Source organism: Nicotiana sylvestris, chromosome 10, assembly GCF_000393655.2.
Source record: "Nicotiana sylvestris chromosome 10, ASM39365v2, whole genome shotgun sequence".
In the NCBI taxonomy this organism is placed as follows: Eukaryota; Viridiplantae; Streptophyta; class Magnoliopsida; order Solanales; family Solanaceae; genus Nicotiana; species Nicotiana sylvestris.
Window position 1 is genome coordinate 14,104,676 of NC_091066.1, and position 72,089 is coordinate 14,176,764.

Genomic DNA, 72,089 nt, shown 5'->3' on the forward strand with positions numbered 1-72,089 from the left:
ATAAACTTTAAATCATTAATATGCTTTTGTTGTTATTTCATAGCTGCTCCATAGGACTTATGAAACGTGAATCGTGATATGTTTGATTGCCGTTTTGCACTTAGACACCTAATTAAGGATCGATCTGTTGAACAAAAATTTAACAATTCTAAACAGGCTAATGCACACGAATCTGATTTGCTGTTGACATTAAAAATACTATTAACGAGAAAAAGACAATCAAATAAATAAAGTCAAAATCTTCGAAAGAAAAAAAAAATAGTGGAGGGGTCAAGAAAATTAATCTCAACAGGTTAACTGTAACAAATTAAAGTGTCTATACGAATAAAAGACATATGTTCTATCTTCATTGATTTGGCATAAAAATCAAGCAAGAAAATACTCACACAAGAGTAAAGTAAGAGCAAAATGAGCACCAACAAAAAATAATAATAACAAACACCACAACAAAAAAAAAAAAAAAAATTGTTCAGTTGTCATTTCAAACATATTACTAGTAAAATTCTAAAAAAAAGCATAGAGACCTTTTATGTGTTGCTCCTCGTTCCAGTAATATCCTATGGGTGAGATCAAGCTTTCCACGTAAGTAATGACTGATATATCATTTTGGTATCTGAGCTCAAGAATGTCTTGCATACAATCATTCTTAGGATCATACGCAACAACACCATCATAGACTCTATAAGGTTTTTTATAGTGTAGTATCAATGCTAATCTTCCATTTTTCGACATGAAAAGAGACTGATCAAATCCATAAGGACGTGTTATTTCTGAATTTCTTATGACAAATAACGATGTCCATGAATTCTTCCTTCCTTACTCTTTCATGACCAATATCGAGACTCTTTATCAAATTCCACGCAAGTCATACATAGACAATCATTTAAAACTCCGAAACCAACTATAGCATTATTTCTTTTGTATAACGAGTGGAACTCCACTGAAATGGGGTCAAAATAAATTACCTCATTATGAGGACCAAAAAGTCGGAGATTTTTCCACTTTGTATCTGCATCTTCATCTACATCATCGTCATCCATGCTATGCCAATCAGGACTACGTCTATATCTTCCAACTAAATTCTCGTGCATGTCAAAATAGTCATCGTCATGATTTGCCCTAGAGTGAAGCCGTCCATGCATTGTGATCCCATCACGGGCCGAGAACATATCATAGACGCGCCTCCACTTTTTGTCTTTAAGACTTGCAACCAAAGCATAAGCACCATCGGTAGCATAGACGGACTTATTGTATACGTAGAGAAGTACCTTGTATGCATTTATAACATGTTCATCGCTTATCAATCGGTTGAGTTCAATCACTTTGTTGCAAAATTGAGTAGCAGGATTCCACAAGAATATATCATCATCTGCACTTATGAGTACGAGACCATTACAAGAACCCAGAGGCGTACGCAGGATTTTGTGTAAGCGGTGTCGACATTTAATGATGTGATCAAATGAACCAATTGTTATAATGACATCATATAAAAAAATTAAAAATACCATTTGTGATATATAAATAAAGCACAATTAAGTATATTATTACAATTCTACTAGATAAATTTCGTTTTTAATGTATTTCATTCTCGTTAGAATTAATACTAAATACTTTTTTTTTACATATTCACTTAAAATTTATTTATTATGGCCCTAATATTATAGGTAATTAGTGATCTAGTGGTAACTTTGCCCTTAACTAATGGTCAAGGGTTCAATATCTCGATTTTTATCCTTTTAGCATAGAATATATGGGGAATTTTTTTTCTAAAACTAACAATACTTGCACGTAGCTACAAGGAATCGAACTCCTGATCTCCATAAGAAAATTGCAATGCCCAACCAAGTGAGCTAGGAGCTTTTACGTTAAAGCAATGTCGCTTTTTTTATTTGTCTCATCTTGGCATATCAGTTAGATATTCATATAATATTTAGTAAACATTTCCGACCAAGCGGTGTCGGATGACAATGCTTGAGACAAGGTACGTCCGCCCCTGCAAGAACCTGTAGTGATTTAGCTAAGAAAGAGCAGAAAAGGAAAATTTGCAGAATTTAAGTAAAAAGATTAAATAAGATTTTTCATTCTTCAATGGATCTTTACAAGGATGCTGCTGGGCTAAATAAGGTAAGGGTCCTACAGCTGTGACCACCTGGACAACCAATGAGAAATGAACAGAGGTGGTACTATGCTAACGGATACAAAGGGATAAGAATGGACACGTGTCTTTTAAAGATGAAAGCTACACTACTAGGATAAAACTCTAAACAAATAAAACTCAAGGGACTTAAGTGCTAATATACTAAACTATTTTGCAATTAGCCTCTCTGATCAGTAACCAAGTTTCCCAATTTCATTTTCTGAACTATCCCGTTCCACAACATCCCACCTTCCTTCGAGAATCTTGATCTTCAAAGTTGAAATTCGGGGAATTGGGAACTAATAAATGAATAATCCTCCCAAGTTGCATCCTCTGGAGCTAGATTGGCCCATTGCACCAAGATTTGCGTAACAGCTTGATTGTTCCTCTTCACCATTCTTCGGTTAATATAGCCACTGGTTCTGCCACTAACTGACCTTCAGGTGTGCTCAAAGGTGGTTCCTTTATAGAAAAATCTTTTGGACCCAATTTCTTCTTCAGTTGAGAAACATGAAAAATTGGGTAGATTCGAGACTCGACAGGTAATTGGAGCTCATACGCCACAGAACTAATCTTTTTGATAATAGGATAGGGACCAAAAAACTTGGAGGACAACTTTAGGTTCTTTCTCACAATCACTGAAGATTGGCGATAAGGCTGTAATTTGATGAAGACTAAATCGCCTACTTCAAAGGTGCGCTCACTTATTTTGCTATATGCGTATTGCTTCATTCGTGCCTGAGCCTTAATCAGATTTTCCCTCAGCTGTTTGCTTATTATCTGTCTTTCTTTCAGCAATTGATCCACGAATTCAACCTTGGATTGTGCAATTAGCTCGAAGGTTGGCTGAGGTGGATCATACCCGTATAGAGCCTTGAAAGGAGTCATATTGATTGCGGACTAATTACTCATGTTGTACCAAAATTCTGCAAGAGATAACCATTTGCCCCATTCCTTAGGCCTTTGCCCAGTCATGCATCAGAGGTAAGACTCCAAACATCGATTCAACCTTTCTGTCTGACCATCGGTTTGGGGATGATATGCCGAGCTCAATTTCAACTGAACCTGTAGGTTTTTGAAAAGTTCTTGCCAAAATAGGCTCACAAAAATTGGGTCTCTGTCGGAAATAATTGAGGACGGAACTCCATGTAATTTGCATACATGATCAAGGAATAATTGAGCAACTTGAGTAGCATTATACAGATGAGCTAATGCAATGAAATGCGCATATTTTGTCAACCTATCAATCACCATTAGAATGACTTCATTTCCTTGTGATTTAGGTAATTCCTCAATGAAATCCATGGAAATGTGTTCCCAAGCTCTTTCCAGAATAGGTAAAGGGTGTAGCAATCCAAGGTAGGCTACACTCTCATCTTTGTTCCTTTGGCAGACTTCACATTCTTGTACCATTATTTTCACATCTTTAATCATCTTTGGCCAGTAAAAATGTGCCTTAAGTCTTTGATATGTGGCATGAATTCCAGAGTGCCCTCCCCATGAGGTTGAATGCATATCATGAATCAATTTTGCCTGAGGCCTAACTGTTTTCCTACCCATAATTTTCCTTGGAACCTTAGCAGTCCTGACTGTAGTGACACATCTTGTACTGCCTTGGAGTCTAAGCTGAGCTTTGTGATTAGTTCTTGAGCCTCTTGATCACCTTCATATCTTTCTATCACTTCTTGTACCCATTTGGGTTGAATCACACTTAGGCCCAAACACAAAGCTTTTGCTTCTTGGTTAACCCATTTGGTTTCCTCTTCCTTCGAGACAACGCATCTGCTACTAAATTCTCTTTCCCTTGCCTGTAGTGTATTTTATAGCTTAGGCCCATCAATTTTGTCACTCCTTTGTGTTGTAATGATGTAGTGATGCGTTGATCTTTGAGGAATTTTAAACTAAAATGGTCAGTCCGGATGATAAAGTGACTGGGTTGAAGGTAATGTCTCCATTTTTCAACTGCTAAAAGAAGGGCAATTAATTCCTTCTCATATGTTGAAAATCCCAGGTGTTTTTGACACAAAGCCTAACTCATGAAAGTAATTGACTTGTTGTTTTGAGATAGAACAACTCCTACTTCCAGACCACTAGCATCTACTTCAACCACAAATGGTAACTTAAAGTCGGGTAATGCTAATAATGGTGCTTGGGTCATAGCTAACTTCAAAGCCTCAAACGCATGTGTTGTTCCCTCATTCCACACAAAAACCCCTTTCTTTAGTAACATGGTTAATGGTTTACTGATTACTGCATAGTTCTGAATGAACTTGTGGTAATAACCCGTTAATCCCAAAAAACCTCGCAACCCTTTGATGCAATTGGGCTTAGGCCAATTCACCTTGGCCTCTATTTTTGCACTGTCAGTTCTGACCCTATCCTTTGTGATGACATGACCCAAGTCTTCCACTCGAGTTTGGGCAAAACTGCATTTAGACCGTTTTGGCAAACAACTAATGTTTAGCTAACAGTCCAAAAACCTCTCTTAGATGGTCCAAGTGCTCTTTGAACAACGCACTATAAACCAAAATATCATCAAAGAAAACCATGACGAACTTCCTTAAGTGAGGCACAAAAATTTGGTGCATGAGTGCTTGAAAGGTCGCCAACGCATTTATAAGCCCAAACGGTATCACGGTAAATTCCCACAGCCCATGATGAGTTTTGAATGCCGTCTTGTGTTCATGACCCGCGTTCATGCGTATCTGATGGTAACCTGAACGTAGATCCAACTTAGAAAAATAATGAGCGCCATTAATCTCATCAAGTAAATCATCTACTACAGGAATGAGATACCTTTTTTTAATGGTAATGTCATTAAGCCTCCGATAATCTACACATAATCTCCATGTTGAATCTTTCTTCTTGAGAAGAATCACAGGTGAACAAAAAGGAGAAGTACTGGTAGTTACTGTTTTTGCCTCCAACATTTCTTAGATGATTCTCTCAATGGCGTCTTTCTGCTCATGTGAATACCTGTAGGGCCTCTAATTAATAGGCCTTGCACCAGGAACTAACTCAATGGCATTGTCACACGATCGAGCCGGAGGTAATGCAGTAGGCTCATTAAAAACATCAGTAAACTTAGACAAAATGTCTTTCACAAGAGCTGGAACCAATTCTTCATTTGGTTCTACTGATTCCAAGTAACATGTTTGAGCCACCCAATTACAACCAGCTCTGTTAAGCATCCCATAAACTAACCTTGAATCCATTTTAGCCATGGATTGTGAATCTGGATATCCAACCAATGTCACCATTCGACTACCTTTCATGAAAGACACACTATGAGGCTTAGTATTTATAGCCATGGGTGCTATCATGTCAATCCAATCCATTCCTAACACCATATCACAACCTCCAACCTTCATTAATCACAAATCAAATTTGAAGACTTCACCTTGCATTTGCCAGATTACGTTAGGGCAAGAAATCTTACTCCACATAATCCCTCCATTGGCTACCCTAACCTTCATGGGCCTAACCATTAGATCCATGACTAGTTTCAATTTTTCTGCCAGTTGGGGGTCTAAGAAACTATGTGTTGCCTCCGAGTCCACCAACACAATTATGGGTTCATTTTGCAGTATTCCTGGAATCTTAATGGTGTTTGGGCCTCTATCTGGGCCATCCAACATGTTAATCCAAGCTTCTTCTTCGCATTCCTCCATTGCATTTACCACAGCCTCTTCATCATTTACTTCAAATTTTTGTTCCTCCATAACTCCAGAACTTTCCCCTTCCTCAAATATTGTTGTTTCTTCAGTACTCTCTATAGAATTAAGGGCTTTCACCTTGCATTGATGCCCAGGAAAATATTTGTCGTGACACTTGTAACACAACTTCTTTTCACGTAATGTTTCCAAGGAAGGGTTATTTTGTGAAGTTGCTGGATTACGGGTTACAATGAGTGGTAAGTTTTTTGGGCTTAGGCCAATGATTGCTTTGGGGATTGGGGGAAAAGTTATTTTGGGCTGAGTTATGGAAATCTTTGGTGGTTGAATATTTTTGTAGATGACTGTCAAGGTCTTTTCATGTAATTTGGCCACTTCTAAAGCATCTATCATTGTCTGAGGATTAGATACTCTTACCATAGACTCCAAATCAGGTTTTAATCCTCCAATAAAACAATACACAAAATAGGCTTCATTAAAAGTAGGATTAATTAATAACAAGTAAAAACGTAGGTCTTCAAACTTGTTAAAATAGCCTTCAACATCTGTCCGTTGTTGTAGCCTATTAAATTCAACCACAATGTCCAAAGGTCTAATGTTACCATACCTTCGGCAAACATTCAAACAAAAAGTTTCCCATGTTACAACCCCCCCCATGTTCCATCATATACACATCAAACCACATATCGATCTTTTCTTTGACATGGAAAGCCACATAACTCATTTTTTCAGTAGCCTCAATTTGATACAGTTCAAAGTGCTTCTCACATCGTCTTATCCAACCTCGCGGGTTGTCATAGTCAAAATTAGGAAAACTTAGCTTAACTTTTGGGCTTTTAAAAGGGCTGAAAATTTGGGTAGTGGGCTGTAAATTATGTTGACTATTGGGTTGCACCAATGAACTATTCATAATGGCCTGATAAGCTAGAGGTGGTAGGAGGGTAGTGGTGACAGGTATTTGGGTTGAGGAGGAGTTAACTTGAGTGATGTTCATTGGAATACTTGTGTTAAAAACAGGGTTAGCCAAAGAAATTGGTATAGATGAAAAACTGGTAGTTCTTGGTGGTTGAGTGAGTGAAAGTGGTGTTGGAGGGTACAAAGAAGGTCCTGAACTATAAAATGTTGAAGGCCCAAATTGTGTAATGGGTGTCGTAGCAGAAACCATAGGATTGAAGGGAGCGGCAGCTAGAGACAAATTCCTTCCCGTTTGTGAAAAATTTGGTCTCATTGGTGAAAGAGAGGGTCTGTGCATTCCAGTTACCGAAGCTTCTCCTCTTTCTATTGTTGAATCACCCATGGACAAAGCTGCAACGGATCTCCCTAAAGCCATTGATTCCGATCTTTGTTCTATCTCTAGACGGCCCAACAAAGTGTCAAGTCTACGATTGTTCTCTACTTGTCTTTTTGTGGCCTCTGCATGTAAACAAGCTTGATTCTGTTCAAGCATTTCCATCCGTTTTTGAGATTCATTAATATATACTTGGAGCTGATTTTCAATTTTTTTCCAACCATCATCGGGAGCTTTATCCTTGTGTGACTCCACCATGACTTACCAGAAAGTCACTGGGAAAGCCTGGCTCTAGATACCAATTGTAGTGATTTAGCTAAGAAAGAACATAAAAGGAAAATTTGCAGAATTTAAGTAAAAATATTAAATAAGATTTTTCATTCTTCAATGGATTTTTACAAGGATGCTGCTGGGCTAAATAAGGTAAAGGTCCTACAGTTGTGACCACCTGGACAACCAATGAGAAATGAAAAGAGGTGGTACTATGCTAACAGATACAAAGGGATAAGAATGGACACATGTCTTTTAAAGATGAAAGCTACACTACTAGGATAAAACTCTAAACAAATAAAACTCAAGGGACTTAAGTGCTAATATACTAAACTATTTTGCGATTAGCCTCTTTTCCGATCAGTAACCAAGTTTCCCAATTTCATTTTCTGAACTATCCCGTTCCACAACAGAACCCAACAATCTTAGACATGGCTCTAAATACTTATTCTTGTAAATACGGCTTTCCAATAAAGGATTCTCAAGAGTTTGGACGTCAACTATTACCTTCTTGGATTCATCTTTTTCTTCTTCAGAGGGTTGATTTATCAAGTGAAACGAGTGTCCGCTATCCAAAATTGCTCCTGCTCTTCCTTGTCGTTGTTTTGAGAGCTCGGATTCAGGATGTGAAATCCAAGAAATCCATTGTTGTGAAACAATTTTGAATCTTAAAAGAGATCTCACTGGTAATTTTGCGAGAATAGTGATAGTGATTTTGTTGGGTAGATCTGCCCTATGCTATTTTTGTGCTTGAAGCGAACGATTTCTTTTGTAAAATAACCCCAGGGTTTAGTGCAACTAATATACTACTCCCTCAGTTGATGAGGTAGTTTGACTCGGCACGGAGTTTAAGAAAAAAGAAGAAGACTTTTGAAATTTGTGATTTTAAAAGCTTAAGGGGTAAAATGTTTGTGGGGCCATGACATTTATGTGACTATAAAAGTTTCTCGTTAAGGGTAAATGGGTAAAATGAAGAGTCTAAAGTAAAATTATTTTCAAATTTAGAAATGTGTCATTTGTTTTGGAACAGACTAAAAAGGAAAGTACCTCATCTAATATGAATAAGATGGAGTAGTAATATAACTGAGTTATATGTAACAGACAGGAAGCGGCAGGGAAGGGTTTAGGGTTTTGAAAAAAAAAAAGAGATTGAGTTCTGCCTCCTAGTGTAACGGAGTATCTAAGAGATCTCTCTTATAATCTAAAAGTAGCATAGACTTTTTTGGATGATTTATATTTTTTTGGAAAATTCCCAGGAAACCCATCGTCACTACCTAGGTAACTTGCTTACTGTGCAATAACACGCATACTACACATGAGATGTAAATTGCATTGGACAAGCCCGGAGCGACGATCTACTAAAGGGGCACTACTAGATTAAATTCATGTTACTAACGGTCCCAGTATTAAATGTTAAATTAGTTACATTGTTTTTATATTTCTTGCAATACCTTAAGTCAGATTATGAAAGGTAGAGAACTAATCCGAACCATTAAAAAATAGAATTAATATATACTCTATCCAAATTTCTGTGGCACTTTTTGTTTATCAAGATTCAAACTTTTTAATTTTGACTGTGAATTTGAACATAGAATCTTTAATTTTTTGAGAAAAATTTATGTATGAAACTATGTAAAAAGTATTATAATTTAAAATAATTAATAATTCAAAATATTTAAAAGGCATATGAAAAATTGCACTCTCGAAGTCCGACACCTTCCCAAAAATTGAGATGAAGTGAGTAATAAAAAGGGAATCTTATGGAAATATCCCAACAAGTCTTAACTTACATGCCTCTAGCCATTAATCATAGACTTACCAAAAATAGCCAAGCAGATACAAAAATTAAATCCAAATAAATAAGGATTCTTTCTCTCCAAGAATCACACGCAAAGATCTCCTTCCACATTTTTTAAGCATGATTAGCAACACTAGATACAAGACGTAAAGGAAATTTCATGGATGAGGTAGCAAACAAAGTAATGAAATACCAATGCGTTGCACGAGTATCTAGTGTCAAATATTACAAATCGTATAAAAAATGAAGATGACCAAGATATCAACTGCATAGATATTCTAAACATAGTTGTTAAAATTCAATAATTTCATTCTCACAATTGATACACAATTTACACATACACCATATACACACACACACTTATAATTAGAAACAACAACAACTCAGTAAAATCCCATCAGTGGGGTCTGGGGAGGGTAAAGTGTATGCAGACCTTACCCCTACCCCAGAGAGGGGTAGAAAGACTGTTTTCGGGAGACTTTCGGCTCAGAGACACACTTATAATTAGAAATTAGAAAAAATTACACTTATAATTAAAAGTTAGAAAAATTGAAGATGACCATGATATTTCCATCATTGTATTTGGGTATCTGGAAGAGTTTTTAGGGGATAGTGTCTGAAGTGCAAATGAGGATTAATCGAAGACGAAGAAATTAAAATTGTTAGTAGAGAGACATATATTCAGAGAGAAATAATTTTGAGAAAAATAAGAGAATTTATGTCCAAAAGAATTGCATATATGAATATGATAGAACAAATCTTATGCGCTCATTAGCATTCCAAGGAGCATAGATCTCAACTACATAAAGACCTCCTTCCTAACCATTTGAATCAAAGACGGTCACATTTACAAGAAATTCATTATCATGTACTCTTTCGTTACCCTTTTATTACTACTATCAAATTTGTATAAAATAGAACTTCTAAGTTAAAAGTACTTATCTTTTTATTTTTAAACCAAACAACACTAAGGAAAAAGATCTGATAAATCAATATTATATTATACTTACGTCAGATACTCAAGTTAAAAGAAAAAGAAAACAACGTTAATACACTTCTGCCATAGATAATATATGTGGAATAAGACAAAATAATTTTTCTTTTATCATTAATATAATCTTCAATGCTCGACCACCATAGCAAAAAAAGTTAAACAAGGTTACTAATTTGGATGAATAGAAAAACAATAGAACAAACATAATGTGGGAATATAACTCAAGAGTCATCATAGAAAAGTAATGGAGATATCAAATATTGAGTTGCTTGCATTATTATTGAGAAGACTTTGTTTTCTCAACCAAAAGTCCTGCCTCTGCACCCACGCATAGTAGTGGAAATTATCCTTTGGATACTTTTGGATCTCTTATTATTATCTAATATGAAATAATTATGTTCAAGTAATTCCTGTCTTAGCTATAATTCTTTATTATGTATTCTAGTTCTAGTCAAAGTTAACTTAGTGTTTAGAACGTCAAATTAAGTCCAAAAAAAAAAAATATCTGTTTCACCAAAATTTTAATCTAACTTAGTTCATGAATTAAAGTCCTAGATATTGAGTAATATTTTAAAAATTAAAATTATATCCAACATTAATTTGCTTCACTAAAGAAATACTATCTTTCGAAGAGCATAAACGTTCGTCAATGCTTCAGAAATATTTTTATCGTTCAATATTTCATGTTTTAATATCCATGCTTTTATAATACCAAGAAAAGTAAAATTGTGGATACCAACTCGTAAGAATATGAAATGAGAATTAATCATGGTTTGACACTTCATGTCTTATATTAATTAGTAAGATCGTACTAACCTAGACATCCATACAATACAATAACAACATTATATATTCAAAAAAATCAATACCAACACACACACGGACAAGAACGTAGGTATCGAATTCCTATTCAAATTGAAAACACTCAGCAAGAAGTTTACTTGGCGATCTCTAATTCTTTAACCACACTCCATTGCAAATTATACTTTTAAAGTATTAAATAAATATTAGGTATAGTTAAATTTAAGTTTTTACAGTTTTATCCAATATGAAATTATTTATATAAAAGAACATAATTTAGTTTTGAAGGGTATAAAAGTCAATCAATATTTTAGAGATATTTTTGTCATTCAACATTTAGCGTAGAACATTCGTGCTTTTATAATAATATAGATATAGATAGATAGATAGTATAGATATAGGCTCTCCTGTTTTTAAATAATTTGAGACAATATAATACGTTTTCAAATTAAATTAGTAATAGAAATTTTTTAAGAAGTATATCCAAAAAGTAATAGGATTACAAGGCTAATATCTATTTTCAAAAATAATTATACTAATGAGATTCCTAAAAGTAATCATGTAGCTAGGATTCCTAATGTGTAGTATTATGTCCTAAAACTAATAGGATTAAAAGATTAATGTCTAGAATTCGATTATGTCCTTTTATTATGAGCTATTATGCTTAATTTTAAAAAGTTATTTTTGCAATCCAATATTTTATTCATGCTTTTATAATATATATATATATATATATATATATATATATATATATATATATATATATATAGCAAAAATGGATCTTTTTCAATGGGTATTGCTGAAATTCATTGAAAACATATAGATGAGATAATATACAAATTTTGAGGAATATTGGAGGTGATTTGGACTGAAAATTTGTAGTTAAAATCAAGTTCAATTTTTTTTTTCTGCGACACATGTATCGAACATGTATCACGCATATCTCACACACAGGTATACATGGATATACATGTGATACACATTTGATACAAATATGATATATATATTATCTTTTTTTATGTTCATCTTATACTTTGAATTTTCAATTCAAACCACCTTAAAAACTCTACCAAATCATCCCAAAATTGAGATTTAAACTCTTTTAGATGTATCCAATCTACTTCAACAATACCCACTTAAAAGAAACAAAAATTTAATATTTTTCTGGTTACAAATAGGTAATTGACTAATATTGGTAATATTTTATGAATTGACTAATTTTTGTACTTACTTATGGACTGAGGTAATTTCCCCTAATAAGAAAGGGTCCAATTTTTAAGCCGATTTCACTTGTTGATCTATCAATGGTAGTAGTTTGTAATGATATGACGAGAAAATATAATAGGGAGTTGGGGGCTTAGGGCTAATGTGCATGAATCTCATTTTGGCGTAGAAAATACAATTAACAAGAAAAAGACAATCAAATAAAGAAAAGTGAAAAACTTTTTTTTAAAAAAAAGGGGAGATGAGGGGTGGTAAACACTTATCAATTGTTTGTTAACACCTACAAATTAAAGTCAAAATAAACTCCATTCGTTTTAATTTAGGTAACTTATTTGATTAGGCAAAGAGTTTAACAAAAAAAAAGACTTTTAAATTTGTGGTATAAAATGAGTCACAAATATTTTGTGTGACTATAAATTATTGTATAAAGGTTAATTATTTTTAAATATAAAATGGAGTCATTATTTTTGACAGAGATTAAAAAAGAAATAGGTTCACATAAATTAAAAGGGAGGGAGTATATCTATATGAAAATGAGAGACACATCCTTTTCTTTTGGTTGAGTTTTCTTACTTCTTCTTCTCTCTTCCTGTTCTACATTTGGCTTGAAACCTTTGAACATTCAAACTAATTAGCTCGTTAAAGCTCCTGTCTAAAATGTCCACTCTTCATTATCTTCGTATTTCCATGATGTATCCATGAAATCTACTATTTGTAATTACTCCTTAATTGATCTTTTCTGTGCTCTACGATTGTAGATTATTTTGCCCAAGGTTTATGAGTCCTAAAGTTTAAATAAGACCTAGTTCTCTTCGTTTTAACTGCAAAATTCTATTTTTTTGACAAAAGTATTTGCTGTAGCTTGCCAAAAACAGTGCTAATCTGCACTTGAAATCTTAAGCTCGACAAGTCCTCTAATAGAAGAAGCTTCTAGAGAGAAGAAGAAGAGAGCATTTTCTGATAGAATGAGTGCTTCATTTCATTAGCTGCAGTGTAGGTGATTATATACAAAGCTCCACTAACTAACTCACTAATTAACTTAATCAATAAGACACTGCCACATCACCCTAACTACTAACTGCTAACCAACTATTGACTAAGAAACTATTAGTACAAAAGCATATTAACTAACTAACAATACGTACAAATACAGATTAACTAACTAACAATACAAGTCATAATTCTCCCCCTCAAACTGAAGGGTGCAAAAATGTTCAGCACACCAAGCTTGCCTAGAAGATATAGGTGTTGAGCTTGACATAACCCTTTAGTGAGCAAGTCAGCTAATTGGTCGCAAGTGTTCACATAGACTGTCTTAACAACACTATCTTTGATCTTGTCTCGAATGAAATCACAATCAATTTCTATACATAGAAGATGGGATTAGTTGCTATTTGTATAGCAGACTTGTTGCCACTGAACACTGTAATAGTAGCCTTAATGGCCACTCCGAGCTCCTTGAACAAACCAAGCAACCAAGTCACTTCCGCTACAGCTGAAGCCATGCTTCAATACTTAGCTTCAGCAGAACTTCTGGACACTGTTTGTTGTTTTTTGGACTTCCAAGATATCAAAGATTCTCAAAATTTGATTGCATAACCTGTGACTGATCTGCGGGTATTTGAGCATGCTGCCCAGTCTGAATCACACCAACAACTTAACTCAGTTGCAGCCCCAGCTTTCAGCCACACACCTTGACTTGGAGCATTTTTTAAGTATCTGACCACTCGAAGTGCAACTTCCCAGTGTGATCTCTTAGGATGTTGCATGAATTGGTTCAAGGTTTGAATAACATAACTTATGTCTGGCCTTGTAATTGTAACATACATAAGCTTGCCAATCAGCTTTCGGTACAAAGTAGGGTCCTGCATTGCTACATCTCCCATAATGTCAGTGGCCTTGTCAAACTCCACTGTGGTTAACCTCAGATTGGTTTCCATAGGAGTGATTACAGGTTTGGCTCCACTGAGGCCGATATCAGAGATTAGCTCAAGTACATATTTTCTTCGATTTAATATGATGCTAGATTTTGATCTAAGGACCTCAATGCCCAAGAAGTATTTGAGTTCCCCTAAATCCTTTAGCTTGAATTTCTGATGGAGCGCATGCTTGGCTTCAATGATCAAGTTTGCATTACTACCTGTAATGAGCAGATCATCTACATACACCAAAATCACCACTATACCACCCTTTTTCTTCAAGGTAAATAAGGAATAGTTATGACTACTCTGAGCAAATCCTGCTTCAAGCTAAGCCTATGTCAATTTGATGTTCCATTGCTTATAGGCTTGCTTAAGCTTATATAGGGATTTGAGTAACTTGCAAACCTTCAGCTCCCCTGTCTTCTAAAACCTTCAGGTAGTTCCATGTATACTTCTTCATAGAGATCACCTTGCAAGAAAGCATTATATACATCCATTTGATACAGATACCAACCTCTGGATACTGCTAGTATATCACAAACCTTACTTTGACCATCTTGGCTACAGGGGAGAAAGTATCATGATAGTCAAGACCATTTTGCTGACTGTACCCCTTGGCAACCAACTTAGCTTTGAACTTTTCAACCTCTCCATTGGCATGATATTTGATCTTGTATACCCACTTAGAACCCACAGTATTTTTTCCTACAGGTAAATCAACAACTTCCTAAGTGTGATTGTCCTCTAGAGCTTGGATTTCTTGTTGCATAACTTGAATCTATCTAGTGTCTTTGTGTGTTTGCCTGAAAGTCTGTGGTTCCACCTGGATGGAAAATTTAGACAAGTAACTGCAGTAAGGTGGAGTAATATTATTAAAGGAGAGATAATTTGCCAAATGATATCTTTTGGAAGCTTTTCTTAGTGCTATGTAGTCTTTCAACCAAATAGGCTCTTTGGACTCCTTAGTAGACCTTCCGACAATTGCTGGTGGTGTTAGTGTTGTTCCTGCTACTTGTGGTGTCATCTCTCGTGTTGTCTCCTCTGGTGATGCTGTGACTTGTTCAAGTTTAGCACCTTCAGTGACTCTGATTCTTCAGGTTCAAGGTCATCAACTATATCAGGTGTGTGAGTGTTGTGGTAGGTATTTGCACTTCTTGCACTTCCTGACTTTGTACATTATCAGGCATATCAACGAACCAGGATTGATCTGTGTCTAAACTTGCAGCAAAAGGAAATTCTGATTCTTTGAAAACCACATCCCTACTTACAAAAAATTGTTTGCTATCCAATTTTAGTAGTAGATAACCCTTCTATCTCTCAGAATAACCCATAAGAACTGCAAGTCTAGCTATTGCAGCAAATTTATCACCTTTGGGTACAGTCGTTGCATAACATAAGCACCCTATTACCCTCAAGTGTTTCAAAGATGGATATTTAAAGTATAACACTTCATAGGGACTCTTTCCTTTGATAGCTACAGATGGTAGCCTATTGATCAAATACACAGTAGTTGTAACACAAATGCCCTAGTACTTAATGGGCATTTTGGATTGAAATTTTGAAGCTCTTGCTACCTCTAATATATATCTATGTTTCCTCTCCATAACACCATTTTGTTGTGGAGTATGTGTTCAACTACTCTGATGTATTACACCTAGATCTTGCAAGAGTGATTTACACAGAGAATTAAAAAAATCCGTTCCACTATCATATCTTATTATCTTCACCATAGTCCTAAAGTGATTATTTATCATCAAGAGAAATTTCTAAATAGCAACAATGACTTCTGATTTAAGCTGTAGTAGATGAATCCATGTATAACGACTGAAATTATCTACAATAGTCAAGAAGTAGTATTTCTCATCAAAGGTGGCAACCTTATAAGGGGCCCAAAGGTCCATATGAACAAGAGAAAAAGGTAAATCAGTTCTGGAATTGCTAGTAGGAAACACTAGTCTAGCTTGCTTAGCTAGTGGACAAACAGGACATTTATTCAACACTTCATTATTTACAACACTCTCTAAGTTCATACTCTTCATAGCAGTTGGTGAGGGGTGTCCAAGCCTCATATGCCATAGTCTGCCATCCTCTCCATTCATTGCAATAACTAGCCTATGAGTCTTGACCTTATTTTTTTCAATTGCTTCGATCAAGATGTACAGTCCAACATTCTCCTTACCAAACCCATTCATCTTGCCACTTTAAAGGTCCTAAAACAAAACAAATCACGGAAGAAATTGACTGAACATGAGAGCTGCCTGGTTAACTTGGACACTAACAAGAAGTTGAATTTGAAGTCAGGTATGAACAACACATCACTAATGGGCTCAGTTCCAAATAAACAGGATTCACCAACACACGAGACTATAACCTTATCTCATGTAGGCCGATGTATACTATCCTTAGAAACCTTCCTAGCATGAGCTCCATCTTTCAATAGATTTTTAGTTGCTGCTATGTGATGGGTAGCACCTGAGTCGACAATCTATTCATTTGCAAAACTACTAGTCATTAAGCAAGTAGCAATACCTATCATATTAGCTTGGGAATCAGTGTTGTCTTTGCTTACCAGTCCTAGGATTTGTTCATATTGATCCTTAATAAAGTATGGTCCTTTTCCAGCCAGGGTAGTCCGTAAATCAGCATTTGTTGAAGAGTTTTGGGACTAAACATCAGCAGTTCCAACATTTCCATATAAATTATTCATAACACTAATAGATTATTGATTTCCAAACTGTCCTCCAAATTTCCATTACCTCTACGAGGCTGTCCACCAAAGTTTCTATTGTTAAGCTTCTCCTTTCCTTTAAAATCTTCAGGATATCCTATGATTTTATATCAGTTTTCCTTTGTGCGACTGTTACAATCAAGTAAATGAAGCAATTTGAGAAGAGAACGAATCAGAACCCTAGTTCTGAGAGAGATCGAAAGGGGAATTTTTATTGAGAGAAATAAACTGAGTTCTCTGAAAACTTTACAAAACAACTTACCACTATATATATATATATATATACAAGGTAAAAAATGCTATGTGTGTAAAAGAATGGCTATTGCTAAAACAATGTTACAAGTATAAATATGACTAACTAATAGAGTCTTCCGGGTTGTTGTCATTATGGGCCAGTGGGCATGTGTCTTTGATTTGGGCTGAAATGGAAGATGTATAATAATCTTGTGGTCCAACACCCCCCCCCCGCAAGCTAGAATGGGGAACCAGGCCAAGTTTGGAGAGGAAAGAGTAATGAGAAACACCAGGCAGCGCTTTAGTGAAAACATCAGCCAGCTGGGAAGTGGTAGAAACAACATGTGGAGTAATGAGGCCAGACTGAAGCTTTTCATGCACAAAATGACAGTCGATCTCTATATGTTTAGTGCGCTCATGAAACACAGGATTGTGAGCAATATGGATAGCAGAGCGATTTGTCACAGAACACCAGAACAGGAGTGAGGGAAGAAATGTCAAACTCACCCAGCAGCCTGACCAGCCAAACAATTTCAGCAACTAGATGTCTTAGAGCTCTGTACTCAGCTTCAACTGAAGAGAGGGAAATAGTAGCCTGCTTCTTGGACTTCTAGGAAATAGGACACCTCCTAATAACAACACAAAACCACTAACAGACTTCCTGGAGGAAGAACAACTGGCCCAGTCAGAGTCACAATAGCCAGTCAATTCAAAAGAAGAGGAGTCGTTGAACAACAAACCCAACTCAGATGTACCCACTAAATATCTCAACACATGTAGGCCAGCTTCAAAATGGGGTACTCTGGGTTTGGACATGAACTGACTAAGGTGGTGAACACTGTAATAAATGTCAGGCCGATTATGTTGAAGATAATTCAACTTGCCAATTAATTTTCTATATAAGGAAGGGTCTGGAAGCAAGTCTCCAGAATAAGCAGCCAATTTAGAATGTATGTCCAAAGGGTAAACAACATAACTAACATGGAGGCAATGAAATTCAGAAAGTAAATCCAAAAGAAACTTCTGTTGAGTGACCACCAGACCATTAGGATGCTTAATAAGCTGCAAACCTAAGAAATAGTGGGCTTCCCCCAGGTCTTTGATCCGGAATTGATCATCCAAAAATTGTTTCAAGGCAGAAATTTCAGCATGATCATCACCAGTCAACAAAATGTCATCAACATAAACAGCTACAATAGTGAGGGAGCCATCAACCAGTTTAGTAAACAAAGAATAATCATTTTTACTAGGAATGTACCCCTTTGACTGAAGAGCAGATGAGAGCTTTGCATACCACTGCCTTGAAGCTTGTTAAAGGCCATACAAAGATTTGTTAAGTTTCCACACTAGAGGAACGGAAGAATCAGATGAAACAACCTGGAGGCCCAGAGGTATCTTCATGGTGTCCAATGTTTCTTAATAGCAAGACTGAGCAAACACCTAATAGTGGTAAGTTCGACAACAGGAGAAAATGTTTCAGTAAAATCAATCCCCTCTTGTTGAGTATCCCCCCTTATGACAAGTCTAGCTTTGTATCTTTCTATACTACCATCCGCCTTTTGTTTAACCTTATAAACCCATTTAGAAGAAATAGCCTTTTTACCAGAAGGTAAAGGAACTATAGTCCAAGTATTATTGGCCTCTAAAGCCTGAAATTTAGCCAACATAGCAGCCTGCCAAGCAGATTTAGACACAGCTTGATGGTAAAATTGAGGTTCAAATAAGCAAGCATCAGAAGTAGAATTAGAGTCCTTAGAAGCAGACCCATTTGTGCAAACATAATCTTTTAGGTGTGATGGAGGGTTATGAGGTCTGGAGGACCTCCTTAAAGAAACAGGAGGATCACCAGAAGGGGAAGTAGAAGAAGTAGGGATAGTAGGATAAACAGGAGAAGAAGTAGAAACAGTATGAGAAACAGAATAATCAGCATAAGTAGAGGTGGAAGGAGGAAAGAAAGTAGGAGGAGAGGAAATAATATAAGGAAAGACAGACTCCTGAAAAATAACATCTCTAGAAAAAAATACATTATGCTTGGTCAAGTTGAGCACCTTGTATGCCTTCTTAGTCATACTATAGCCAAGAAAAACACAAGTAATAGTCCTTGATTGAAATTTGTCCCTATAAGGCTTAGGAACAACAGCAAAGCATAGACAACCAAAAACTTTAAGGTGAGAATAAGAAGGAAGCTGACCATACAATAATTCATAAGGTGTTTTAAGGTAAGTATCAGTGAGAAGACACTCCCCCCAGTACTTGAGAGGCAACTTAGATTAAAACAAGAGAGATCTAGCAGTCTTTAACAAATGTTTATGCTTCCTTTCCACAACTCCATTTTGTTTGTGGAGTGTGTGGACAAGAAGTATGATGTATAATACCCTGGGAGGAAAAAAATGAAACAGCTTCAGCACTAGACTCCAACTCAAATGCATTGTCAGACCTAAGTGTCTTAATAGAAGAGTTGAATTGATCTTGAACAAAAATTATGAAGGATTTCAAAAGGGTGAAGGCATTTGACTTAGTAGAAAGTAAATGAGTCCAAGTGGCCCTTGAAAAATCATCTACAATTGTAAGAAAATATCTGAAATCATTGTAGGTTTGAGTATGATAAGGGCCCCATAAATCTATATGAACAAGTTGAAAAGGGCTGGTGGTTTTAATAGAACTATCAGGGAAAGAAAGCCTTTGCTTCTTGGCCATAGGGCAAATATTACAAACAAAAGACTGTTTCTTGGACAACTTATCTTTAATATGAGAAATTAATTTCATTTTATTAAAAGGCATATGACCAAGTCTGAGATGGCAAAACATATCAAAATCAAAAGCAGGAGGAGCAGGTTGCATACCAGTAGAAATAATTTTATTAGCTTCAATGGTATTTACAGTGTTTGTGGAAATAGAATCATATGGACAAGTAACTGAAGTAACAGAAACAGTAGAAACAACATCACCAACTGAAGTAGCAGAAATGCAAGGTAGGAAAGAATCAGCCTGGAAGAGGTATAGCCCATTGGAGATTTTACCAAGAACCAGAAGCCTCTTCAGAGAAGGGCCCTGTAAAACACAATCATAGGATGAAAAAAGAGCTCTATAAGTCAATTGTAAAAGAAGTTGATGTAAAGAAATCAGGTTATATTGAAAAGAAGGCACAAATAAGACATAATGTAGAATTATATGACTAGACAGAGGTAAGGATCCTGAACAAGTCACCTTAACCCTATAACCATTTGGTAGGATCACTAAGTAAGGAATTACTAGGGGTTTCAGGTTGATTAAGAGAGATTTGTTAGGTGTCATATGATTTGTTGCACTAGAATCTATTATCCAAGGATCACCTTCTAATCTAGACACATTGCAAGTAAAAACACAACAGTTTCTAACATCAAGACAGTGCACCAAACCTGCAAAATTGGCAGATCTAGAAATGGTAGTGTCTTGTGGTGAGATCTTGGTTTGATGAAACAAGTTCAGCAGATGTTCATATTGCTCCTTTGTAAAGCCATGATTATTGTTGGTAGACTGCTCAGAAAGACCATCAGGTATAGGAGCATCAAGAGTAACTGCACTCTGAGAATCTGATACATGAGCATAAGCTGCAGTCTTCTTGAATTTATTTCATTGAACTGTTAGGAGGACACCATTAGGGTAGCCATGCAGTTTGTAGCATTTTTCTATGGTGTGGCTAGGTTTTCTACAATACTTGTAGACCAAATTAGGCCTTTTGGATTCAAAAACAACCTTCTACTGGTAGGGCCTTTGCATTGCAGCATTAGCAGGTCCAAGATATGATTTCTGAACATTTGTTGAGAAAGAGGCAGTCTTAGAAGAAAAGGAAGGTGCTGAAGATTGAGCCTCATAGTGATTTTCATCATTGAGTAGCATAGAATATGCAGTATCAATGTCTAGAAGAGGTTTCATTGCTAGAATATTCCTCCTGATGATAGTGTAAGTGTTATTCAACCCCATTAAAAACTGGTGCAATTTCTGATCCTCCTCCAATTTCTGAAATGCTTCTTTACACCCACACACACAATTAGGATAGGTGATGGAGTAGGCTAGTTCGTCCCATAATTTCTTGATTCTAGAGAAATAGGCAGCAATGTTTGAGTTTCCTTGAGAGATGGAAGACAGAGATTTGCGAATTTGATAAACTTTGGATCCATTAGGTTGACCATAACGCTTTTCTATATCTTTCCATAGTTTGGCAGCTGACTCGGTATACATTACACTCTCTCGAATTTCAGCTTCTAAACTATTCAAAATCCAAGCAATCACCATATCATTGCATTGGCACCAAGCCTCAAATAGTGGTGAATTAGAATTAGGTTTGCTAATTGTTCTATTTATTATTCCTAGCTTATTTTTACATGATACGCCAATCAACATTCCTCGACGCCAACTGCCATAACCCATTCCATTAACCTATCAGCAACAATAACAGTTCCAGGATTATTAGTTGGATAAAGGTATAGTGGATGAGAAGGTTCAACAATACTTGCATTAGAATCAGTCGCAACAGAAGTGGAGGAGTTGATGTTCACCATGTTGAAAATAGGATTTATAGAAAATTAGGGCATACAGCAGATGAAAATGCAAAATTAAAGGAGAATGTCGGTCTTCTTCAGCAACTCGAAGAAGCAAAAGTCTCGTGTAGGAAACAAAAGAAAACTTCACCGGAAAACACCGCAGAAAACCGCTTCCGGCCACCACAACGAATTGAACAGAAAAATCAGAACCAGCCTTCGAGGGTAACATCGGACGGTAGTTGACAGTTCGATCTATCCATTTCCGTGCTCTGATACCATGTTGCAATCAAGTAAACGAAGCAATTTGAGAAGAGAACGAATCAGAACCCTAGTTCTGAGAGAGATCAAAAGGGGAATTTTTATTGAGAGAAATAAACTGAGTTCTCTGAAAACTTTACAAAACAGCCTACCACTATATATATATACAAGGTAAAGAATGTTATGTGTGTAAAAGAATAACTATTGCTAAAACAATGTTACAAGTATAAATATGACTAACTAATAGAGTCTTCCGGGTTGTTGTCATTATGGGCCAGTGGGCCTGTGTCTTTGATTTGGGCTGAAGTGGAAGATGTATAATAATCTTGTGGTCCAACAGTGACCTCTAAGCCCACAGTGCTTACACTGCATAAAGGGTTTCTTTCCGCTGTAACCATGACCCCTGCCAACTTGCATTGCCATCGAATCGATTTTTTCATTCAAAGAGCTCAAACTTGAAGATGAGTACTGAAACTCATCTTCAATTACCATAGAATATGCCTGATTAAGAGATGGCTCATTGGATTTTAGCAAAATTTATCTCCTAGCTTGATCATACGAGTCATTAAGACCACTTAGAAATTGTAGCAACCTTTTTTGTTGTAAATGTTCAACATACTCTTTCGAATTAGAAGCAGGCACCATGGCATCATACTCATTCCACAAAACTTTCAACTTGGTGAAGTAAGTAGAGACATAGTATGTACCTTGATATAGATTAGCAATAGCTCTGTGAATCTGAAAAATCCTCATGCGATTGACCTTGTCAAATCGTTCTCTCAGATCTTCCCAGACCAAATGAGCATTTGAAGCATATGCAATTCCACTAAGGAGTTCTATTGACACTATGTTCATGAGCCACGAGAGAACAATTGCATTACACGTTTCCAACTGTTCATGCAATTCTGTCTTACATGACTCCTTTGAGCAGGCGCCAGTCACAAACCCTAGCTTTCTCTTCCCCAATAATGCGATCTTCATCGTCCTGCTCCAAAGACCATAGTTCTCTGATCCTGTTAACTTCATAGGGATTAGAACAATGCCAGGAGTGTCGGATGGACCAAGGTATAATGGATGTGTATAGGAGATTGTTGTTTCTGCTATTGTAAGATCTAATTTCAAGAAAACACTCAATAAATGAATTATTGATAGACTCGAGGATGCTGTAGATTACACTGATGAACTTGCGCAAATTATCAGTAGCTCCTGCTCTAATACCATGCCAAAAACAGTGCTAATCTGCACTTGAAATCATAAGCTCGGCAAGTCCTCTAATGGAGGAAGCTTCTAGAGAGAAGAAGAAGAGAGCATTTTCAGATAGAATGAATGTTTCATTTCATGAGCTGCAGTGTAGATGATTATATACAAAGGTCCACTAACTAACTCACTAATTAATTAAACCAATAGGGCACCGCCACATCACCCTAACTAACTAACTGCTAACCAACTATTAACTAACAAACTATCAGTACAAGAGCAAATTAACTAACTAACAATACGTACAAATACAGATTAACTAACTAACAATACGTACAAATACAGATTAACTAACTAACAATACGTACAAATACAGATTAACTAACTAACAATACGTACAAATACAGATTAACTAACTAACAATACGTACAAATACAGATTAACTAACTAATAACACAAGTCATAATATAGCTCGATTTTGTGTGGGAAATAAGTCATCTGTCATGTAAGCGCTTATGTATAGTGGACACAACTTGCTTATAGGCAGAGGCGGAGCCATAATTTGAAGTTATTGGGTTCGAAATTCTAGTTCTTTGAAGTTACTGGATTCTAAATTAAGAATTTGTATATATTCAATGAATTTCTTAAGGCAAATATAGGATTTGGACCAAAGTTACTGGGTTCGGTGTGGCTCCGCCCCCGCTTATAAGTAAGGTATTCAATAAGTCATAGGCTTAAAATAAGTTTCTAAATGAAAAATGGGACAAATTTAAGGGGAACATCAATTAACAGTAATTATACTCCATATGTTCCATTTTATATGATTTATTTTCTTTCCTTTATTAATCCGTTCTAAATTTTAACATCTCATTATGCCTTTAAGGACATGTTCTTATTATAATTTTTTGGAGAAAGATGCTCTTATAAGATATGTTGAAAAGCACTAGATGCTAAAGATACTTTTAGTTTGTATATCCTGAGCATGTTTCAACAATATTTCTTAAGTTTTGTACACATTCAAACACTGACTTTTTAAAAAAAAAAAAAAAAACAGAGTAATATAGTAGTACTAGCAGCAATATTGACAAAAGTTCAAAAATTCACAACTTACAAAAAGAGCTTTCTACCATTGTAAGCTCTTATCTGTTACTATCAAACATGATACAAGGCTCAATACCTCCATAGTCAAACAAACATCTGTACACACTGGTACAAATTCTTGATTGTAGAACCCAATGCCTTCAACTTTCCCATGAGTTTTTCCATCTTTTGCTTCAAATTTCAAAGTTGTCCACTTGCCATGCTTTCTTCACTCTTACTCGAAATGCATAATAAGCCAACCGTCAACAGGTGCATGACTTGAATAAAGAAACTGAGATCACAAACAGAGAAATATGTTGGTTGACATGTCAGCTAGAAATCAAGTATAAACTCTCATATACATACAAACTGAGATGGAGAAATATGTTGGTTGATAAAAGTTAGCTCGTATCGATATGGAAAAACCAGCTTTTATTAATATTTAGTTTAGCAGTCCAAATAATTCCCTTTCTGATCATGTAGCCTTACAACTAATGTAAACAGTCATTATTTTGATCGCCCTAATAAGAGTTCCATGAAACAAGCATATGTGGGAATGACTGCATAATATATTAACTTAAACTCGAAAAAATGTGACTTTGAATGCGTTAGACATGGCATGTCTTAAAATTCAAAGGTGTAGTTTACTGAAATAAAGAGAATGAATATCCTAGGAGCAGAGATAGGCATGTTTAGCATATAAGATTGTACAAGATATTGCTGCATCATGTTTTTGTTGGAATTAACCACAAAGTCTTATTTGCTTTGAGATGAAAAAATTGACAAGTTTATGTCTAGTTTACTTACCATGTTGATAATATCTTCACTGTGAGATCTATGGCATCTTCCATTCCTTTGGTACCGTTGATGGATAAATAGTCTGCAATAATCCGCCAAATATTTGTCCTGCATTCACCATAAGCTTGGTTTTAGTCGACATATAATAGATGTATACATCAAGTGTTGAGATATAGGAGCACACTAGTCTCAACAGAAAGGTATAGTTCGGTTCTTAGAATACGCGATTAAGTATTCAAGTAAAACAGAATGCAGCTTGTTTTAACTAGTACAGTCAAACCTCACGATAATAGCCTCGTTTGTTCTGATATTTTTTGGCTGCTATAGTGAAGTGTTGTTATAGAGTACATATATTATATCATAACATAAAGTCGGTTCGAAAGAAATTTGGCTATTATAGTGAATGATTGTTATATAATGATGATGTTATAAAGTGGTTTGACGAGGTCTGACTGTATGACTAATTAAGTACCTGATAATAGCATTTTCGGTTTAGTCTTGGGAAACTTCTTCATGTCGAAAAATTTCCTGAACCGAACTTTGTAAAACTCTTCCCCTTGAATCTCTTGAAGCCTGGTTTGGAAAGTTTCTGGCATGTCTATAATTATTATCTCCTGAATTTTAGTTAGACATACCAATTCATCTGGAACCTTCTCTAGTTTCTTGCAACAGTCGATTTCAAGATGAATTAGATTGGGCATTGCTCCTATCTCCACCCTCCAGCTTTCTAAATTTGGAAGCTCCTGGATTTGAAGAGTTTTGAGGAGAGGAAAACCTTGTGAAGAACAACACATTTCCTTGCCAATGAACGCGCTTCCACGTAATGAAAGGGTGAATAGTTTAGGCAGCTTCTGTAGAATAAGCATAGGGTCTTCTTCAAGTCCACTCCTTCTCAAGGTTAACTTAGTGAGGCTTTGTGAAAAGAAATGGTGTTCTGGTAGCTTACTGATATGTCCGATTAAGTCTAATTTGCGGAGATGGTGACAACCGATCAGTAGCTTCAGAATGTTTAACTCTTTTTCTGAATGAAATCTGTAGTAAACGCGGAATGATGTTTCCATGAGACTCAGAGTTTTTAGGGTGAGGTAATGTGTGATGATTTCTTCCATCTCATCAAACTCTAGTGAGAAAACAGCGGCTAGTTTCTGAAGTTTCGTTAACTTGAAGAGATCTCTAAAAGGAGAAACTTGGGTATCAAAGTTCTTCAGCATATCCAATTGGCTTAAAGGACTTAGCTGCAACTTATATGTGTTCTGATGCGAAGGCGGAAGATATAAATTCCTCAAGTTCTTCAGCTTCTGTATAGTATTCGGCATTGTCAAGTATGAGAAGAAATTCACCCTCAAATCAAGTGTTTGTAGGTACTTGAGATTACCTATAGAAGATGGGAGCCTTTGAAAATGTGACTGTCTTAAGCTCAGGTATCTCAAGTGTACAAAGTTACCAATTGCTTTGAGTAAGTTGTCCTCAAAAGTGAACTTCTCAAGATGCAAAACGCGCAACATTGTGAAGTTATTGCACAGACCTTGAAATATAGGCAGGGGATATGCTGTTCCTTCGCCTCCTGTCTGTCGTCTGGGGAAGAACATAGCTGATCTAACATGCTGAAATGACTTATCATTAGTAGAGAAATAGTTTTGAACATCATTGTCTACAGTGATAGAGAGTCTGCGTATGGCGCGTGTTGATATTGCTTTAGCTGAAGAAGAGCAACACATTGATTTATGACAATGCTGATATGAAATTGTCTTCAGAAAGTTTTCCTCCTTTGCTTTTAACAAACAGGTATCTCGCATCAGATCATGAAGTCGACAAGATTTGATCCTTCCATTTGTTTCTTCTAGTTGCACCTGAACCATGTACCTTTGAGCTAACTCCTGCAGAAAATATTCTCCTAACTCCATCATTTCTGTCTCCTCTCCTTGGTTATTTTCAAATGATATAATACCTTCAGCGGCCCATAGCTGATACAATCTTCGCGCAGAAATCTTTTGATCCTCCGGGAAGTTTCCCAAGTACAAAAAACACGGCTTAAGTTGATATGGTAAATCATAATAACTTAAAGCTAGGACACCATGAATTCCTCCATCTTGTTCAAAACTTTCACCACTCATGTGTGAGTTAAGGTTTTGTCGCGTCCTTCTCCACTCGTCTACTTTAGGCCTTCGAGCTAAAAGTCCAGCAAGCACAATGATTGCTAAAGGCAAGCCTCCACATTCACTGACCATTTCCTTTCCAAGTCTCTCTAGTTCCAAATCAATCTTCAAATCTGCATACAACAAAAGATGGAATTTTCAATTTTCGCGTTGCTTATCAGTATGCTATTATATGAAGGGGAGCATTGGAGCAACGGTCAAGTTGTGTCCGTGTGACCTATAGATCACAAGTTCGAGCCGTGGAATGATGCTTGCATCAGGGTAGGCTGCGTACATCACACCCCCTTGGGTTGCAGCCCTTTCCCGGACCCTGAGTGAACACGAGATGCTTCTGCACCAGGCTGCCCTTATCAGTATGCTATTATATCTATATATTTTGGAAATGGAAAAGTATAATTTGATAATAAGTTTGTTGACTTTTCACACCTATTTGAGCAAATTATTTGAATCAAGTTCATTGAATTGGAGATTACCTGGAGTGTCTACTCTAGGGAATGCTTTCCTATGAAGTAACTTCCAACTCTCCTCAGCATCCAAACATCTAGGCTCAAAGAAGAAACAAGTTGGATCTACGTGTGTACACACGTCCTTCTTGCGCGTCGTCAACAAGATTTTGCTACACCCTTTCCCCTTAGGGAAAGCATGTCTTGCACTATTCCAGAAATTTGTTGACCAAATATCATCCAATACTATCAAGCATTTTTTACTCTGCTGAAGTCTGTAAAGTTCCTTAACGAGCTCTTCGTCCATCATCATGTTAATCTGTGTTCTGTTCTCTGGTTCAAGTTTTGTGAGAATTCTCTGCAGAACATCTCTTGCTTGCCATTGTTTCGATATACTAGCCCAAGCAAAAGCTTGAAAATGACCTTGTACATAAATGTGTCGGTATGCTTTTCGGGCAAGAATTGTCTTGCCTATACCTCCCATCCCACATATGGCAAAAACTCCATGAAATTCATCATTTTCTTCATTAATAAGTTCAACAACCAATTTATTCACCTCTTCTTCCAATCCAACGAAATCTTCATCGATAAGATGAGAGTAAGATCTTGTTAGCCATTGACTTTTCTCATATGCTGCAGAATTTGAGGACTCTCCTTGACCTAAAGTTCTTATTCCAATATCAACATAGGTTTTCATGCACCTTCTTATGTTATCAATTCTTGACATAACATCCTTAGTTTCCATGCCTATGTTGTGTAAAGCTATATTCTCTTTCCATATCGACCGATCTTTTCTCAAAACAATTTTATGTGTATATTTCTCAAGAATATTCTCCACATCATAAGCAACTTCCCTGATATCTGCTATCCAATTCCGAACTGTCTCGTATTCAGGTTTTTTAGCGTCTGCATCATGTAAGAAGCATTGTATTCGGTTTAATTCAGCTCGAATATTTTGAACTTGGTTAGGAACATTTAACAGGAATTCGGCCTCGTTCTTCAGTGACTCATATAGAATTTCTAGGAGAAAAAAGAGAGGACTATCATACATTTTTGTTTTGTTTTGACAAATTAAGACTATTCGAGGGATTTAGCTATTAAGGTTGCTATAAAAAAGAGAAACATTGGAATCTATTCATTGGAATTTCCTGGAAATTTCATAGCTATAGACAAGTAATTTAAGACTATAGATAGTGACATATTAACAACTTTAAACTACTTGACTTAAATAGATAAGTTAAGATCAAGATTTTCTTGTTGAAGAGTCGGGACTCAGGACTGTATATGTTGTATGTATTAGCAGAAATTGACGAGAAATTGACAAAAAAGGTCTTTTACGTTTGAGAGTAGGTTTAAAGTAATCCTTTAAGTATTTATTGAGCAGTTTTCATCCTTTAAGTTTGCCAAAAGTTAACACTTTTGGTCTCCGTCAAATATTTACAAACTTTGTCTGCTAAATTTAACGTGAACTGGGAAAAATATTTAACTTTAAATAGCAGGAAACTCCCATCAAATCCTAATAAATGCAACATAAAAATGCACCCGACACCAAAAAAAAAAAAAAACCCGAAATAAGCAAAAATTACACCTCAAAAAGCCGCACCAAATTCTAAAAATAGACCAAAAATAGCAAAAACTGCAAAAATTGTACCTCTAAATGTGAGTTCCCGCTAATTTTATTTTTTTCATAGTTCCTATCAAATCTAACCGACAAAGTTTATAGTTAACAAAGACTATAATCTATTTGGCCAAGCGTCTCCGAGGCCAAAAATACTTTTTTTTAAAGTACTTTTTTCGAGGTTGATGTGTTTGGCCAAGTTTTTAGAAGAAAACGCTTTTGAATAGAAGCAGAAGCAGTTTTTGAAAAGTAGAAAAAAAGAGATTCTCTCCAAAAGTACTTTTGAAAAAAATACGCTTATACGTACTTTTTAAAAGCTTAGCCAAACACTAATTGTTGCTGAAAAGTGCTTGTTAAAATAATTAGCCAAACAAAAACTGCTTTTCACCAAAAATATTTTTTTTAAAAGCACTTTTCAAAATAAGATGATTTAAAAGCTTGGCCTATAAAACTGTCAACTTTTAGCAAAGGTAAAGAAGCAAAACTGTTCAATGCATACTTAAAGGACGACTTTGAATCTACTCTCAAATATAGGGGATTATTTTTGTCATTTTCTCCAGAATTGACTATATTGGAAATATTTAATAGACTATGTTATTCCTCTATGATTATATTTTTTTCCAACTTTGATACAGATGTGTCTGCTGTCTAAGCATACGTTATTCATGTTGCATCAGTGCTTACAATTTCATAATTTGCTGACGATTGACTAAAGATTATTTTAACCAGTAACTTGCCGACCATCGGTAATTGCCTCGAACAGATTCATATAGTATACCACTTATATTTCAACTAAATTGGTGGATGTTGATAGTCTGACTAGTATATGATTCTAGGATCTTTTATATTTATTTGAATTTCTTTTTGTATTGTTATATATTTACAAGGATAGAACAATTGAATTAGTTCCCAAAAATTGTTTCAACGAGGTTGCGTTTTCCCTGTGAAAATAGCATGGGCTAGCCAGTTTTCGGACTGGTAATTGAAAAATAGTCAGCATTTGCAAAGTCATTGAAAAATAGCCACTATTTTACTGCAACACGGAAAGTTCCAGCATAATATATTGAAGATTGGTGTTCCTGTGTATGAACTTACAACATATTATGCTGGAAATCCAACATACTGGAGACTGAAGCACATGTCTATGAACTTCCAGCATATTATGTTGTACAAGTATATTATACTGGAACTCCAGTATATTATACTGGAATATTTTTCGAACTTTGAACATTGTTTTTGTTTAGATTTTCTTTACATAAAAAGTGGCTAAATTTCGATTACTTTTGAAAGTATGATTATTTTTTAATTATCACTTGTAAATCTGGCTATTTTTGAATTTCTGACCAATTCATAACTCTACCAAGTTTTCTTCAATTGTTAAGCAATTTTCATGCTCTGCAAAACTCTATTCAACTATAGTAATTCTGATATTGAAGTGTCTTTTCTGGTTATGGGTGTCAAATTGGCAGATTCAATTAAGTTTGGGCAGGTTAAGATGAGTTGAACTAATAAATTAATTGGATCAAAGCCTAAACAAAATTAGTTTGAGTCATGATGAGTGAATCAATTTGAATTAAACAATAGGTCATAACTAAACCCAGTCTTCTTAATGTCATTTTTATATTTTTTTGATTGTTCTTTCATAATTTGTTTAATTTTCAAGTCAAACTAACAAAAACTTTTTATTTCATTTATCATGGATCACGACCGGGTGGTCTTCGTAATAGAAGAGACATTTGGCGATAAGCTTGCGCTTGTTTGGAGGGATCATCATAAATGATTAAAGTGTGTCGTTCACGATACATAAAATTCAGCCAGAGCTGCTCCTGTATAAGGAGCAAGGTATTGTTAGGGGCGGATTTAGGGGGGCGCAAGGGGGTTCACCCGAACCCCCTTCGCCGAAAAATTACACTGATATATAAGGCAAAATCTGTTTTTTACCTCTATATATTAATTTTTGAACCCCCTTAACACAATCCAAAAGTGTAGTTTAGTGGTCAAGGGGGTTCAAAATCTACATAAGGTCATGGGTTTAATTCCCACTAGCTAAATTTTTTTTTTTGAACCCCCTTCATGGAGATCCTGCCTCCGCCACTGGGTATTGTAATGTAGCAGGGGAATCTGCCGTTTCGGCTACCACAATAGTGTAATGATAAGAATGCCTCTGAGATTCAATTATAAACCACTTTGTCTCGGTTCTATGTAAACCCCCCCTTCACCCCCACCCCCTAAAATAGTAAAGTAAAGAAGGGCTCTTTGGGGTCTAATTTTCTTTCTATCTGACAGGACAAACAAAGAAATATGAAGGGCTATTTAACCAACCAAACCCAACTTTTTTTAACGTTTCAATAAGTTTGTTATCGGTTAATTTAAGCTACATAGGTTGCTCAAATTGTTCCGCGCGAGTTTTTTACATGAGCTAAGGGATATGTCCTAAATGTTAGTTTTTCCAACAATTATGGTGATGTATGGGAGAGGTAAGCAATGATGCAACTCTCCTTAGTGAGATAAGCAATGATGCAATGAGTGGTAGGTGAGATGAGAATATTGCAAATTGATCCTTCTTGGTAGGTGAGATTTGCACTTTTGGTCCCTATCTCAAAACTATAAATACCCCCTTCCATTTCATTGTATAACACACCAAAAAAAATATATCAAAACACAAGAAGAAAGAGTTTGAGAGGGAGAGAGATATAGTTCCTTTAGGAATGTTTCCTAACAGGGGAGTGACAAAATAGTGAGTAGAATACTAGTCGGGTATTTTTCGGGAAACACTTTTGTGTGCGCCACTATTTTGGGTAGAGCTCAGGAATTGTTGTACCTCCAAATTATTGGGGAAGTCTCTCTTTGTATGCCTGCTAAATGTTTTAGTGGAAGTTGGTGTCGGATTTGTGGACGTAGCCTAAACGTTTTAGGTGAACCACGTTAAATATTGTGTCATTTATTTTTGGTTTCGTTGATCATTTATTTTATTCCGCTGTGCAGTAAGTGTTTAGTGCCACCGGGTCCTAACAAGTGGCATCAGAGCTTTGGTTAGAGTACTATTCATACGTACGGTACTATTCATACGTACGAGTACTATTCATCCATACAGGCACTATTCATATCCACGGTTACTATTCACCGTCGGAATTTTTTTTAGATTGCAGAAGTCTGTCAAATTCTGATCTAAATGGAGGCGAGGACAAGCAAGATGGTCAACCTGAATGGCACAAATTATCACTTATGGAGAAACAAGATGAAGGATCTCCTGTTCGTGACAAAGATGCACCTGCCGGTGTTCAGTTCTCAGAAACCTGAAGATAAGTCAGACGAGGACTGGGAATTTGAGCACAACCAAGTGTGCGGCTACATACGGCAATTTGTTGAAGACAATGTGTACAACCACATTTCTGGTGTGACACATGCAAGGTCGTTATGGGACAAGCTCGAAGAGTTGTATGCCTCTAAAACAGGTAACAACAAATTATTTTACTTGACAAAATTAATGCAAGTAAAATATGTAGAAGGGACAACTGTGGCAGATCACCTTAATGAAATACAAGGGATTGTCGACCAGTTGTCGGGAATGGGCATAAAGTTCGATGACGAGGTACTTGCTCTTATGGTGCTGGCAACACTCCCAGAGTCATGGGAAACCTTGAAGGTTTCAATCACCAATTCTGCACCCAACGGTGTGGTAAACATGGAGACAGTCAAGAGTGGCATTCTGAATGAAGAAATGAGACGCCGATCACAAGGAACATCTTCTTCACAGTCAGAGGTGTTGGCTGTTACGACCAGGGGGAGAAGTCAAAATAAGAGCCAGAGTAACAGAGATAAGAGCAGAGGTAAATCCAACAAATTTGCAAATGTTGAGTGCCATTACTGCAAAAAGAAGGGGCATATCAAAAGATTTTGCCGACAGTTCCAGAATGACCAGAAGAAGAACAAAGGCAAAAAGGTGAAGCCCGAAGAAAGCAGTGATGATGAAACGAACTCCTTTGGTGAGTTCAACGTTGTCTACGATGACGACATTATCAATCTGACAACCCAAGAGATGACCTGGGTGATTGATAGTGGGGCTACCATTCATGCGACGCCACGGAGAGAACTCTTCTCATCTTACACACCTGGAGACTTTGGTCGTGTAAAGATGGGAAATGCCAATTTCTCAACAGTTGTAGGCAAAGGTGATGTTTGCCTAGAGACCATGAATGGGATGAAGCTACTTTTAAGAGATGTCAGGCATGTTCCAGATATGCGCCTGAATCTGATCTCCGTAGACAAGCTCGATGAGGAAGGTTACTGCAATACCTTCCATAATGGCCAATGGAAGCTCACGAAGGGCTCATTGGTGGTGGCGCGGGGCACGAAGCAGTCAAAGTTGTACGTGACCCAGGCGAGCATCTCCCAACAAGTTATAAATGTTGCGGAGAATGATAGCAATATCAAGTTGTGGCATAGACGTCTTGGCCACATGAGTGAGAAGTCAATGGCGCGTTTGGTAAAGAAGAACGCCTTACCAGGTCTAAACCAGATCCAGTTGAAGAAGTGTGCTGACTGTTTAGCTGGGAAACAAAACAGAGTTTCGTTCAAAAGATTCCCTCCTTCCAGAAGGCAAAATGTGTTGGATCTGGTACACTCAGATGTATGTGGACCTTTCAAGAAGTCCCTCGGTGGTGCCCGATATTTCGTGACCTTTATTGATGATCATTCACGAAAGACATGGGTATACACGCTGAAGACCAAGGATCAAGTGTTTCAAGTTTTCAAACAGTTTCTGACCTTGGTGGAAAGAGAGACTGGTAAGAAGTTGAAGTGCATCCGGACAGACAATGGCGGTGAATACCAGGGTCAATTTGATGCTTACTGTAAAGAGCATGGTATTCGACATCAGTTCACACCTCCTAAAACTCCCCAGTTGAATGGCTTGGCTGAGAGGATGAACAGAACTTTGATCGAGAGAACCAGATGTTTACTCTCTCATTCAAAGTTACCAAAGGCTTTCTGGGGTGAAGCTCTAGTTACAGCAGCCTATGTGCTGAACCATTCACCCTGTGTCCCTCTTCAGTACGAGGCTCCAGAAAAGATTTGGTCAGGAAGAGATATCTCTTATGATCAATTACGGGTATTTGGCTGCAAAGCCTATGTCCATGTTCCGAAAGATGAAAGGAGCAAACTTGATGTCAAGACAAGGGAGTGTGTATTCATCGGCTATGGTCAAGACATGCTTGGCTATAAGTTCTATGATCCGGTGCAGAAGAAGCTCGTCAGGAGTCGAGATGTCGTGTTCGTTGAGGACCAAACAATTGAAGACATTGACAAAGTAGAGAAGTCCACTGATGATTCTGCTGAGTTTGAGTTGCCTCCAACAGTGGTGCCGAGACAAGTTGGAGATGATGTTCAGGATAATCAACCTGAAGCCCCTGATCTTCCTAATGAAGATGAACCAGCAGATACTGAAGGTAACGAGGACAATGGTGATGATGATGCAGACGAGGAGGATCAACCTCAACCACCAATCCTCAATAACCCTCCTTATCACACAAGATCTGGAAGAGTTGTGCAACAGTCTACCAGATATTCTCCACATGAGTATGTGTTACTCACTGACGGGGGAGAACCCGACAGCTTTGAAGAAGCTATTGATGATGAACATAAGGAGAAGTGGATAGAAGCCATGCAAGACGAGATGAAATCCTTGCATGAGAACAAGACGTTTGAGCTGGTGAAGTTGCCGAAAGGCAAGAGAGCTTTGAAGAATAAGTGGGTGTTCAAGATGAAGCATGATGAACACAATTCCCTTCCGAGATTCAAAGCAAGATTGGTCGTCAAAGGTTTCAATCAAAGGAAAGGCATTGACTTTGATGAAATATTCTCACCAGTTGTGAAAATGACCTCAATACGCACGGTGCTGGGATTAGCAGCAAGCCTCAACCTGGAGGTTGAGCAGATGGATGTAAAAACCGCCTTCCTACATGGTGATTTGGAAGAGGAGATATACATGGAGCAACCAGACGGTTTCCAGCAAAAGGGGAAAGAGGACTGCGTTTGTAGATTGAGGAAAAGCCTCTATGGCTTAAAACAGGCACCAAGGCAGTGGTACAAGAAGTTCGAGTCGGTGATGGGGCAACACGGCTACAAGAAGACAACTTCAGACCATTGTGTGTTCGCTCAGAAGTTTTCTGACGATGATTTCATCATCCTATTGCTCTATGTGGATGATATGTTGATTGTTGGCCGGAATGTTTCCAGAATTAATAGCTTAAAAGAACAGCTAAGCAAGTTCTTCGCCATGAAAGACTTGGGGCCAGCAAAACAGATCCTTGGGATGAGGATTATGCGAGACCGAGAAGCCAAGAAGTTATGGTTGTCTCAGGAGAAGTACATCGAGAAGGTACTTCAACGGTTCAACATGGAGAAAACTAAAGCAGTTAGCTGTCCTCTTGCTAACCACTTTAGATTGAGCACCAAGCAAAGCCCGTCAACAGATGATGAGAGAAGAAAGATGGAGTGGATTCCATATGCTTCAGTAGTAGGAAGTTTGATGTATGCCATGGTTTGTACACGGCCAGATATCGCTCACGCTGTAGGAGTGGTAAGTAGATTTCTTTCTAATCCAGGAAAGGAACATTGGGATGCTGTTAAGTGGATTCTCAGGTATCTTCGAGGAACCTCCAAACTATGCTTATGTTTTGGAGAAGACAACCCTGTGTTGGTTGGCTATACTGATGCAGATATGGCCGGAGATGTTGATTCTAGAAAATCAACTTCAGGATACTTGATTAACTTTTCAGGGGGAGCTGTGTCATGGCAATCAAAGTTGCAAAAATGTGTTGCATTATCAACTACTGAAGCTGAATTCATCGCAGCAACGGAGGCTTGCAAAGAATTGATATGGATGAAGAAGTTCTTAACTGAACTTGGATTTTCGCAAGACGGTTATCAGTTATTTTGTGATAGTCAAAGTGCTATCCACCTTGCGAAGAATGCCTCATTCCATTCCAGATCCAAACATATTGATGTGAGATATAATTGGATCAGGGATGTGTTGGAGAAGAGGATGTTGCGGCTTGAAAAGATCCATACAGACGAAAATGGATCGGACATGTTGACCAAGACTTTACCGAAAGGGAAGTTTGAGTTCTGTAGAGAAGCTGCAGGGATAGTGGATCCACCATATAGTTGGAAGGGGGAGAATTGTTAGTTTTTCCAACAATTATGGTGATGTATGGGAGAGGTAAGCAATGATGCAACTCTCCTTAGTGAGATAAGCAATGATGCAATGAGTGGTAGGTGAGATGAGAATATTGCAAATTGATCCTTCTTGGTAGGTGAGATTTGCACTTTTGGTCCCTATCTCAAAACTATAAATACCCCCTTCCATTTCATTGTATAACACACCAAAAAAATATATATCAAAACTCAAGGAGAAAGAGTTTGAGAGGGAGAGATATATAGTTCCTTTAGGAATGTTTCCTAACAGGGGAGTGACAAAATAGTGAGTAGAATACTAGTCGGGTATTTTTCGGGAAACACTTTTGTGTGCGCCACTATTTTGGGTAGAGCTCAGGAATTGTTGTACCTCCAAATTATTGGGGAAGTCTCTCTTTGTATGCCTGCTAAATGTTTTAGTGGAAGTTGGTGTCGGATTTGTGGACGTAGCCTAAACGTTTTAGGTGAACCACGTTAAATATTGTGTCATTTATTTTTGGTTTCGTTGATCATTTATTTTATTCCGCTGTGCAGTAGTGTTTAGTGTCACCGGGTCCTAACACTAAATTGATCCACCAATATATGTATATATGCTTAGTCCAACCCGTCCAAACATGAGCTAATTGGCGAATTGTCCATTTGTCTTATTGAGTAAAGGTTGGTGATATCGAGCCATGAAGTTAGGTACGCATAGAGACAGTAGCAAAGCGGGGCGAACGCTAATTGTACGGGTGAAATGATTCATGGGCAAGATTTGACACTCATAATTAATGCTGGTGGGATCGTTGAATCTTCCAACTAGAGGACCATATTATATTAAGAGGGCGCATATTTTCTTGCGTGCTTTATTTTCCTGCATAAATTCTCAAGAGTAGGCCGGCTTGAACGTACTGGGGTCTTGATAGTTGAAGTTTCATTAAATTCCAGGAATTTCATTCTAAATTTACCATATTTAGATGGCTAAGGAACATGTGCACTATTGTTTCTATTAAGTTGTTGAAAAAGAATTGCAAGTAGAAAAGAATTGTACCACAAATCATTATTAAAAAAAATAAGTGAGATCATAATGCAATCTAATCCTTTTTGTTTTCTTTCTAAGAATATACCACAAAAAAAAAAAAATCGATAATCTGAAACATAAGTGGAATTTTAGCCTTATATATAAAGTTAATGACTAATCCTAGTACTCTAGATGCCTTTAGTTAACTATATTTTTAAATGCTCTTACTTCAAGTCTTCTAGTCATCTTGATAATCACGCGATGTGGAAAATCATTAATTAGTTTTTGTTTTTATCATTTAACTGCACAACGGTGGTCAGGAGAGGCAAAATTGAACTCCTGATCTTTTCAAACTTTTCGGCTTTGAATTGTATACTATCTGGTTACCAACTGGGCTATCCCAATGATTGATTCTTTAGGTGGATATAATTAATGATTCATTACATGATAAGTAACTTCTTTTCTTCAATAACTGAGAAATTCGTTTTTTTCTTGGCCTCAGAAACTCGATTGGGTAATGAATTATCTATCCTTCTCCACTCATACACCAAACGTTTATTTCCACCCATGTTTTATTAGTGCACCTAGAATAAATTTTGTTTGACCCAAAAGATGTTGAATCCTTTTTGGTTAAATAAATTAAAGAAGATAAAAGGGTTAATCTCAGCCAAGTATAATAAACTTCGGAATGAGGGACATGAGGGGTGAACAAGGTAAGTAGAATCTGTTGATCTCATGGAACAGAAGGATTAAATGTGTAAAAATGATCACCACCAATGTCGAATAAGTATTACAAAGAAAGTTCTTAGCTGAAAAAGACTGTGCCTCACAAGGTTACTTCCCTCCTATATATATAAGGGACAACCCCTTTTTGAACCTTAGGAGACATATCATAGGGAATATTCGAGAGTATATTCCTAATGCACCCTGTTAGGCCTATGCTACTACAAACGTCATACGTCCTTTATCCGTTGTCGGTCGTCCTCCTCCTCCACAGGACGTCATGCTGTGAAGACCTCATCTTTTGTCGTATTTGACAGCAGTCGTGGTCGACCAAATTTGGACCCACACAGTTAGTCCCTCCGCTTGTCGAGGTTGCAACTTGGAGCATCCTTGGCGAGCGGACACCGCCCACACTTGTGGAGAAATTTGGTTTCATGAAACGTCATGACTTGGCCAACAATGGAAGGTTAGCGTGCTCAACGAGACCATGTGTGGTGTATCTTATCGGGAAATGACGTCACATCCATGTGCGTCATCATTATACGTATTTTCGAGACAGGGGCTGAGGGCTTGTCACTTCAATTTCGGTGCCATTCTGCAGCCTTCCGCTTCGATTCTGGCGCTACCCAATCCTATAAATTGATGGAGGGTTTGTATTTTCAAAAACTCTTGGTCATTTCTTCTTTGGTTATTCCTTACCTTCTCTCCCGCTTTTGCTCTAGCAATTCTCTTTTCTTTCTCTCTGTTTGCCGCCCTTGGCTTTTTCTGTTCTGTCAAAACATTCATCGCCAAAGATATGCCTAGATCACATCGATCTCGTGAGGGGGTTTCTGATGCTACCTCGTTGTCTGTTGCGCCCCCTACCATCGGTGAGGACATGATGGTGGAGGAAGGGGACAAATTTCCCACCGTGGAGGAGTTGCTACCGAGACACCATTCGTCTCGAAGCGATTTCCTTAAGGACCCTCCTCCTACTCCTTCCCCCATACTTTCTGAAACTGAGCAAGTCTATATCGAAGCTCTCCGTGCAAAATATAGCATTCCCGCTCATATCGAGATGGTTCCAGCGGGAGGGGACTTCATGGAAGTCCATAGGCCTAGGGTACTGTGCCTTCTATGAGTACCCCTTTGTCATTGGTTATTCCTTCCCCCTTCTCCCATTAGCAGAAGATTTCTGTCGATTCTATCAAGTTTGCCCGGCACAAATTTCCCCTTACACGCTCAAAATACTCCTGTTGACAAAATATGCGGAGTTAGCGAGGTGTGAGGTTACTGTTCACCACCTTCTACACTTGTTCTCACCCACTTTTCATAGGGGTACTATGGTACATCTGAGGCACCGTGGGATAAAAGGGCTGGTGGTCAGAACCGATGACCGGGCGAGTCATAATTTTGGCATAAGTACTTCTTCGTCAGAACTGAACACATCGTGTCTGACCCTGCTAGATTCCCGGAGCGGTGGAACGAGAATCGTAAGTGTCGCCACTTGTTTATTCTTCTTTTTCTTCTTTATTCTTCTTATTGTTTACTTGCTTCTCGTTTGTAGCTATGGGGCACCCGCCTCGCCCTATTGCGGGTATAAGGGATTGGGTAGCCCGTCTGCTGCCCCATGCAGCGGAGATTCGAGACTAGCCCGCTTTTGTGAAACGCTTTAGGCCGAAAGTTTCTTTCGGTAAGTCTCTTCCTCTATGCCGCTATCTGGTCATTGGTCATCATACCTACTAATATAGCTTTCTATGATGACAGGTCGTGGTGCTTCTAGGCATAAGGCCCCAGTCCCTGCATTTCTCCAGGTCGTCGCTACTATAGGAATGCAATTTACTCTGAGTGAGTCTGTCCGAGAGGGTCGTACTCAACTGATGCAGGTGGGGGATTCTTCTCGCGATATGGTCGTGAGGGAAGGAACCTCTTCCTTACCGGTTCATCACCTTGTGGACGAGTCCTCTGATGGGAATGAATCGTTATCGAGGAAAAGGAGGAGGGCTCAGCTTGGGAAGGGCGTGGCTGCTGATACTGGTAAAAATAGGATGGGTGCGTCGCAGACGGAACCTGTGCCCGCATTTATGGCCAACACCATCTTGGCGGGGAGGTCTCCCCAAACAGAAGGGGTTTACCAAGAAGGTGGTTCCGTGCGCTCCACTGAGGGTGGCACATCGTCCAATGTCGGAGGGGGCCTACGCGTCGAGGGCGAAGGCTCGAGCTCGGATGTTGACCCAGGGGATGTTTGTTAGTTTTTAGAGCGTCACGCTCATGTAGAGGTCAGAGTAGAGGGTTCTGATCGACTTATAGTTGTCCCTGGGAACTACAACTTGTTGTCGGATGGTGATCAGGTGGCGTCTGCTTTAGCTCCTTTATGTGGTGCCCCTAAGAACGAGGCGCTTAGAGCGATGAGTGATATGGAGTTGTCTCGGAGCGTCTCTAGCATGGCCTTGCGGGTAGATATCTTTCTTTTCATTTCGTCGTTGGGTTTGTATTATTGTTTTTGGCCCGTCCTTTTGTTTTAACATCATACTTTTTTTTTGTGCCAGACCTTTATCATAGAGATTGAGCGCGAGCACCGTGAAAGGAAGAGGACGACCATTTATGGAAAAATGTCTTCTAAATATCAAAAATATCGCACCAATCATCGTGCGATGGTCGACATCTACACTCAGGATCCTGACTTCCAACTGTTCTGCGAATGGCTTAAATAGAGGGAGGATCAATTGGCGCGTAAGGTCGAGGAGTTGAGTTAGTGAGACGAGGACCTCATGAAGGCCATCGCCCGTAATAGTGAGCTCGAGGCATCCCACAAAGTGAGGGAAGATGAGCTTGAGCTAAGTAGGGGGTAATGGCCGAGAATGTCGACCTCCAAGCCAGGGTGGCCATTTTGACTGCCGAACTGGATACGAAGACGGCGAAGATCAATGAGCTTAAAGGTGAGTTGGGCGTGAGTGTCGATAGATTGGCGACTATTACCTCTGAATCGGCGGTCTTTGGAGATGCTCTCCATGTTTGTAGGTCGGAGCGGACCAAGGAGAAGGAGGCATCTGCACTTAAGATAGTGGGGCTTGAGGGGCGTGTTTAAGGGTTGGAGGCGGAACTGTCCGTATTGAACAAGTAAATGGATTCTTTGTAAGCGGAGGGCGTACAACGATAGTCGCAGCCTTCTTTATCTTATGTGTACAAGGCTCTTTATGTTGATGGGAGGGCGTCTGAAGCACAGCTTAGGGATGTACATGCCAAGGCTCGTGCGGCTTGTGAAGCATGCGGGTATGACCCTCTTATGCTTGACAGTCAACTCTGATGATGCAAGCAGACTCGCCTCCAACTCTTGGTATAAGACGTGTATGCCACCGGGAATGATGTGTAGTATTTCTTTTGTACTTACTTTTTGCTTTGCGATTTTTGTAAGGGTGTCTTTGAGCCCTTTGTAAAGACAAATATTTGTAACATATTTGATATGGATGGAAATCGTTTTGGTCGTACATCTCTGAGTCGTTTTCTTTGATTGATTTTTTTGACAACTTCTTCCATGGTTACGTCGCTTCGATGCTTTGTTGAAATGCTAAACTTATTTTATCGAGTTTAGTATAACTCTTTTCGTTGGCAATAGCCTTAGCCGTAGAATATCGCATTCGAGTTGGCGACGAAGTAATATTCCGTCGTAGTTCGAGTGATGTCGAACTCGCTTTTCATCGAAGGCCTTAGCCATTGGGATGTTACTTTCGAGTTGGCGCCGAAGTAAGATCCCGTCATGGTTCAAATGATGTCAAACTCGTTTTTTGTCAATGGCCTTAGCCATTGGGATGTTACTTTCGAGCTGGCGCCGAAGTAAGATCCCGTCGTGGTTTGAATGATGCTGAACTTATTTTATTTATCGATGGCTTTAGCCATTGGGATGTTACTTTCGAGCTGGTGCCAAAGTAAGATCCTGTCGTGGTTCAAGTGATGTCGAACTCATTTTTTGTCGATGGCCTTAGCCATTGGGATGTTACTTTCGAGCTGGCGCTGAAGTAAGATCCCATCGTGGTTCGAATGATGTCGAACTCGTTTTTCGTCAATGGCCTTAGCCATTGGGATGTTACTTTCGAGCTGGCGCCGAAGTAAGATCCTGTCGTGGTTCAAATGATGTCGAACTCGTTTTTCATCGATGGCCTTAGCCATTGGGATTTTGATTTCAAGCTGGTGCCGAAGTAAGATCTCGTTGCGGTTCGAGTGATGTCGAACTCATTTTTCGTCGATGGCCTTAGCCATTGGGATGTTATTTTCAAGCTGGCGTCGAAGTAAGATCCCGTCGTGAGGGTGTCGTTCTATTCTATTTGTTGGAGTGTCGTGGATGCCAGTTTCATTCATATATTGGAGATGCGTGTTGCTTTTGTACACATAATGGAGTGATTTTATTCATATATCGGATATACATGTTGATTTTGTACATATAATGGAGATTATACCTAGTCCTTTCATTGCTCGGCTTGGAGATATAGTTGGTAGGCGGGGTAATGAACAATACTTCGAACCTCGAGACGTCCCCCTCGTCGCCTCATTAAAAACCTCCCCGATAAAACTCGATTGGGATAAAACCCAGGCGAGGGAAAAAGAGTACGACACGGGCGGCGTCTTTTCTTAGAAGTGGAAGTATTTGAGGTGGGCGACATTCCAGTTATTTTGCAATAGTTTTCCTTCCATTGTTTCTAGATAGAATGCTCATTTACTTGCTGCTGCTGTGATTTTGTACAGCCCGTCCCAATTTGTTCCCAGTTTTCCTTCATTTGGGTCCTTTGCTGCTTGCTTTTTGGCTTTAGCACGTAGTCCCCGACACTGAGTGGTCGTACTTTGGCTTTCTTGTTATAGTACCTTTTTCCTTGTTGTTTTTAGGCGACCATTTTTATGTGTTCCATATCCTTTCGTTCTTCGACCTTATCTAGGTTTTGTAACCTGCTTTCGTCGTGGCTTGATCCACTCTCATTGGAGTACAAGGCTAGGTTCCACGACCTCAACGAGTATGACTGCATCAGTGCCGTAGACCAATGAATACGGGCTCTCTCCTGTGCTGGTCTTTTGCATTGTGCGGTAGGCCCATAGCACCTCCGGTAGTAGTTTCGTCCATAGCCCTTTGGCATCTTCAAGCTTTTTCTTTAATATGTTCAATATTGTTTTATTGGAGGATTCCGCTTGACCGTTGCCGGCAGGATGATATGGCGTGGAGAGTATCCGCTTGATGTACCATTTTTCGAAGAACTCGGTTATCGTTTTTCCAACAAACTGGGGTCCATTGTCACAACTGATTTCTTTGGGGATGCCGAAGCGGCATATGATGTTTTTCCAGATGAACGTGATGACTTCTTGTTCGCGTATTTGAGCAAATGCACCTGCTTCCACCCATTTGGAAAAATAGTCAGTTAAAACCAAAAGGAAGCTTACCTTAACTGGCCCTGCTGGGAGGGGCCCGACAATATCCATCCCCCATTTTATGAATGGCCATGGGGAGGTGACGGAGTGCAGGATTTCCCCCGCCTGGTGTATCATAGGGGTGTATTTTTGGTATTGCTCGCACTTCTTGACGTACTCTGCGACCTCTTTTTTCATAGTGGTCCAGTAGTATCCTGTACGAATAAGACACCTAACGAGGGCTCAGTTACCGGTATGGACACCGCAGTGGCCTTCATGTACCTCACGAGCACTCGCCTTGTCTGATTGGGTCCGAGGCATTTGGCCAACGGACCTCCGAATGTCCTTTTGTAAAGATCGTGGCTTATGAGACTATATCTGGCCGCCTGTATTCGGAGCTTTTTAGCTTCTTTTTTATCTTATGGGAGTGTTCCTTACTGTAGATATGATATGATACGATTATGCCAATCCGAAGTTAAATTTATTGAATGTGCCTCGACTTGGTCTATTGATGAGTGGAGAAGGGTGACCACATTCTCTTTAGTGATGTTTCTAGTTGCCGCTGCCAGCTTGGAGAGACCATCTCCTTCGATGTTCTATGCTCGGGGTATTTGGTCGAATCGGCATTCGTCGAATTCTGGCAGCAGTTTGTGTTTTTCGGTTTGGTATTTCTGCAACCTCTGTTCCTTAATTTGGAAAGTCCCAGTAACCTGGTTCACAACGAGTTGAGAGTCGCAGCGAAGGATGACACGTTGAGCACCATACTTGAGGGCCAATTTTAATCCTGCAATTACATCATCATACTCACACCATTGTTAGTCATTTCAGGACATCGATCAGATTGGCGAATCACTTCTCCTATTGGACCTCGAGCACGAGTACCAGTCCCGATCCCGTTGCGTCGGACGCGTCGTCGGTGTAGAAGACCCAGAGGTCGGATTGCTCAGATGAAGTGCGAAGCACTTCTTGCTCGACTTTAGGCAGTATCTCTGCGCTGAAATCGGCAACGAAGTCGGCAAGCACTTGTGACTTTATTGCGATTCGCGGTTGGTATGTTATATCGTGCTCGCTCAGTTCTATGGCCTATTTGGATAGCCGACCCAATAATTCGGGTTTATGTAAGATACTCCTGAGAGGAAAGGTTGTCACCACCTTTATGGGGTGGCACTGAAAATATGGTCTAAGCTTTCGTGAAGCTACAACTAGTTCCAAAGCCAGTTTTTGAGGTGGGGGTACCTTGTTTCAGCGTCAATTAAGGTTTTACTGATATAGTAAATTGGTGATTGCGTACCTTGGCTTTCTCGGACTAGAACCGCACTTACCGCAGTCTCAGATACGACTAGGTAGACTAGGAGGGACTTGCCTGGTCTGCTTTGGCGAGTAAGGGTAGAGAAGACAAGTATGCTTTTAGTTTTCTCAGGGCATCGATGCACTCTGCATTCCACTGGAGCCCGTTGTCCTTCCTTAATACATTAAAGAATTTATGGCACCTATCTGATGACCATGAGATGAACCTCGACAGGGCTGCTATTCGTCCCGTCAATTTTGTACCTGCTTTTTGCTGGTCAGTGTTTTAGGTATTCCTTCGATGGCCTTAATCTACTCTGGGTTGACTTCAATGCCTCTTTGTGACACTAGGAAATCGAGGAAATTTCCCGAGCTTACACCAAAAGTGCATTTTTCAGGGTTTAGTTTCATGTCGTACCATCTTAATATGTCGAAGGCTTCCTTCAGATGTCCGATATGATTTTCTTTCCTCTTCTACTTAACTAACATATCATCAATGTAGACTTTCATTGTTTTACCAAACTGGTTTTTGAACATTTTGGTGACCAATCATTGATATGTTGCCCCCGTATTTTTTAGTCTGAATGGCATCACTTTGTAGCAGTATGTTCCCTGGTAAGGGATGAAAGTGGTTTTCTCCTAGTCATCTTCTTCCATGAGGATCTGGTTATAACCCGAATAGGCATCCAAGAAGCTTAGCAACTTGTGTCCTGTTGTTGCGTCGATGAGCTAGTCGATGTGTGGCAATGGAAAAGAATCTTTCGAACATGCCTTGTTCAGGTCCGTGAAATCTACACACATTTTCCATTTTTCTTTTTCACCATGACCACATTGGCGACCTATTGAGGATATTTCGATTCCCGGACGGAGCCATTTGCGAGTATCTTATCGACCTCTTCATTGACGACTTCGTTGATTGTGGTGTTGAACTTCATTCTTATTTGCCGCACTAGCGGATATAGGGGATCGACGTTTAACTTGTGGGTCGCGATATCTTTTGGAATGCCTGGCATGTCTGTATGGGAGAAGACAACTGATCGGCATGGTCAGTCAAGAACTTATGAAACTTACCTGGTTCCGAGAGGTTGTGCCCGATGTAAGCCTTTTTTGTGTTGCCGTTTCCATCTAGTAGGACGTGATCAAGATTTTCTATCGTTGATTAGGATGCCTCCACAATGTCGGGGGCCTTGATAATGTCTGTCTGCACGTTAGGTTTGGCTCCCGACATCGCTGATTGCTATGCTTCCGCATTTGCTCCTTTGAGTTGTTGGGTGTGTGCGCAATCTTGGGCGATGCAATAGCATTTTTGTGCGGTGCGTTGCTTCCCTCGAATGGTGAATATTCCCTATGGGGTAGGAAACTTGATCACTTGCTAGAGACTGGAAGGGATCGCTCTCATGGCGTGTATCTACGGGCGCCCTATGATCGTATTGTAAGCCATTTCCTGGTTCATGACGTGAAATGTTATTTCTAGGGTGATTCTTTCGGCTAGGACGGGTAGCACTATTTCCCCCGAAGTCCGATCAACTACATTATTAAAACCTGTTAGCGTTATACAGCGCAGAATTATTTCATCTTCGAGTCTCATCTATACGAAAACTCGAGGATGGATAATACACGCACCGCTACCGTCATCTACCATTATTCTTTTTACGTCAGTATCTGCGATATGTAAAGTGATAACAAGAGCATAATAGTGAGGGAAAGACAAACCGTTGGTATCTAACTTATCGAAGATGATACTGTCTTCAAGGTCATCATACCATTCGTGAGTGATTGATCATTTGAGCTTATGTGTGGTGGTGAACTTGACATGATTGATCGCTGTGCCGTCGCCCCCGCCGATGATCATCTGTATGGCGCGAGCGGGAGAGGACGGTTTTGGAGGTCCTTGGGGTTGTTTGCATCGGCAGGCGAAGTTAGTCCATCCTCGATCACTCAACAGCTTCTTCAGGTGACCCTGGTTTAGTATTCGTACTACTTCCTGTCGCAATCCTATGCAATCTTCGGTTTTGTGACCCCTTTCTTGGTGAAATTCACAGAAAGCGCTTGACTTCCGAGTGCTGGGGTCTGACCTTATCTTTTGCGGCCATTGCACCTTTGGGCTGAGTTTCTCTAGGTCATACACTATTTCTGAAGGAGAAACACAAAAATTATGAGAGGATAGAAGTGGAGGCATACCTTTCTCGTGTCGATATGGTCCAATGTATCGAGGAGGAGCATCCGTGCGTCATGGTGGAGGCGGGGTTGACATCCTAACGTAGGGTTGATGCCTTTCCGACTAGAACGGGGGCCCAACTGATCTCTTCGACCGTCGTTACAACGATCTTTCCTTGCTTCGATTTGGAGTGACATCAACCATTGGGTCGGGCCATTTAGATCATCCTCGTCAGCTTGTACCTCGGCGCAGTAGGCATTATGGATTTCTTCCCAAGTAGTTGTAGGGAATTTCATGAGCTTGCTTAACAGTTTTCTAGTTGCCCTTGACCCATTTCTGTTTAATCCATTCTGGAAGGCTGCTACTGCCATTCCTTCTGACACATGGCGAATATATTATTTACCCTCGTCTCTGCCTTTTTGGCTCTAGCATGGGCGGTGACGAATTCGTCTGTCATTTCCTCAAATGTCGCTAGCGAGCGTGCTAGTAGTTGAGAGTACCATGTCAAGGCTCCCCCTATTAAGGTTTTGCCGAACCTTTTCAACAGCACCGATGGTACCTGTTCTTTTGAGAGATCGTTGCCTTTTACGACTGTAATGTAGTGGATGATGTGATCTTCTGGATCGATAGTACCATCATATATCTTTAAGTAAGGCGGCATTTTGAAGGTCTTTTGTGAAATATGAATGTGTCACATTCCTATTATCCCTTTGGGTGGGTTTATCAAGGATGGTGTTCAGTGCATTTGTTAGTCATTCTTCCAGCAGTCTTCTTACTATCGGTGGTGCCTCTCCTGTTGCAGATGTGGAGGTTTCCCTTTCGCGCGAAGCGGTCACGCTCCCGTGCGGGGGAGGTGAAGTGTCTCCCCGGGCGTGATGTTTGGTGTTTCATTTTCGTGATCCTCTCTGCTATGTTCATTGATGGTGTCTAGGAGGTTGGCTGTAACACCTACTATGGCTTTTGCCTTACATCTCATTTCCCTGCCATTGTTTATTTGTACCAAGCTCGGAAGAAGTGATTATCTCTTTCAGGAGTCTGGATGAAACTATAATCTTAGCTAGAGAAATCCCCACAGACGGCGCCAAATTGTTTGACCCAAAAGATATTAAATCCTTTTTGATTAAATTAATTAAAGAAGATAAAAGGGTTAATCTCAACCAAGTATAATAAACTCCAGAATGAGGGACATGAGGGGTGAACAAGGTAAGTAGAATCTGTTGATCTCGTAGAACAGAAGGATTACGTGTGTAAAAATGATCACCACCAATGTTGAATAAGTATTACAAAGAATGTTCTTAGTTGAAAAAGTCTCTGCCTTACAAGGTTACTTCCCTCATATATATATGTGATGACCCGGCCAGTCGTCTCATAAGCTACCGCTCTATTTCCCCCATTTCTGCTTCTTTATGCTTTGTTATCCGAGTTTTGTGGTATTTGGTTAGTCGGATCGAACCATTTCATGCTTTGGAGAGTTGCAGATTTTGGAGTTTCAGCTGTTGTAGAGTTTTCCTCTTCGCGATCGTATAGGGGGTCTCGCGATCGCAGAGAGCTTTTGAGGGGGAAGCCCAGTTTGTTCTATGCATTCGCGAAGGTAGAGTTGCAATCGCATAAGGTGGCGAGTTTGTTGATCGCAAACACGTGGATAAGGTTGCGTTCTCATAGAGTTAAATGGACTAGGGGTTTTGACTTGGAGTTTGTTCTTTGCGAACGCGGTCCCCTGTCCGCGATCGCGTAGAGTAGGATGCTTGAGCATCGCATTCGCGTGGGACTTTACGCATTCGCATAGGGTTAATTTTGGGTTCTGAGAATTTGTGCTTCGCAATCGCGAAAGATGTCCTGCGATCGCAATGAAGGATTTCAGGCATGGGCAGAAGGTTTAAATAGTCGTCTTGTCCGCGATTTTGAGGTTTATTTCTTCCATTGTTGGTCGTTTTTAGAGCTTTTTGAAGAGGATTGAAGAGGGATTCAAGGAGAATCACTTGGAAGCAAGATTCTTGGACTTAAAACTCGATTCTAATGTGAAATCTACCTAATAAATCATGGAATCTAAACCTAAAATTGAAGAACTAGGGCTTGAAATTGGAGACCTAGAAATTGGGGGGGGGGGAGGGATCATTTGTGGATGGATTTTGATGATTTTAGTATGTATGAACTCGAGGGGAGATGCGTAACCCATTGATGTAAAAAATTTCGAATTCCAAGACGTGGGCCCGGGGGTCGGGTGTTTCTAATTTCAGGATTTATGTCATATATTGATTATTTTCTCTTGGGCTTCATTCCCTTAGCATATTTTGATGCCGTGATTCTGATTTTGGATAGATTCGACGCAAGTGGAGGCCGATTCAAGAGGAAAAGGCATCGTGGGCTAGAGATTTGACCGGATTGAGGTGAGTAATGATTGTAAATGATGTTCTGAGGGTATGAAACTCTGGATTTGCGCATAGTTGTGCTATATTGAGGTGACACACACGCTTGATGACGAGCGTGGGGTTGTGCACTATTGGGGATTGTGACTTAGTCCGTCCCGAATGACTATTTTATCGCGTATTTGACTAAAATCTATTTGCTATCATCATTATTTGGGCTGAATGCCATATTTGGGCTTCGTGCCAACTATTTGAACCCTTCGGGGATTTTTATTGATATTTCCTCACCGTTTTGACTTTATACTTGAACTCAGTCATGATATATTTCACTGTTTTCATACTCAGCCATGTCTACTATGTTTTAACACTTAAATGAACTTTTAAATGATAATTGGGTTGAGAAATCCTATTTCACTACTGTCGAGTGGCTTGTGAGGATTTGGACTGAGTAAGGCCGATGGCCTATATTGTTAGGAAACACTGAGCTTGATTTGAGGCTGAGGGCCTGAGATATGTACGCCACGAGGTGGCTTGATTGATATGAGGCCGAGAGCCTAGTGATGATGCCACGAGATGGCTTGATATTGCGCTTGGGCCGTAAATGGCCCCTCCAGGAGTCTGCACACCCCCAGTGAGTGCATGTACCTTTTGTGATATGAGATATAGCCCGAGGGGATGATATTGTTCTGAGATATTGCCCGAGGGGCGGATTTGTGGATACTGTGCCCGAAGAGCGAACCTTTATGTGTTTATTTTCCATAATTGCCTGTCATTTACCTGCTTAAATTGTTGAAAAAGGTTTTCGTGGAGTTTAATTTGAGTTAAATGACTTTCACATATCTTAAACTGATTTTACTGCTTCACTGGTTTTTACTGCTTCATTATAGTCTGCAATTATGCCTTACGTGATTTCCTGCTTTCAGTCTTTATTTATGACTATTACTCACCGAGTTAGAGTATTCACTTTACTCCCTGCACCCTGTGTGCAGATTCAGGCGCATCTGGTCCCTCTCCCGAGTGCTGATCTTTCCAGCTCAGGCAGATCCGAGGAGTCTCTAGGTAGCTGTCGATGTTCGCATCCCAGAGCTTCGTACCTATCTTATTTCTCCTTATTTTTAGTTTTTGTATTAAACTCTGTAGATTTCTCTTAGTATTCCAGATTGGTTTAGATGCTCATGACTAGTGACACCCCCAGTATTGGGTTGTGTTGGGTTGTATTCCGCAAATTATGCTACTATCTACTTAAACTTTGGTTTATTTTATCATGCATTAGACTGTTTCTTATTGTTTAACTGTTAAATACTGAAATGGGGAGTGTCAGCTGGCCTTATCTTTATGAGAGGCCCATCATGACCGGGTCTGGATTTAGGGTTGTGACAAGTTGGTATTAGAGCCTAGGTTACATAGGTCTCACGAGTCATGAGCAGGTTTAGTAGAGTATCGCAGACTGGTACAGAGACGTCTGTATTTATCCTCAAGAGGCTGCAGAACCTTTAGGAAAAACTTCATATTCTTGAAATTCTTGTCGTGCGAATTTGTTGATCTGAGTACTAAACTTCTGTTATTTTATTCTCTCATATATGGTGAGTACACGCGCTACCGGTCAAGATGGATGACCACCAGTACCACCAGCTATGGCCACTAGAGGCCGAGGATGCGGCTGTGGTCACGGTAGGGGCAGAGGTGTAGCCCGCACAGCAGCTAGGGCAACACCTACAGATCTACCAGCCGCCCTAATTCAGGATCAGGTCCCAATTATGGACGCTCCAGCAGCACCAGCTCAAGCACCAACTGTGCTCTTTATGATTCCAGGTCTTTAGGAGGCCTTGGCTCAGATTCTATCAGTTTGCACTGGCCTAGCTCAGGCGGTCTCAACTACTACAGCCGCAGCTACTTCTCAGGCCGGAGGAGGCAATTAGACTCCCGCTGCCCGCAAACCTGAGCAGGTCGTGCAGGGACTTCAGACACTGGGGGCACATCCAGCCCAGTCGGTTGCAGCTGCTTAGGACCATGTAGTTCCTACCATGCCAGAGGATGAGCAGCATAGGTTGGAGAGGTTTGGTAGACTTTATCCTCCGACCTTCAGTGGTGTAGAGGGCGGGGATGCCTAGGGTTTCTTGGGTAAGTGTTAGAGGATGCTTCGTACAGCGGGTGTTCTAGAGACCAGCGGGGTCGCTTTCACTACTTATTAGTTTTCTGGAGCTCCCTTCACTTGGTGGGAGGATTTTGAGAGGCATAGGCCTGTTGGTGCATCACCCCTTACCTGGCAATATTTCTCCATTCTCTTTCTGGAGAAGTATGTGCTGCAGTCTCGTAGAGAGGAGCTGCACAAGCAGTTGAGTGGTTGCGTTAGGGAGAGATGACCATGTCACAGTTTGAGTTGAGGTTCTTCGAGTTATCTCGTCATGCCATCTGGTTGGTTCCGACAGATAGAGAGAGGATTAGGAGGTTTGTTAATAGCCTCACTTATCAACTTCGTATTCTCATGACCAGGGAGAGGGTGACTGGTGCTACCTTCGAGGAGGTTGTAGATATTGCTCGTAAGATTGAGTCTGTTCGTCGCCAGAAGCGAGAGGAGAGAGAGGCCAATAGGCCTCGAGGATTTGGTAGCTATAGTGGTGCTCCTTCGAAAGGTCAATTTTAGCACGACAGAGGTCGTCCCTTCAGGTATGCTCAGCCAGCTCGCCCAGGTTATCGTGAGGCGTCATCGGGTCATGGTTCTCATAGTTCTCATCAAGGACAATCATCACTTAGTGCCCTTCCAGCTCAGAGTTCGTCTCGTGCTCTATCAGTCTATGGCTTTTCTATGCTAGATGCATCTACTAGTCACTCTGGTGCGAGGGGTTCCATTCAGTCCCCTTCTTCAGCACCCGGGAGTTGTTATGAGTGTGGAAAGATGGGTCATATATGCAGACCGTTCCCTCTTCGTCTTGCGAGTTCATCTCAGCAGAGGGGTCAGTCATCGGCTTCAGTGCCAGTTACTTCATCACCACCCGCCCGGCTAGCTAGGGGTGGAGGTTAGTAAGCTAGAGGCCGTCCTAGAAGGGGAAGGCCGATCAGGTGGCGGTCAGGCCCGTTTCTATGCACTTTCAGCTAGACCCGATGCTATTGCTTCAGATGCTGTCATCACAGGTATTGTTTTAGTCTGCCACAGAAATGCCTCTGTATTATTTGATCCCGGTTCCACCTTTTCTTATGTGTCATCATACTTTGCTCGTTATTTGGGTACACCCCGTGAGTCTCTTGCTTCACCTGTTCATGTATCTACCCCAGTGGGCGATACCGTTATTGTAGACCATGTATACCGGTTGTGTGTGGTGACTATTGAGGGTCTGGAGACCCGAGTGGATCTTTTATTATTGTGTATGGTGGATTTTGATGTCATTTTGGGCATGGATTGGCTATCTCCTTGTCATGATATTCTGGATTGTCATGCTAAGACAGTCACATTGGCTATACCGGGTGTGCCACGGATTGAGTGGCGAGGTCTGACTGATTATGTTCCTAGTAGAGTGATCTCATTCTTGAAGGCCCAACATATGGTTGGGAAGGGTTGTCTATCGTACCTAGTCTTTGTGAGGGATGTCGATGCTGAGACTCCCAGTATTGATTCTGTTCCAATTGTGAGGGATTTTCTCGATGTGTTTCCTGCAGACCTACCAGGCATGCCACCGGACAGAGATATTTACTTTGGTATTGATCTGTTGTCGGGCACTCAGCCTATTTCAATTCCGCCATATCGTATGGCACCAGGGAGTTGAAGGAGTTAAAGGAGCAGCTTCAGGAACTCCTTGATAAGGGGTTCATTCGGCCTAGTGTGTCACCTTGGGGTGCGCCGATTCTATTTGTGAAGAAAAAGTATGGCACAATGAGGATGTGCATTAATTATAGACAATTGAACAAGGTAACAATTAAGAACAAGTTTCCTTTGCCTCGTATTGATGATTTATTCAACCAGCTTCAGGGAGCGAGAGTGTTCTCCAAGATTGATCTCTATTCGAGCTATCACCAGTTGAAGATCAGGGACTCGAATATTCTAAAGACGGTTTTCAGGACCCAATATGGTCATTATGAGTTGGTGGTGATGTCTTTTGGGCTGACCAATGCCCCAACAGCATTCATGCATTTGATGAACAGCGTGTTCCGGCCTTATCTCGACTCGTTTGTCATAGTCTTCATTGATGATATTCTAGTGTATTCATGTAGTCAGGAGGAGCACACAGAGCATTTGAGAGTTGTATTGCAGAGATTGAGGGAAGAGAAGCTTCATGCAAAATTCTCCAAATGTAAGTTTTGGCTCAGTTCAGTGGCCTTCTTGGGGCACGTGGTGTCCAACGAGGGTATTCAGGTTGATCCGAAGAAGATAGAGGGAGTTCAGAGTTGGCCCAAACCGTCCTCAGCCACAAAGATTCGTAGCTTTCTTGGTTTTGCAGGTTATTATCGCTGGTTTGTTCAGGGATTTTCATCCATTGCATCGCCATTGAACAAGTTGACTCAGAAGGGTGCTTCATTTGTATGGTCGGATGAGTGTGAGGAGAGCATTTAGAAGCTCAGGGCAGCTTTGACCATAGGTCTAGTGTTAGTTTTGCCATTAGCTTCAGGTTCATATACTGTGTATTGTGATGTTTTGAGAGTTGGTATTGGTTGTGTTTTGATGCTGGAGGGTAGAGTTATTGCTTATGCTTCTCGTCAGTTGAAGCCCTATGAGAAGAACTACCTCGTTCATGATTTAAAGTTGGCTACCATAGTTCACGCGTTGAAGATTTAGTGGCATTACTTGTATGGTATATCTTGTGAGGTGTTTACTGATCATCATAACCTCCAACACTTGTTCAAGCAGAAGGATCTTACTTTGAGGCAGCAGAGGTGGTTGGAGTTGCTTAAGGATTATGATATCACTATATTGTATCATCCGAGAAAGGCCAATGTGGTGGTCGATGCTTTGAGCCGAAAGATAGTGAGTATGGGGAGTTTGGCATATATCCCAGCTGGGGAGAGACCTCTTGCGGTTGATGTTCATGCCTTGGACAATCGGTTCGTGAAGTTAGATATTTCGGAGCCTAGTCGGGTATTTCCTTGTGTGGTTTCTCGGTCTTCCTTATATGATCGCATCAGAGAGCACCAGTATGATGATCCGCGTTTGCTTGTCCTTAAGGACAGGTCCAACATGATGATGCCAGAGACGTGACCATTGGTAATGATGGGGTGTTGAGGATGTAGGGCCGGATATGTGTGCCCAATATGGATGGGATTCGGGAGTTGATTCTGAAGGAGGCCCATAGCTCGCGGTATTCCATTCATTCAGGTGCCGCGAAGATGTATCAGGATCTGAGGCAGCACTATTGGTGGCGGAGAATGAAGAAAGACATTGTGGGATTTGTAGCTCTATGTGTCAATTATCAGTAGGTGAAATATGAGCATCAGAGACCGGGTGGCTTGCTTCAGCAAACAGATATTCCAGAGTGGAAGTGGGAGAGGATCACTATGGATTTTGTAGTTGGACTTCCACGGACTTTGAAGAAGTTTGATGCTATTTCGGTGATTATGAATCGGCTGACCAAGTCCGCGAACTTCATTGCTGTATGTACTACCTATTCTTCAGAGCGGTTGGCAGGGATCTATATTCAAGAGATTGTTCATTTGCATGGTGTCCCGATTTCCATCATTTCAGATAGAGGTACCTAGTTCACTTTGCAGTTTTGGAGAGCCATACAGAGAGAGTTGGGTACTCAGGTTGAGTTGAGCACAACTTTTCATCCTCAGATGGACGGGCAGTCTTAGTGCACTATTCAGATATTGGAGGACATGTTACGTGCTTGTGTCATTGATTTCGTAGAGTCATGGTATGCATTTCTACCACTTGTAGAGTTTGCTTATAACAACAGCTACCAATCGAGCATTAAGATGGCTCCATATGAGGCTTTGTATGGGAGGCGGTGTAGATCTCCAGTTGGTTGGTTCGAGCTCGGTGAGGCTAGGCTATTGGGGATAGACTTGGTGCAGGATGCTTTAGAAAAGGTGAAGGTGATTTAGGAGAGGCTTCATACAGCGCAGTCGAGGCAAAAGAGTTATGCTGACGGGAAGGTTCGGGATGTGTCCTACATGGTTGGTGAGAAGGTTCTATTGAAGGTTTTGCCCATGAAGGGTGTTATGAGATTTGGGAAGAAGGGAAAATTGAGTCCTCGATTCATTGGGCCTTTTGAGGTGCTTTAGAGGATTGGGGAGGTGGCTTATGAGCTTGCTTTGCCACCTTGCTTGTCGAGTGTGCACTCGGTATTTCATGTTTCTATGCTCCGGAAGTATATTGGGGATCTATCTCATGTTCTGGATTTCAGCGTGGTTCAGTTGGATGATGATTCGACTTATGATATGGAGCCAGTAGCTATTTTGGGTTGTCAGGTTCGGAATTTGAGGTCAAAGGATATATCTTCAGTGAAAGTGCAGTGAGGAGGTCGGCCCGTGGAGGAGGCTACCTGGGAGACCGAGCGGGAGATACGGGGTAGATATCTTCACCTATTTGAGACTTGAGGTATGTTTCTTGACTCGTTCGAGGACGAACATTTGTATAAGTTGGGGAGGATGTGACGACCCGACCAATTGTCTCATGAGTTACTGCTCCGTTTCCCCCATTTCTGCTCCATTATGCTTTGTTATCCGCGTTTTGTGGTATTGGGATTGTCGGATCGAACCATTTCATGCTTTGAAGGCAGATTTTGGAGCTTCAACTATTGCAGAGTTTTCCTCTTCGCGATCGCGTAGGGGGTCTCACAATCGCGTAGAGCTTTTGAGGGGACAACCCAGTTTGTTCTATGCGTTCGCGAAGGTAGAGTTGCGATCGCATAAGGTGGAGAGTTTGTTGATCGTGAATGCGCGGATAAGGTCGCGTTCGCATAGAGTTAAGTGGACCAAGGGTTTTGACTTGGAGTTTGTTCTTTGCGAACGCGGTCCCTTGTCCGCGATCACGTAGAGTAGGATGCCTGAGCATCGCGTTCACGTGGGACTTTGCGTGTTCGCATAGGGTTAATTTTGGGTTCTGAGAATTTGTGCTTCGCGATCACGAAGGATGTCCCACGATCGCGATGAAGGATTTCAGGCCTGGGCAGAAGGTTTAAATAGTCGTCTTGTCCGCGATTTTGAGGTTTATTTCTTCCATTGTTGGTCTTTTTTTGGAGCTTTTTGAAGAGGATTAAAAAGGGATACAAGGGGAATCACTTGGAGGTAAGATTCTTGGACTTAAAACTAAATTCTAGTGTGAAATCTACCTAATAAACCATGGAATCTAAGCCTAAAATTGAAGAACTAGGGCTTGGAATTGGAGACCTAGAAATTGGGAACTGAGAGGTCATTTGTGGATGGATTTTGATGCTTTTGGTATGTATGAACTCGTGGGGAGATGAGGAACCCATTGATGTAAAAATTTTCGAATTTCGAGACGTGGTCCCGGGGGTTGGGTTTTGCTAATTTCAGGATTTGTGTCATATATTGATTATTTTCACTTGGGCTTCGTTCCCTTAGCATATTTTGACATCGTGATTCCGATTTTGGATAGATTCGATACAGGTGTAGGCCGATTCGAGAGGCAAAGGCATCGTGTTCTACAGATTTGACCGGATTGAGGTGAGTAATGATTGTAAATGATGTTTTGAGGGTATGAAACCCCAGATTTGTGCATCATTGTGCTATATTGAGGTGACACACACACTTGATGACGAGCGTGGGTCGTGCACTATGGGGATTGTGACTTAGTCCGTCTCAGATGGCTATTTTATCGCGTATTTGACTGAAATCTATTTGCTACCATCATTATTTGGGCTGAATGCCATTTTGGGCTTCGTGCCAACTATTTGAACCCTTCGGGGATTTTTATTTATATTTCCTCACCATTTTGACTTTATACTTAAACTCGGTCATGATATATTTCACTATTTTCATACTCAGCCATGTCTACTATGTTTTAACACTTAAATGAACTTTTAAATGATAATTGGGCTGAGAAATCCTGTTTTACTACTGTCGAGTGGCTTGTGAGGATTTGGACTGAGTAAGGCCGAGGGCCTATGTTGTGAGGAAACAATGAGCTTGATTTGAGGCCGAGGGCCTGAGATATGTATGCCACGAGATGGCTTGATTGATATGAGGTCGAAAGCCTAGTGATGATGCCACGAGATGACTTGATATTGTGGTTGGGCCGTAAGGGGCCTCTTTAGGAGTCTACACACCCCTAGTGAGTACGGGTACCCATTGTGATGTGAGATATAGATCGAGGGGCTGGTGTTGTTCTATGATCTTTTACTGATTTTACTGCTTCACTGGTTTTTACTGCTTCATTCTGCAATTGTGCCTTATGTGATTTCCTGCTTTCAATCTTTATTTATGATTATTACTCATTGAGTTGGAGTACTCACTTTATTCCTTGTACCCCGTGTGCAGATTCAGGCACATCTGGTCCCGCTCCCGAGTGCTGATCTTTCCAGCTCATGCGGATCCAAGGAGTCTCTAGGTAGCTGTCGGTGTTCGCAGCCTGAAGCTTCTTACCTATCTTATTTCTCCTTATTCTTAGTTTTTGCATTAAACTCTATAGATTTCTCTGAGTACTCCGAATTTGTTTAGATGCTCATGACTAGTGACACCTCGATATCGGGTTGTGTTGGGTTGTATTCCACAAATTATGCTACTATCTGCTTAAACTTTGGTTTATTTTATCATGCATTAAACTTTTTCTTACTATTTTACTGTTAAATACTGAAAATGGGGAGTGTCGGCTGGCCTTGTCTTCACGAGAGACGCCATCACGATCGGTCTGAATTTAGGGTCGTGACAATATATAAAGGACAATCCCCTTCTGAACCCTAGGAGACATATTTAGGGAATATTCAAGAGTATATTCCTAATGCACCTTGTTAGGCCTACGCTACTACAAAAGTCATACGTCCTTTATCCATTGTCGGTCGTCGTCCTCCTCCACAGGATGTCATGCTGTGAAGACCTCATCTTTTGTCGTATTTGACAGTAACTGTGGTCGACCAAATTTGGACCCATACACATTTCATGTTATTATACTACGGTAAATATTTACTTGCACCTGATCAGAAGCGGACTCAGGTTTTAAAGGTTGCGGGTGCATTTTAGCATTCACACAAAATCTGCTTTGTATATAAGGTATCACTACTAATATATCATTACTTTTCAAAGATATATAGATGTACAGATAGAATATTTGCTAAACTTTACGGGTGCTGGTTGTATGGGTCAAAAGCTATCTTTAGAATATTTAAATCAAGATAGTACTAGGGGAAGAGTTCCCAAGTCGTCGTTTGTCGAAATGATCCAAGAAGCGCAAAAGTCTGTGGTCGAAGAGTCAACAAGGGCCGAAGTTGAGGAGTTAAGGGTCGAGGCCGAGGTCAAGTACTTTTGATAGAGTTATAACGACCAGTTTCAAGATAGGACATTAAAGAGAATATTCTAGTGGATATTCTCTGCACTTGTACTATTAGGGTTTTTTAGGAGCATGTTCCCTATAAATAGAAAAAGACACAATGATAGGGGGCATGTAATATTCATTTGTAAAAATACACTTTGACTTAAGAAAGAGAATCGGATCTCATTGCTAATATACAAACATAAAGAGAATCGGATCTCATTGCTAATATACAAATATCACATTTTCATTGAGATTCTTGTCTATACTTTTTCACTAGATCCGAGAATAACTCAAATATTCAAAAGATTGTCCATCACTCATCATTGTGAGAAAGAACATTCACTTACTCCATTCTTTCTTGGGTGACTCATTCATTCTATTTACTTAAATGTCATTTATTGTTATTCATTGATATTGAATGCTACATTATTGCCTTTGATTTCTGGAATATTTATTGCATGCCGCCGCCATTAGTCGAATATATCTACATAATATTTGTTGGTTATTTGGAGAACTCCATCTTAGAGATATTATTGTTAACTAAGATTAACCCTCATTTACATAAATATAATTATTTGAACCAAGATCTATATTTTTTAGTTAAATAATGGGGCGCCATCTATGGGGATTTCTTAGTAAAATTTTAGTTTTCTCTAGATCTACAATTAATTCAAGTCACTAACGTCAAAAGCCCCGAGATCTCCTTTCTTTGTGTATACAAAACCCTATATGGCAAGTAACCAAGGAGAAAGGACAAAAATAATAAGTGACTTCCCAACCAACCTCATGAATGTCATCAACGAAAGTTGTGAAATAGTAGGTAAGGACATGACGACCAACGCATCCCCTAGGCGAGAGAGGTCGCCTCCCCCACACTGTAGCATAACAAAACCCAGCAGAAAAGGGACCTCCAAGTCCGTAGAAGAAGGGACCCCCCCAGCTGTGAAAAAACTTCTCGAAGCATAGTTGACCAACACGCTAGCGAGCGTCCTTAACAAGCCCACTACAGGCGCAACTATAGAAACCGCAAGGGATTGCACGATACAACCAACAGACGAGCAGCGCAACCGACTCCTCCCTCCAACTATAGGTATAACTCACAATGTTACTAATAGTGCAGCTGACAACGTCCTTGCTGCCATTCTAAAGAGGATTGAAGAAATAGAGAATGAAAGCAAGGCACTCCGAAACCAGATGAAAGAGCACCAAGAACGAGTTGACAAGAGACCAGGCGCTCCTAAGTTGTTGTCAAGAAGGGACACTAACAGGTTCGTAGAGCAGCCGTACAATGATGACACAGCCTCGCATGCTATACCAAAGACCTTTACAATGCCGCCCTACCTCATGATATACGACGGAACGACCGATTCTGAAGATCATGTGACTCACCACGTCAAGGCCTTGAAAGGCAACGACCTCGCCAAGGAACAAGTGTACTCTATTTTGCTGAAGAAGTTTGGAAAATCCTTATGGAAGGGGCATTAATATGGTATTCACATCTACCAGCCCGCTCCATATAAACTTTCGAAGAAATGGCCGATAAGTTCGTAACTGCCCATGTCGGAGCTAAGAAAGCCAAAGCAAGAGTAAGCGACATATTTGATATTAAGCAGTCCTTGGGATAGGGACTAAGGGACTTCCTCGCCAGGTTCAATAGAGTAAGGATGACTCTACCAAACGTATCCGAAGGGATGGCAATCACAACTTTCTATAATGGGTTGAGTAGAGAGGGTTCAAGAGCAACCAGAAAACTGTTGAGCCGATTGATGAAGTATCCTCCAACCACTTAGGATAAAATCAACAATGTTTATTGTGTCGAGGTCCAAGCATATGAGGACTGTCACGCCCCTTTTTCTCGCAAAATTGGGTCTCGACATTAACAACTCTTTTAAGGAAGGGTTTAAAAGAAAGAGTTGCCACCTAATGGATTAAGGTGCGTTAGGGCACCTATTTGCAGATAACTCCGAATTAACTAATTGCATCACCAAAGATAGGGTAAGGGCTCAAATTACCTTGAGGAGAAGGTGTTACGCACTCCTCGAGGTCCACAACGGTGGGTCCCGACTGAACTTGAATTATAGGAATTAGTCTAAATGGAAGGACAAATAAATGATTGATTTTAAAAGAAAGATGAGGGGTCCTAAGTTGTTTAGCCTAAAGGATCACCCCGTGCAATATAAATAATACTTTGTAAATCCCTCAAGGTGAGGTGTTACTCATATTATTCAGCGGGCATAAACTATCATCTCCTACTACTTGATTACTATTTTTAAGTTGTTTACCTAAAGCGCACTAGTCAATTCTAAGTCGTACCCTACGCGTGCACTACCCGTCCCATGCCTATGGTCCAGGAGGCATTTGAACCTCTATCTCAGGGTAGTTCTAGACCTTAACATAGGCTGCTCAAAAATGAAAAATACTAGGCGACATACAAAATATTTTGGACTTTCACTTAAAAGCAAATGCATGCAAAACCTGATTAACAAAGACAGTTGCAGATTTTAACAAGTTGCAGTAGCAGAAACCTATAGACAGGATCTCTATGTGATTCTGGATTTAACGAGCAGGCAGCTTTCAATCTCTGAAACCTACATGGTTGCCTACTAATTATAAGAGATTAAACCTATAGGCATGATATCTAGGCATTTTATGCAGTAACTAATAGTGGTATTCACATGATTATGTTCAAAATTAGTTAATTGAGTCCTATAAGCATAGTTTCTAGTGATGATAATTAACACAACGTTGAAGACTATTAAAAAATGAGTAGGACAATCAATTAAACTGATTCGGACCCTATAGGCATGAGTTCTATAATTAAAACTAATTTGAGATCCTATAGGCATGATTTCTATAATTAAAACTGATTTTAGATCCTATAGGCATAGTTTTGAACCAAGTGAAGAACCTATAGGCAGGATTTCTACAATGACTAGAAAGTAACACGTTTTGAGCAAAGTTAAAATACATATAGGCATGATTTCTATCACATGATAGCTGAACATGCTTGAACATAATAACATATTTTAACTAAGTAACAAACCTATAGGCATGATTTCTACTCATTTCAATGCAAATTTAGGATAAAAGCCCCTTTCCCGATTTCACTAATATCCCAAAATGTTATTACAAGAATTATTATAGACCCAGAATGAATCGAATAAATTACAAAGTAGAATAGCTATAGAGAGTCTACAACAGGCCCAAAAGGTGCACCTGGCTAGGCCATGCCTTCATTCTCACAGTTCACAACAACCCCAAAATTATATGTTCATGGACATAAAGTAGCCAGGACTTGTGGGATTCCCCCAATGGTCTTAAAACAGAGTTGAACATATAGAACTAAGACCCTAGTGTATTAGAGTTCCCAAAGGCTTCAAGAAACCAGGGCAGTACTCACATTGGGGAGGTTAGCAGAGATAATTCAGAGGAGAAACTAAGGACCAAGCCCTAGTGTGTTAGAGTTCACAAGGGCCTCAATTGGACCCTGAGGAGTGCTCACACTAGGGAGGCAAATAATAGAGCCTAGATAGCCTTGGCTTTCAGCCGACTAAGAATAGTAATTTAGAACTTAGGTGATAGGTGAAAGAAAGGACCAAAATTGAGAAACAGGAATTGAAGGGATTTAAACAAACGTGACCAAATTGAGCATATAAGGCAAACAGTTGAACAAATCATAGAATTTAAAAGGCAAGCTTAATGTAAACTGAGAAACAGGTTCAACACTTAGCACATAAGCAGTCACATGCTAAAAAGAAAAGTTGCGAAAGAACATGTTTGCAAGATTGACAAAGATTACTGTTTACAGGTGAAACACAAGTTAAAACATGGTTGAATTATGCTAAGTACACAACCTAGTATTACCAAGAGAACATGTCAGCATTGTGATGAACCAAATAATCATAGAGTGAACAAGGTATAATGTTAACAAAGGGGTGAGATTACAATCACAAATTAAGATACATACAAACTATTACTCAGAATAGAAGGTAAAATCATGTCAAGTAGCAAGCATAGGCATTTAAGCATTGTTATAGAAGTCTAATTAACAGATGTGATCCATTTTGTATCAAAGGTTTAGCCTAATATCTCACAATACTGATTGAAACATGATGAGACAACTGTTCGAAATCACAAGCAAACACTAGAGGAGAGGGTATGGGGCCGAGTGATCATGCTGAATAACACAATAAGAGGGAGGTAAATCATAACTATCAATGGAGGTCTTAACACAGGCTAACACAAATGTGAGGCATCCATTAGAGCGATTCAAGACAAAGTAAGTAAGCATGTTCATGAACATTAAAGAATTCAACACACTAGCTAAACAGTCTTAGGAAGATTCAGATTACCCAATTAGGCATGGATAATCTCAGAACTAGTAGCATTAAGAGTAATTAAATGCTGAAGTTAACAGAGTGATGCTTAAAAGTAAACCAGGAACGTATTAAGCCATGGATTCAGAGGTAAGAACATATGCAAATCATAGGCACATAAGGATGAAATTGTGAAAGTCAAGTAACTCACCAGTTAAACGAAAATGCAAGATAGAACAAAAATCCATAGTGTTCTGAACATCAACGAGAAGCAAAACCCAGAATTTAATGGCCTTGGCTTTCAGCCGGCCAAAACCAAAGTATAGAACGAAATAACAGAGTAAAATTTTAGATCTAGTGAAGTTATAGTGATTCCAAAGTCTGTCTTAAAGGGGAATGGGGAGGGTTTTATATAGTGGTAGAAATTAACAAGTAAAAATGGAAACACTGTAAAATTAAACATAAATAAGGAAACTATAGCATGCAGAATCAATAAAATCGGATTTAGGGAAAAATAGATAAACCCTAATTTTAGGGAAAGTAAATATTGACAAAATATAACAATAATCGGCCACATAGTAGAATATAGGACGAACACAGACATAATAAAACTTAAAATTAGTGAATCGAACCAATTTTGGTTCGATCTAAAGAGATTTGAAAACCCTAGTTTAAGAGTAAGTAAGAATATCAAAGATACACAGAGATTCATAAAGATTCATACCATAAAAGAACAAGAACGAACACATATGGAAAAGGTCAAGGAATTGAACCAGTTTTTAGTTTGAAATTGAAGAGATCTGCTTGCCATGTTTAGGCAAGCAACTAGGTAACACCATAAACGAGTAACCAGTAGTAAAAGGAGATCAATAAGGTAAGCGAATCAATGATTGATTCCATTTTGAGTCGGAATCGGAGAGGATTATAGGTTAACGACGCTAGGGTTTGCAAAGACGAAGAGAGTGTTTGAGAGAGTTTAAGGGCGACGGATTATGGAGAATAGGGTTAGGGTTAGGGGTTTTGGATAATTAAAAAGGGATGGAATAATGTGGGCCGTTGGTATCAGATATCAACGGCCATGATTTAAAAGGGGTTTTGGGTCGGGTAGGTTTAGTTGATTGGGCTGGGATATTTTTGGGCTAGTGAATTAGGTAATTAGGCTGGGGGTTATTTGGTTTGGGCTGAGGTATTTTTGGGATAGTGTATAGTAATTGGGCTGGAGTATTTTTGGGCTAGTGTATTAGGTAATTAGGTTGGGGGTTGGTCCGAAAATAGGTAGAATTTAGGCTAGTTTTTCAATACCCAATATTTAATAAATAAATAATTTATAAAAGTAATTATAAATAATAAAAGTATTATTTGTGCACTAAAATAATTTAAAATAATTACTTAACATTATAAAAATATAAAAAGTTATTTTCTGCATAAATAATATAATTATACATTAATATGGAATACTATTGCAAAGTGCAATTAAGCTTTAAACATGCAATGAAAAATATTTAAACATTGTGTTGGTATAAATGATAAATTTAGATGATTGAATCATCATAAAAATAATTTGAAGGATAATTATTGGATATTTATATATAATAAAAATGCAGGAATAAATTGTTTTAAAGCTTTTAAAAATTATGGAAAAATTATGAAAAATATTGGTAAGGGTTTATAAACTAAATGATGATGCAAATATACTATTTTGAAAATATATGTATATATTTGAAAATATGAGGGAAAAATTGGGTATCAACAAGGACGACCTTAACGAACCAACTCACCGGCTAACCTCGGTACAAGCCGAATCCAAAAAAGAATGAAGAGACAATACCAGAAGAGATCATCCGATTTCGCGACCTAACAGGGAACAACACCAACCATACATCAGGACAGTCGTCATACCCTCCCTCCGCTATGAAGAAGGCCTGCCCAGGCCAAGGACAGGGACTCATCGAAATGAAAGAGGTATGCCTCCTTTATTATCGGCTCACAATTTTTGTGTGGCACCTACATAAATATTCTACGCTCTCAAGAAACTCGAAACAAAAAGTGAAGTGGCCGCCGAAGATGAGATCAAACCTCACACCAGAAAATCCGACGCCCTCTATGAGTTCCACCAGGAACGTGGGCACAAAACAAAAGATTGCATCGCCCTTAGATAAGAAGTCGTAAACATGTTACGGCAAGGTCGCCTAAAAGAGATTCTAAGCGATAAGGGGAGAACCAACTTCGCCAGAGGACGTAAACATTAAGGCCCGCCAAAGCCGTCATCGCCAGCTCGTACCATCAACATGATCATCGAAGGCGGCAATGATTTCTCTATCAACAGCGTGAAGTTCATTACCACTCACAAGCTCAAGCGGTCTATCACCATGAACGGTATGACGGACTCGAAGAAAGTATCATCTTTGATGAGTCGGATGCCGACGGTTTGACTTTCCCTCATAATGATGCCATCATTATTACTTTACACATTTAAGATACTGATGTCAAACGAATCATGATGGACGATGGAAGTGGTGCATGCATTATCCATCCCTGAGTCCTTACCCAAATGAGGCTCGAGGATAAAATAGTGTCGCGCTACATCACACTAATCGATTTTAATAATGCAGTTGAGCAGACATATCGGGAAATTATACTCCCCGTCTTGGCCGGCGGCGTGACTCTAGAGACGACATTCTACATCATGAACTAGGCTACAGTGTACAACACTATAGTGGGATGACCATGGATACACCCAATGAGAGTCATCCCCTCTAGCCTATAACATGAAATTAAAGTCCCAACACCATAGGGGATATTCAACATATGCGGGGAACAATGCACATCCTGGGAATGCTACTGCATTGCCTTGGACATCACGACCACCCAACAGAAAAATGACAAAGAAAAAGAGGAATAACAATCAACAGGGTCAAGGTCGAAGCAAGAAGAGATCGGGGACGTCATCATGGATCTCGACACGGTCGAGGCTTTAGGTTCGACCATAGAAGACCTCGACCCCGTTCAATTAGACCTCAACGACTATAGCAAGAAGGTTTATATCGGCTATAAACTCTGGGAACCAGGTAAATTCAATCAATTTTTAATAGCTAATGCAGATTTGTTTGCTTTCATCCATGCAGATATGCCAGGCATCCCAAAGGAAATCGCCACACACAAATTAAATGTCGACCTATTCCACCCCAGTAAGACAATTCAGGCGTAAATTCAACTCCGCCATCAACGATGTAGTCCGCAAAGGGGTGGAAAAACTGTTAGAGAACTGCTGCATCAGGGAATCGAGGTACCCCAAGTAGATCACCAACGTAGTGATAGTCAAAAAGAAAAATGGGAAATGGTGGATGTGCGTGGATTTCACAGACTTGAATAAAGCATGTCCAAAGGATTCATTTCCATTATCCCATATCGACCAACTCATCGACGCAACAGCCGGGCATGAACTATTGAGTTTCTTTGACGCTTACTCAGGATATAACCAAATTCTTATGGAGGAAGAAGACCAGAAGAAGACCACGTTCATCACCCACCAAGGAACGTATTGCTATAAGGTCATGCCGTTTGGAATGAAGAACGCGGGGGATACTTACCAAAGATTGGTAACAAAGATGTTCAAAGACATATATATACGACATGTTGGTCAAGTCCGAAAGGGCAGAGGATCAAGTCGACCATTTGAAAGAAAATTTTGACATACTTAGATGGTACTTAATGAAGTTGAACCTAGATAAATACGTGTTTGGCGTGGCCTCGAGAAAGTTCTTGGGTTTTTTCGGTGTCACAGCGAGGTGTCGAGGTCGACCCGGACCAAATAAAAGCCATCAAGTGGATACTGGAAATCTTAACCACAAAAAAGCAAGTCTAATGGTTGATTGGACAAATTGTCGCTCTATCAAGGTTCATCTCGCGATCATCAGATAGATGTCACAAATTTTTCTATGTACTCAAGAAGGACAACGACCTCGAATGGACTCCCGACTGTGTACGGGATCTGCGACAACAAAAGGCATACTTATCATCGCCGCCCCTACTTTCAAAACCCAAACCAGGGGAGCAACTCCTCGTCTATCTAGCCGTCTCCGAGGTAGCAGTAAGCGCAGTTTTGATCCGCGAGAATAGGGGTACATAATATCCCATCTATTATACTAGGAAAACACTCGTCGACGCCGAAACGAGGTACCCGCACCTCAAAAAATTGGCTCTGGGCTTGGTTGTAGCTTCACAAAAGCTTAGACCCTATTTCTAATGCCACCCCATTTCGATTGTCACGACTTTTCCCTTGAGGAGTATTTTGCATAAACTCGAGCTATCGAGGAGGCTGGCCAAATGGTCCATCGATCTAAGCAAGCACGATATCATATACCAGTCGCGAATGGCGATAAAGTCACAGATGCTCGCCGACTTCAGTGCAAAAATCATGCCTGAAGTCGAAAGGGAAGCCATCCAAGCTTCCCCCCAAACACAAGACCTCTGGTTCCTATACTCCAATGGCGCATCCAATGCATCCCGGTCCGGACTGGGACTCGTACCTGAGGTCCCAAAAGGCAAAGTAATTCGCCAATTCATAAGGTGCAAGGATATGACTAATAATAAGGTCGTAATTGCAGGGTTAAGTCTAGCACTCAATTATGGGGCAAAACGGCTGAAACTCCGCTGTGATTCCTAGCTCGTAGTCAACCAAGTCATAGGGACTTTCTAAATCAAGGAACAAAGGTTGCTAAAATACCAGACCGAAATCTGCAATCTATTACCTGAGTTCGATGAATGCCAGCTCGATCAGATCCTACAAGCGCAGAATACCGAGGCAGATAGCCTCGCCAAACTGGCCACAACTACCAAAAGCATCGCTACCAGAGACAAAAACTAATCCACCTCCTCAACGTATCACTAGACCAAATCGAGGTAAGAACCATAAACTTAACTTGGGACTGGTGAAATCATATTATCGCATAAATGCAGGACGACAGACTCCCAAGCGACAAAAAAAGGCCAAGAAACTAAGAATGCAAGCGGCCAGATACAATCTCCTTCATAGCGACCTGTACAAGAGGACTTACGGTGGCCCTCTAGTGAAGTGCTTGGGCCCGAACCAAAGCTTCCTCGAAGAAGTCGATGAAGGCCATTACGGAGCTCACTCGTCAATCGAGCACTGGTCAGATGCCTCATACGTGTGGGATACTATTGGCCGACCATGAAAAGGATGCTGCACACTTCGCAAGAAAATGTGAACAGTGCCAAAAGTATGCCCCAATCATTTACCAAGAAAGGCGAACACCTCCATTCGGTTACCTCCCTTTGGCCGTTCATCAAATAGGGGAATGGACATGGTGGGTCCCCTCTTAGTAGGGCGAGGTAATATACGATTCCTTTTGGTTTTAATTGACTATTTTTCTAAATGGCTAGAAGCAAGAGCATTCGCCCAAATAGGGGAACAAGAGGTAATCACCTTTATATGGAGAAACATCATGTGCCGATTCAACCTACCCAAGGAAATCAGCTGTGACAATGGACCCTAGTTCACAGGAAAGAAAACCGTTGAATTCTTTGAGAAATAACATATCAAGAGGACTCTCAACCCCATACCACCCCGTGGGTAACGAGCAAGTAGAATCCTCCAATAAGTTTATACTAAACATCATGAAGAAAAAGTCAAAGATGCCAAGGGATTGTGGCGGGAAATGACCAAACAACTCTGAAGATGAGCACTAGAGAGACAACCTACTCTTTAGTTTATGGGACCTAAGTAGTAATACCGGTCGAGGTCGGAGAACCCAGCCTAAGGTACTCCCACGAAAGTGGGGCGAGTAACGATGAGAGCAGAAGGCAGGAACTTGACAAAATCAATGAACAAAGACATATGGCCTACATAAGAATGGTCGCCCAAAAACAACAAGCATAACATTATTACAACAAGAAAGCAATGGTCCGGGCGCTTAAAGTCGGGGACTACGTACTAAAAGTCAAAACTCAAGAGAGCAAAGACCCTCGGGAAGGCAAGCTGGGAATGAATTGGGATGGTCCGTACAAAATCATAGCCAAAGCGAACACGGGTTCATTCCAACAAGAGACAATGGAAGGAAAGCTACTACCAAACAACTGGAACATCAGCCACCTCAAGTACTTCAAGCGTCTCCCAAGTTGTACTCTTTTTTCCCTCACTTGAGTTTTGTCCCATTTTGGTTTTCTCAAAGAAGTTTTTAATGAGGCGATGAAGGGGACACTTCGAGTTGAATTATGTGAGGGTAGGATTGCAGTTGCTACTTCATTGCTCGACCTTTTAATACTCTCTAGGTCAACTATGGATGTCCAACGGGACGGGACATCCCGTCCCCTCCCACTTAATTCTAAACGGGATGGGCCCATGTTAAACGGGACACGGGATGGCCATTTCATCTCGTTTATCCCATCCAGTTTTGTCCCGTCTCGCATCCTTTTTAATTTTTTTTAATTATAGCCGTTGGGAAACAACTTCAACTAGCCATTTCTTACATCCAAAAATGACCATATTTGCCCCCTCCCCCCCCCCCCCCCCCGCACAAAACACCCCTACCACCCTCCCCCCCCCAGACTTTTAATATAACCCCTAGTTTAATAAATTACACTTTGGCCCTATTTTTAACTATAAATACCCCCATCCTTCTTCATTTTTTTCCCACAAAAATCAATCATTCTCTCTCAAATCTCTTACATTCTATCTATATTATTCTCTCAATTTTCTCACAATCAAGTGATAAGTTTCAAGTATTTGGGCAAATTTTTGGAGCAACTGTCAAGCTTCAAATTAATTCGTCAAGTATTTGGAGCAATATTTTGGGCAATTTCTTGGATTAATTCAGAAAGAAGAAACCTTGGTTTTGGAGATCATAGACATTCATTAGCGGAGGACAGCCTAAGGATTTTTGTATTATTCAGAGATTGGATTAATTCAGAAAGAAGAAATCTTGGTTTTGAAAAATTAACCACTAGGGAAGAAGAATAAAATGAGATACTTACCACTGGGAGCAATAACGACATGGAGCTCATGGAACATCAATCAATATTGCCAACTCCAGAACAATGTCTGAGAGAAATTAGAGATAAGTTACAGAGAAGCTATATAGGAGCTTACAAATATTAGTATGATAATTTGTAATATTTGTATGTGAGAATTATATTTGTATGTGAGATTTGAAAGTTCTATTAATAAAATAAAAGGCTCTAAGCGCTGAATTTTTTTTATGAATTGTCTTACACTTTTACTTAGTTACTTAATAGCTTGAAATTATATTAAATAAATTATAACTCTATTATAATTACTAGAATATTTTATTACAAGTCTTTTGTTTTAGTATTTTCTAATTCTTTAATAAGTTAAAAAACTAGTCGTTGCAAACTTTAAATACTTAGTCATTGTCAAAAAACTAACCGTTGCCAAACTTAATGCTTAAATATTTTTTTTTTGAAAACAGCCCACTTAAGGCCCGCCATCCCGTCCCATCCCGTTTGTTATCAGGATGGGATGGGCCTACCATTTCATCCTGTTTATCCCGTCCGGTTTCGTCCCGTCTCGCCACCGTCCCGCTAAATGTCGTCCCGTCCCGTCCCGTTAATTTTATCACGTCTCGTCCCATCCTGTTGGACATCCATAAGGTCAACCAATGAAGTGAATACATAGATTGGGACTGGGACTGGAACGCCAGCCAACACCCAAAATCTATAATTTTCTCCAAGTATGTAACCAAACCAACAATGTTAAAGCAATAAGAAACTTACGTTTATCAGCACACCTTTTTCGTGTTAAGGTTATGTTCGGCCCCGCTCGAGAAAATACCTACTGGCCCTCAACCGCGATTTAATGAAAGATTATGTTCGACCTCGCTCGAAAAAATACCTACCGGCCCTCGGCCATGCCGCGATTTAATGAAAGTTATGTTCTACCCCACTCAAACAAACACATACCGACCCTCGGCCGCGATTTAATGAAAGATTATGTTCAACTCCGCTGGAACAAACACCTATGGCCCTCGGCCACAATTTAATGAAAGGTTATGTTCGACCCCGCTCGAACAAACAGCTACCGGCCCTCGGCCGCGATTTGATGAAAGGTCATGCTCGACCTCTCTCAATCAAACACCTACCAGCCCTCGACTGCGATTTAATGAAAGTTTATGTTTGACCCAGCTTGAACAAATACCTACTGGCCTTAGTTCGTGATTTAATGAAAGGTTATATTCGACCTCGCTCGAACAAATACCTATCGGCCCTCGGCCACATCTCAACAAAGAAATAAAAATATACATATGTAGAGAATATAAACCACAAGAATAGGAGAAGATGCAAGGAACATATGATATTTCATATGCTTAAACTATTTACAAAAGGCTCGTGAAGACACCCACAAAAATACACGAAAGGTCAAAAAGAAAACTACTGGTTACCGCCATTACGACCTTCAACATCCTCGCCAACTCTATCTTCAACATGATTGCCACCCTGACCACCAACTCCCTCGCCACCTCGACCTACAGTGCCTTTGCCATCCTCGCCCGAAGGGTATATGGAATCATACCAAGCCTCGTCCTCAAGGCAATCCATACCATCCTCATTGCCCTCATCTTCCTCACCAGTATGAGGAGTAACCGGATCATAACCATACGTAATTCGAGCCTCGCAAGCTTTGATATGAGCACCCTCAAAATCTGCAACAGAAACAGAGCCCAATACATGCAGCTCGCAAGCACATCCACCCAGGCATCGGCATGAATCCACTATTCGTATAAGTCACAAGGAATTTTAGGAAAGCTGGAAGTTGCAGATGAAGAGGGCAATTCAAGTAATTTAGCATTCTCAACCTCCAAAGCTGCTACTCGATCGTAAAGATCAGAGATCTCTTTCTCCAACTCTTCAATCCTCTAATCGAGCCACTCTTCTTTGAGCCTTGACATTGCTAAATCACTTTCACGCTCGGAACGGAGAGTCCGAATCACCACCTTAAGAGAATCCACCTTCCTCAAAGCCTCCAATCGAGCGTACCCCTCCTTCTCTAGTTCCTCTGTCTTCTCGGCGATCTTGCCACTAAGAGCCTCTGCCCTGAATTGACACTCCTCAAGCTGGTCTCCCAACAAGACC

At 39.9% G+C, this 72,089-nt stretch overlaps 3 protein-coding genes across 3 annotated transcripts; all 3 read right to left on the reverse strand.

Moving 5' to 3' along the window:
- Positions 1-13,766: 13,766 nt before the first annotated feature.
- On the reverse strand, positions 13,767-14,592 carry LOC138879023 (uncharacterized mitochondrial protein AtMg00810-like). The gene is made up of 2 exons (XM_070158596.1): positions 14,514-14,592; positions 13,767-14,326 (listed from the first exon to the last, which is right to left on the reverse strand). The coding sequence occupies exons 1-2, from the start codon at positions 14,590-14,592 to the stop codon at positions 13,767-13,769; spliced, it is 639 nt and encodes a 212-aa protein (XP_070014697.1).
- A 7,796-nt stretch (positions 14,593-22,388) lies between these two features.
- LOC138879024 (uncharacterized) lies at positions 22,389-24,178 on the reverse strand. The gene is made up of 2 exons (XM_070158597.1): positions 24,160-24,178; positions 22,389-22,963 (listed from the first exon to the last, which is right to left on the reverse strand). The coding sequence occupies exons 1-2, from the start codon at positions 24,176-24,178 to the stop codon at positions 22,389-22,391; spliced, it is 594 nt and encodes a 197-aa protein (XP_070014698.1).
- LOC104210939 (probable disease resistance RPP8-like protein 2) lies at positions 24,000-28,655 on the reverse strand. The gene is made up of 4 exons (XM_009759912.2): positions 27,556-28,655; positions 25,399-27,195; positions 24,936-25,034; positions 24,000-24,420 (listed from the first exon to the last, which is right to left on the reverse strand). The coding sequence occupies exons 1-3, from the start codon at positions 28,574-28,576 to the stop codon at positions 24,964-24,966; spliced, it is 2,889 nt and encodes a 962-aa protein (XP_009758214.1). The 5' UTR covers positions 28,577-28,655; the 3' UTR covers positions 24,000-24,420; positions 24,936-24,963.
- Between the last annotated feature and the right edge of the window lie 43,434 nt (positions 28,656-72,089).

What these genes read in the sequence shown, in the direction of transcription:
- LOC138879023 (XM_070158596.1), bottom strand. Translation starts at nt 14,592, where the DNA reads ATGCTTTCTTGCAAGGTGATCTCTATGAAGAAGTATACATGGAACTAC. An exon ending in AGAAGACAGGGGAGCTGAAG is followed by an intron (nt 14,327 to 14,513) that starts GTTTGCAAGTTA and finishes TGCTCATTACAG; the next exon opens with GTAGTAATGCAAACTTGATC.
- LOC104210939 (XM_009759912.2), bottom strand. Translation starts at nt 28,576, where the DNA reads ATGTATGATAGTCCTCTCTTTTTTCTCCTAGAAATTCTATATGAGTCA. An exon ending in CCCTAGAGTAGACACTCCAG is followed by an intron (nt 27,196 to 27,555) that starts GTAATCTCCAAT and finishes TGTTGTATGCAG; the next exon opens with ATTTGAAGATTGATTTGGAA. An exon ending in ACCGAAAATGCTATTATCAG is followed by an intron (nt 25,035 to 25,398) that starts GTACTTAATTAG and finishes TGGTGAATGCAG; the next exon opens with GACAAATATTTGGCGGATTA.